The sequence below is a fragment of the Jatropha curcas genome, chromosome 11 (assembly GCF_041381405.1).
Source record: "Jatropha curcas cultivar XTBG-Jc1 chromosome 11, XTBG_Jcur_1.0, whole genome shotgun sequence".
NCBI lineage: Eukaryota > Viridiplantae > Streptophyta > Magnoliopsida > Malpighiales > Euphorbiaceae > Jatropha > Jatropha curcas.
Genome location: NC_143161.1, coordinates 10,467,383 through 10,539,471, shown reverse-complemented (window position 1 = coordinate 10,539,471; position 72,089 = coordinate 10,467,383). Strand labels below are relative to the sequence as shown.

Genomic DNA, 72,089 nt, shown 5'->3' with positions numbered 1-72,089 from the left:
TGTAATTGTTATAAGTGTGAAAAAGTTATCTATTGATTATTTTAAAATGGACCATTTGAATTTAGGGTGCAATTATGATAAAAAATTAAAATTAGGGTATCCAAGGGATTATGGTCATTTTAGGTTCAATTGTTACAACAACCAAAGTATGGAATATTATATACTTTAGCTAACCCATTTTTTGGATTAAGTTAACTCAATTATGAATTTCAGGACTCATATTTATTATATTTTATTCACTAATTTTGACCAATTTTGAATTAGGGTACAATTGTGACAAAAAAAATTACAATTGGGGTGCCTGAAAAGTTAGATTTATGATGCAATTATTACAAGACACAAAATTTAGGTTATTTTTAATTATTTAACCAATTATTAATAACCGCTATAAATAAATATGAATATTTAAACCAAACGGGCACCGCATCTTTTTCTATAACTAATTGTTTATACCATAGACAAGAAGTGATGAAGTGATAAAATTTAGAACACCTAAATTAAAGTAATATAACTCAAATGACTAAAATGCTAAACTTTAGAAAGACAAAATGAATAAGAGTTCTTGCTACCCTCTATTTACCATGTTATGAAGGTCAGAACACCTATTGCATAGTACAGTATGTGGCATGGGGGCCATGAATCAAAATACCCATGTGCAGCCTCACCATATCTAATTATCTATCCATCATTGTCTATTTTTCTTGCAAAAAAAAAAAAAAAATGATAAGAAATAAATATTTTCCATTGAGCTGAACACAAATTGGAAACATGAGATTCACATAAACTAGGAAGGATTGAATTTTAAAGGAAATGTACAAATTCTATGATCTACCTGTCTCTAGACCCACTCAAAATTTACAATTCACGGAAAGTAAAAATCCATCTTATCACAATAAATAAATTGATACTGTTTAAACTAAATTAAACAAAATTACATAATTCCTTCAAAAAAAAATTCACAAAATTGACATATATAGTGTGAATTACTATTTAATTTTTCAATTATACTCCAACACATTAATCATTATTCCAATTTTCAAATTTTAATTAAAAAGCCCATAGATTTTGTTTTCATTTCACTACTTTTATTCTTCTGTTTATATTTTTTTTAATAGAAATTTTACTAGTGAAATGTTATTTGGCCCTAATGAATCCACACATGCAATGATTATATGATATGTAAAAATGTCTAAAATAATAAATTACTATTTAGTCTCTCAGTTATATAAATTATAGTAGATTAAATCTTTTCTAGAATTTAATTACATAGTTCTTGGATTTAATTTATTCTCCTTATACTATTTAATCATTTTGATTAACAATGAATTTAGCAAAAGAATTAAGCAATACTCCCTCTGGTCTCTTTATTTAGAGAAAATTTCCTTTTTGAGTGCATTTTTTATATAGAGAAAGTTACTCTAAATAGTAACTTTGAGATGCAAACCAAGTTAAAAAAACTAGAAAGTCCTTAGAGTATATGTGTTTTTTTAAGATTGAAACTCAACAATCAAGAAAAGTGGTAGACACAAATATTCTCAGCATTTAATACACGCATGTTTCAAGGAACAAGTTATCAATTCACTTTCTCATTTCGTTTTATAGTAACAATAGTCGTTTTTATAAATTTCGCTACATAATACATAGTTAGCTCTTATTTGTCTTTTTGATTAATATATGTCCACTTTTATCATTGTAAATTTGGCCATAACCATTAACGTCAGGAACGAATATATGTTATGCTTGGAGTGGGGATCCAAAGATGAAAATTGTACACTAAATGAGCTAGCTACTTTACCAAGAAGGGCTGGAAGGGTGCTTTCAGTTGCAGACAATAATGTTGAGATTATGAAAAAATTGGATGCAATTACTACTTTTTTTGCCACATTGGTAGAAAATATAGATAATAAAGAAGATTGGAAGTAACACCCAAATAATTCAAGTAGGTAATAAATACACTTTTTGGGACTGTCTTTTGTGTCAACTAATGTTCCCATATGTCAGCTATTATTCTCATAATTAATGATAAAATGAAGGGTATTTTAAGGAGAAAATTTAATTTGACTAACTTTCTTAATCCAATAGCTTTTTCGGTTTTCTCTAAATAAAGAGAACAGAGAGAATATGATAAAAATAGAACTAGGGGATTGTATAATTATACTTTGAAAAAAGAAGTTCTAATTGAACTATTTGAGTATAAACAAATGATTATATAGTAATTTATCCGATTAATAAAAATTAGCAATAAAATCTTTGATATTGTTTCAAAAGAAAAAAAAAAAAAAAGTAGTGATTGAGACAAAAATGTAGGAATTAGATCATCTTTATCTTTGAATAGAATAAGTGGGTTAGTGAGGGGATTGGATCCTAATTAAGCATATCTAATCTCAATTTATTTAGCAGCTTTTAGTAATCAAAGTTGGAGGAGATAAGCTAGAATCTTGCATGTAATCTTATGGGCATTACATAATGCAATGGATCTAATAACCAACCTTCTTGAAGATAATAAATAAAAGGCAAAGTGTGATATTTAACCAATTCTTAGGTTCGTTCAAAAAAAAAAAAAAAATCTTAGATGGACTTGGCCTACCACGTCAACCATATATCCAGCCAATTAAATAAAACCATATCAGCAGCTTTTTTTTTTTTTTTTTGGCATATTCTTTCTTAATTCTTTCACGTTAACCTAAAAATTTCTGGTCATTAACAATTTCTTTTGATATTGGAAGAGAAAGTCATTATCGATGATATATTTAGAGGTAGCCATGTCTCATAAAGTAGAAGCTGTTATATCTATGGGTTGTCACGTTTTGAGAACAATCTTCAACTCTTATTTCTAGACGACATTCAAGATCTCTTGCTGTCTACCTAAGCAAGATTCATGAGAGGCACTTTTAATTTCTTTTCTTTTCTTTTTTTTTAACAAAAGAAAACTCTTATCCATTGTACCTTATATGCAATATGGTAGACACTCAATTATTGATTTCCTTTTTGGAATTTTAAAAAAATATTAAATAGAAAGAAATTGCCAAAATTAAAATTCTTGGCATTTTATTTCGTGTTATATGAATTTCTATAAACTGTATTAGTTTAATGGCTTATATTTATTTTTATTTTTTCTAATATACGTAGAAAATTTTTAAAGGAAGGTTTGCTAGGGTTGAATTGCATAATTTTTATAAAATAGGCACTCGACAATTGAATTATTGAAGGAAAAATAATTAATTATTTTTTTTAGCAAAAGCAAAAATAAATTCCAGACATGAGTAGTTTGTTTTTTCAGATTTTTATTACATTTATAAAACAATTATCATATTTGTTTCTCTAAATTTTTGAATTTCATAACTTAAATGTTCAAGAAAATTTTAAATTAATAAAAGGGAGAAAATGATTATTTTATAAAACAAGGAAGTATTAATTTCCTTAGGCCATAGAGCATAGAAATTTTTGCTCCTTCCAATAAGTACACTTTCACTAACAGCTTCCGACGAGGAGTAACAATTTAAATAATTTTTTACTTAGTAATTAAACTGTTGATCCAAAAGTTTAATATTTTAGGTAATTAAACAGTACCTAAATGATGATTAGTGGTTAATCCAATAGTTAACTTTTATTAATTAACAAAAGGATAATAGATTTGGAGTGTTGAAATTCAAGAAATCTCTGTGAATTAATAGCCTGATGGGGTTTAACTTAGAATTGCCAACTAGAGACAACACTATGTCACGGACCTACACCTATTAAGTTCAAAGCTACCATCGAATCCAATAAGATCCAACAGATCAATATTTTTATTGCAGCACTCATAAATCTAATCTAACACTAAAATTTCATTTGGTGACGATGTAATGTAATTAAATACATTTTTGTGATTTTTTTTTTGAAATCACATTTTTTATGAACTTAATTAAATTACATTCTATTATAATTTATGTATTAAGGAGATAATTACATATCCTATTCGATAAAGAATTTATAAATAAATAAATATATGAGTTAATAAAAACTTAAGTTTAAGTTCCCACCTTTAGGGGCGAGCAAATGATCAATTCAGTTTACACCGAATTGATCCAATGCTAGAAAATACAAACCAAACTGAACCAGTCGGTTCGGCCGATTTTAATTATTTTTATCATGTCGGTTCGATTTTAAGCCCAGCCAATGAACTTCTGTAAACCAACTCAAGCCGAGTAATAAATTCAATTTAAATTGATCAATAAAACCTCTTTTGAACAGCTGATCGAATTGAACCGAAACGAGTTGATTTGATTTTTTGATTCGATTCGATTGGTGGTTTTACACACCTCTGTCCACGCGTTATTAATTAAAAAAAAAAAGAAAAAGAAAAAGAAAAGAAATGAAATGAAATGTCAAGAAAGATGCTATGCATATAAAAGATGACAAGAAAAGTCCTAAAGACACGAGGGAAGAATGCTTAGAAATAAGGAAAAACTAAAAATTTACATAAAAACAAGATAGTGAAGTAATAATTGGAATTATGGAAGGACCATTGAATAACATTGCTGGCCAAGTTTTTGAAGTACAATAAGATAAAGAATAGGGTCTTTGATGTGTGACCTATGATCTCTTTGAATTGCCTCAAGAGAAAGATAACACCATCTACGGGTGCATTTGCTTCCTTTGTGCCTTTCAATCAATTGGAGTGAAGGACAATAAATTGCCTACTTCGTCTTATTGTTATAATTGTTTATTTTCAATCTCAATCCAATCCCAAAATATAATATTTACTATGTCATGAAAGGATGAAATTATAATTAAACTTAATCGGAATAGGAACTCAGTTGAATCAAATTCAAACTTTAACTCTACAAAAATATAAATTTTAATTCAACAAAAATATGCTCGAGTTCGAGCTCGTAAATGAATTAGGTTAAAAATAATTAAAGTCAGTTCAAGTTTAAGTTATAACCGTAACGAGTCGAGCTCGAATTCGACAGCTCTAGTCGATGAGCTTATTGAATGAATTCGTGTGAGTTTTCATCAAGCCAAGCTTCAATCAGCTTGACTCAATTATAACTTTTTAACATATTCAAATAAATATACGGTCAAAATTTTAAGTAGATTATCATTATTAATAAGGAAATATTTATTTTGTAGAACCACGTAAATTGTATTGATATCTATTAATAATTGCACTAGCATGGACTAAACTTCAACAATACACATCTAATTTCCCAAATAAATCCCATGCCCTACAACCAGCCAAATATCCAAAAATTATGTATTGAGAATTGTGATTAACAGAAAAAAACAACAAGAAAGGGCAGAGAATGGAAAGGGGACCTGACATGATGTGTAATAGATGCCAGTTTGACAAAACACAGACACAAAATATCAATTTCTTTTTTATTTTTTATTGGAACTCTTTCATTAGTAACATGCATGCTTCTCCATTACAAATTTGGATCTTTGTTTTTCAGTTTCTTTTCTTCATTTCTGTTAGGTGAGAAGCCACAATTGACAATTATGCTTGCTTTTTCCTCTTGTTATTGTACTTTGTCAACAAATTGCAAGCAATGCTATGTCATTATTGTAATTTTGGAGGGGGACATTCTTCGCTGTAATTTTGCATTTAAGTAATTGATTAACTATTTTTTTCAAATATAAAAATTTGTATATATTTATATTTTAAAATTGCAACTGTATTAAAAAAATTACATTATCTTCCTATTTCTTCAGTAAGAGTCTGTTTGAAAAAATTAATTATATTGGTAGCTGGTAGTTGTTTAAATAGTTAGTAGTTTTTTATAAAATGCTAAAAACTAAACATTATACCGAATATTATAAAAAATATCGTTTTGACTTATCAAAATGCTAAAAATTAATTAAAAAGTTATTACTGAACACAACTTAAATCGAGTAATGCGTAAAGGAATTGATTTGTTACTTCTTAGTTATTTGTTTTGTTTAGTCGGAAGGAGGTACTCACATGTTTTTTTTTTTTTTTTTTTTTTTTGAAGAATACAGGTTATTTTATTACTGTATTATATATATTTTTCCGATCCCAATCAAAAATAGGTTATTTTGCATTAGGATTAAGAAATTCATAAATAAGAAAAAAAAAACATTAAATTCTCATGTTGATATACTATTATTAATCAAAACAAAATTATTATAGGGTTAAACAATGAAATTAAGAGTTAATAAGCCTTATTGATTTTGAATATATAAAATAGTTTCTATAATTAGTTAATCAATAATTTACTAATTAAATGTCTGTCAGACCATAACTTAAATTTTTTAATGCAAGTTAATGGGTTCTGAGCGTTACCCATTACAAGTATGTAAAGGTCTGGTTGGTTATGGGGCCAACATGGGCCTTGTTTCCATCAAACTTTGAATTAATCGAAACCCAAACAAAGGTACAGTAGTGACATATCCAGGCCCACGTTGCTGGTGCACATGACACAGCCACAACTTTATCATTCCAAAATTATTGAAAAACTCCAAAATACATTACTTTCTTTCCCTTCTGTCTTTTTTTTTCTCTTTATGTACAATATGCGTATCGAAACACTTTCCAGTTTCCAAAAAAGAAAGGAAGAAAGAAAAAAAGGAGAACAAAAAAACCCTTTAAGAAAAATGTGATAGTGCAAATTTGATTCAACTGTTGAAAATTTAGTTTTTTTTTTTTAAAAAATTCAAACTACTTTTAAATTACTTAAATTAGAATGCAATACATTCAAAATAAAATTTAGAGAAGTATCCCCAAGACAACAAGCCAGGCATAAAAACAGTGACTTTAGCCAGACTATGGGCACATTGATTCATTGGGCGTTACGCCAAAAAAAAAAAAAAAAAAAAAAAAAGGAAAAGATGTATGCTATGTAAGAAGAGCCTTACAATCTACAATAATAGATCTTACATATGAATTATCTTCCGTCATGGATCGTAGTACCTAAACAACCTGCATGCAATCTGTCTCAAAAACCACAGGGCATATAAAACCACTAGCCTTTAACCAACTCAACCCTTCTCTAAACCCATGGCCTCAGCAACGAGAGGATTGTAGATACCATTCACATCACGATGCTTATTGGGCATCAGCTCTGATACCAGTTGTTAGGCATCAGCTTTGATACCAGTTGTTGGACCCTTTCAACGAATTAAGAGAAAATTAACGCAGCAGAAAAATAAACTTGTGACACACAGAAATTTACATGGTTCACCCTCAACTGTTTAGGGCTATGTCCACGGGATAAATTCCGAATCATTCTTCCACTATGAAAAATAGTAGATGCACAAAGAGAATAATACAAAAATAGTGGCACACAAAGTGTTTTCTAAAAACACCCCATAATAATTTCCTCACTATTTTTCTCTCTCCCCTCGTTTTAGAAAAACCTTCCTAAAACTAGATATCTCTCTCTACATTTTGTTTTCTCTCGTTTTTGCTGTGTGTTTTGTTGAGGTGCATCTGCTTCTATTTATAGGCAGGTTATGAGAGAGGTAATGTGAGAGCCGTGTGTGAGTTACACACGGCTCTCCATTTATGTCATCGTTGGTTGCCAACCTTTGAATAACTTTCGTTGCCAATTTTGATTCCTTCTAAAAAGATGTGTGTTTTATTTTCTCAAATGTACGTGGATCTCAAATGTCGAGGAACCCCACAACAATACTGACCCCGTTGATTCCTGCCTTTAGAACCCATGCAACTCCGGTCGTCAAGAATCATGCATAAATGTTGCATCTACATTACACTTGAGACCATACGAAGGAGGAGCCTAGATAATGGGCAGAGGCTGGCTGACAACTCTGGATACCTTCCTTGCCTGTTGTGTCAACTGCCAATCAGAATGCAATTGTTTTGCCTTGAAGATAATATCCTGTGGTGAAAGAAATTTATGCTTCCAGACCACCTTATTTCTGCACATCCAAATAAACCAAACAAACACAACTCCCATTTGTTTCATTCACAACTAGACTTCAAATCCACTAGCCACGCAGCCATACTATCATAGACACTCCACCCAGGACCGCCCAACGCATCCCAATAGATTCTAGCATGGGTATAGTAAAGAAATTCATAGATAGGAGTTTCAATCTCTACACAACACATCGGGCAAAAGGGGTCGAGTGCAATATGTCGCTTCTGTAAATTCTGCATGACAAGCACAACATCCGAAGCCAGTCGCAAAACAAAATTAGATACCTTCAGTGGAACTTGAATCTTCTATATCCAGTTCATATTATTATCCATAATGTGCCCTTCCGTCTCATATTGATGATAATCTTTGATAACCACTACAGACTGAATACACCCCCTTATGATCCCACCACCAAAACCAACCATCAGATTGGGCTCTAGGAGTAAGAGGAATTTGCAAAACAAATTCTACCTCAGTTGGCACAAGGACTGAACTCAGTGCCCCTACATCCGATTCTCTACAATCCTGCAAAATAAAATCAGATACCAAAACAATCTCCATTCCCGTATTATTCGAACTAAGGACGTATGGACTAAAGGGATTCAGTAACCATGGGCTGAGAAAAACCTCTGTTTTCCTACCAGTCCCAATACGGCGTAGACACCCATCACTTAATAGAGATTACCATTTAAGAATACTCTTCCAGACGTAACTGGGGTTTCTACCCAGCTCTGCATGTAAGAGATCAGAGTCTTTAAAGTACTTTGCTTTGAATAAGCGTGATACCAAAGAATTTGGATTGTTGATGAACCTCCAGCCCTGCTTTGCCAATTGAATTCCAGAATGGTTCTAAATCCCAACCCTCCATTATGTTTTAGTCTACCATTTTTTTCCAACTTTGCCAGTGAGTTTCGAATACATATCAACAGAAGCACGCCACTAATATCGATTCATAAATTTTTCGATAGCATAATAGATATTTAATGGCAAAAGAAAAACACTCATGAGATAGTTTGGATTGCTTGAACAATATTTCTTAACATTCCAGCCCAAGAGAGAAGACAACCCTTCCAACCTTGTAGTCGCTTCCATACTTTATCCACAATATAGTTAAAAACCTCCCTCTTATTCCTTCCTAGCACCACCAGCATACCCAGGTAACGAGAGAATTTCAAAGTTTTTCGAACTTGGAGAAGATTGCATGTAGCATCTTGGTCCTCAATCTTAGAATTTCTACTATATAAGACTTCAGATTTTGAGTAGTTTACCTTTTGCCCCGACGCTAGTTCATACATATGGAGGCACTGTTTTATCATGGAAGCTTCTGAAAGAGTTGCTTGAAATATGATGCATGAGAAACATTGTACATTAAAAGGAAATGCCTCCTTGATATGATGCATGAGAACTATTCCACTAGTTGACATTAATTAGAACTTTTAATATATATATATATATATATATATGAAAATGATAGATGAAATAATACCAATTTTAACATGATTTCTCTTTCTATTATGTGGTAGGAAGCTTAGTTTTATTTGTTTCTTTCATTAAGACCTGCTAAATTGGTTTTGGAATAGAACGAGCTGTTGGCCAGTTGCTTCTCCATTTACTCCACCACCTTGTTCATCCTTACTCTTTTAGGAGCCATACCTACAGAAAATAAAAGGTTAAAAATTATAATATGTCAGCAACGTTAGTATCATTATATAAACCATGTGCCATACTGAGCTGAGAGAGGTTTGGCCACAGACTCACGCAGAGAAAAAATGGGGTAATGCTCAAATATGATCCTTTTCAAGTGGATAGTCTTTTGTCCTCTTTGCTTTATAAGGTCTACATAGGTTCGCCTTAAAGCTTATGGGTTCAGCTAACTAATTGTTTGATATCCCGAACTCATTCAAGTGTTACAAAAAGCAGAATTGTTCTTCAAATTCTTCATAGAAGAAATTTTCCCCCTTTTAGAAAACATTGCTCCCCATCCTAGCTTGCAAGAAGCAGTGATCCTCTTGAGAGTGAACTTGTAACATATATAATTCCTGAATTACTCTTGCAGTTACATGCAGTATTATCTTGTTGGATGAGCTTCTCTAATCTGCATAATATCCTCAAGTCTTTGGGATGCACTTGACTTAGGGTGATGTAGTATTTGTTGCAAAAATCAGTTAAGGGTTCGCTCAGTGGAAATCGGACTCCCAATTTTAAGTCTTCTTCATATACTATTAGAAAGTTAAACTCAAGTGTCTTGTTCAACCTCATAAGCTCTATTGGGTAAACTAGCTTCTAGTCGTTAGAATGTCGTACAGCAAAAAGATGTCTAGAAGCTCGCCATTGCCAGGATCGGAAGACATGCCCATAGTTCTAATATTTGCTTTCCTAACTCTAACACTCTGCTCAGCAACCTCGACATGTTCAAGAGATGTTATTTTCAGGTTATGTTCAATCATTAATTGTTCAAAGGAATCATTAATAATAATTATTGATTTTTAAAATAAATCATATTGATTAAATTAATTAATTAAAATAAATAACAATATTAATTTGTTTAAAATAAATAAATGAGGAAAGCAATTTTGTTTAGACGTTATTACATGGTTACTTGCTTCCAAAGGGCATTTGGCAAAGTTATGCGGATGATTCTTCGAAAATTCTTGAAAAGATTCTTTGCTTTTTCTTTTTCCTTTTTAATAAAATTAAATTGAAAGAACCTTCTAACTTTTTTTTCCTTTGTTTTGAGGAAACAAAAGCAAAATTCGTATGGAAGCCTGAACAAAGCATGCAATGCTATATCCCTTTCTTTTATTTTGATAAACAATAAAATAAGTGGATTACATTTACATCCTTGAGATTTAGCAATTATTACAACTAAAAATAATATATTTTTTATTAACTAAAATTTTTATTATTTCATTTTTTTTAAAAAAAAGCTGTTTTTATTGAAAAAAAAAAAGAACAAAAGACAAGTTGATTTTGATTAATTAGGTGGGCCAGCCTCATAACAGCCCAAAACGGATGAATCAATGGGCTGTTAATCTTTCAATGTGCTCGTACAAAAAAAACGAATGAGAAAAGTCCTTACCATCTCCATTGTGTCCCTCTCAGTTTCTCTTTTGTACATGTACACAAGTTTTCAACGACTTTGGGACCCAACGCTTTTTTTCAACACTTCTTTACAATGGGTGATGACTTTATATATATATATATATATATATTTTTTTTTTTTCTAATTGCATTTTATAGTTTTCATGTCAAATATAATTACTTAAAAGATTTAATATTAATTATATAATTAGAAGACAAAATATCAAGTTAGTCTTTAAACTTAATATATCCTATTATAATTAGTTTAAAGGAGTTATATGAATTAATAGCATAATTTGTATGGTTTAAAGACAAATTTGATATTTCATCTTTCTAATTAAGAAAATATTTTATTTTTCATTTCAAATTAGGATATACTTAATTATGAACTTTCAAATTTATGATATAATTGACAAAATATCAAGTCGTATCCTAGGAATACAAGTTCCTTCAATAACTGTTTGGCTGTTTTGACAATTACCAAGTATTCTAATAGCGTTTTTGTTAACATGTAATGTTTGCTAATTCACTCTCTTAACATCTAAATGTTAATATACACGTTACCTTATTGACAATTTCGATCTAATTAATTATTTTAGTAGTTGTTAACTATTTTAGTAATTGTTAATAATTTTATTAATATTTCATCAAATGTTAAAGCCAGTAACGTGTCATGTTTTGCTCCATCAAACTAAAAATTACATCTTGAACGGTATAAATAATAGAAATAATTTTTTTGATGAAGCTTATGTTAAAAGTCATTGATCAAGAGTGTCATAAATAGTAGAAATAATATTTTAGTCCTAATCAAATTATTTAACACTATCTTAAATATTATTACTAAAAAAGAAGGAAAAAGAATCAAACCTAGAAACTAATGACATAAAGGCATGGATTTTTCCACTTAGGTTACACATTATTTGCGATAGACAATAAATTATTAAATGGAGCCAAAAGTTAATAGTTTAATCAGTGAATATATTCTAATACTCTCTTGTCCACTTTAATAATAATATTTAATCTTTTCATAGGGATTAAGAAAATAATTAAAATATATTGATTTTCTAAAATAAATGATAGAATATTTAAATTGTGCATTCTTAAAATTAAAAACTTCTCATCTAAATTTTATTATAAAATATTTAATAAATATAGATAAAATTTAAAAAAAGGATAATGAATATATTTTCAAAATTCTAAATGAGCACCTAAAATGAAATAAAATAAAATATATATTTATTGCAATTAAAGTGAAACCATAAAATATACATTTATTACTATTAAAATGGAACGACGGAATAATACTTTTATCAATAGAAAAAGAATAACACATGAAATTCCTAGATCTTTCCATAAGGCACTATCAACAAAATCAAGACAAAAAGTAAAAAATAAATAAATAAATAAATATTTAATAAACAAAGATGTGACCTTTAAGAATTGTATGATCAAAGGCATAAAATGTCAATTAGGGGTGGGGGGGGCCTAAGTGATTGAAGAAGCTAACACTTGTTAAACATGCCATTAAAGGCTTAAAAGGAAAGAACAATTCTTTTTATTAAAAAATAGAGATTGTCACTTCCAAAGTACAATTATTTCATGAGAATCAAATCATGCTTTTTTAGTTAATCTTTTAATTAGAAACCATAATCTTAGTATTAGATATTGCACTCACATGAATCAAATATTCTATGATTCATCCCATGTGAGGGTTGTAGTCCACTTGTTGGACAGTTTGGTTCATTTTTGCAATTCATTACTCCCTCAACTAAAAAAATATTGTATTAAAAAAAGAAATACACCTTCTTTAGAAACATGCCATAAGATAAAATAAGTACTATACTTTTAATTTCCAAATGTAAAAATGGCAAATTGCCATTGGGACCCTGCCCTTTTGTTAGGGTTGTTCAACTAATTCTCCATTTGTCTGCATGAATTCATTTGATAAAAATACTGAGAATTTAGTAATTTTCTTTAATAATATGAAGCCTTTTTTTATCTTAATTTATACGTGAGATAGAGACGTTAAAAAAAATTTTCTGATATCTTAGAATTTAATTATCTAAATTAGAAGGGTCAGTAGGTTATCAAAAAAAAAAAAAAAAAATTCTGATATCTTTATACGGATGATGTGAAATAGAAAACTTGAAAATTAATATTTTACAAACCAAATAATCAATTATAAAAATGATCAATGCATAAAAATATCACTCATTAAATTTAGATTTTCTACAATGAAGCACTTATGAATTCACAAACCTTCTTTAATTAAGAATAGAATGTTTACCACAAAAGGCATAGGCCGGTGGTAAAAATATCACGTATGATTCAGCAATAGATCTGAATTTGAATCCCCGGCCTCAATACTCAAAAATTAAAAATAAAATGTTTAAAAATGAATTAGCTAGATAACATTGAAATTATCAAAAAGTTATGAGATTGTAAGATTAAATCCAATCGGACTCTAATCAACTAAATTTATAAATATGTAAAAGAATTAAAATTTTATCGAGAGAATGTAAACATGGATTAGATGTACACAAGAGGAGCTTGGACAGTATAACCTTAGGGTGAATTTTTTTTATTTACATATTTATAAATTTTAAGGAAATTTGATTTTATGCAAATATTTATAAAATTTAATATAATTGGCTCCGATTAATTTAAAATAATACAAGATATACTAAAAAGAAAACAAAAAATTATGGAGTGAAAAATTATATTGGACCATACTAAATGGACAGTAGGCAGAGAGTGAATGGGTCAATGGAAGACTGAAGCGATGGTCCAAACTTCCATTACCGTCTTCAACACTGCAATTTCAAAGTCTTTTGTCCCCTTCAACACTGCATATTTGCCCCATAACGTTACCATAACCACCACCTTGCTTTTCATTTAATGCATAGATCCAAACCACTGCAGATTTGCTTGAAAAAATTTACAAATTAGCAATTGAGATTCAGTTTTAAATCTTTTGAGTTTGCTTTCACTTTATTGGTATGATTTTCATTTTTCAAATCAGAGTATTTATTAATTATTTTGTGACAAATTTTGAAAAAAAAGAAATAAATTTAGAGTTTGTTTTACAAGAATTCTTGCCTATACTAAAAATTATATGTCTTATACCCTAATCAACGAATGTTTAAAAGAAAGTTTTTTTTTCTTCACATGCTTTTTTTTTTTCCTTCATATTTTCTTCGTATTGTTTTTAGGTTTAATGCATAAGTTCATCCTTGTACTTTACGTAAAAAAACTTTGTGGTACCCTCAATTTTTACTTTGACATGTTGAACACTTCAATTTATAAATTTGTATTAATTAAATACTTTAACTTGCAAAAATTATTCTATTGAATACTTAAATTTTTAAAATTAAATCAATTAAACACTTAATACATAGTTAAAAATATGAAAAGTTGTTGTTCAAAGATTACACTGACGACATATTAAGTGAATATCATGCACATAAATATCAAAAATATCAAAAAAAAAATTATTATTAATATAGAGAGGGATACAATATTAGCAAAATTCGTAACTTTAAGGATATAATAGTTCACTCTCTTAGAGCGCCATAAAATTTTTTTTTCATAAATTACAAGGATAATTTTATACATTCTTATCGTTAAGAGGATGTATATATTTGATAAGGTTAACATTTACTTTATATGACATCACCATTAGCAAACGTGATTAAATATGTATTATTAAAAAAAAATTGTTCAAAGTACTTTATTATTCTAAACCTCTAAAAAATACCTTAATTGTTACCATAATATCGGAATCAATAATTTTACAAGATTACAGATTTGATATGGTACTAGTTTTGTGAAACGATTGTTATTTTTACTTGTTGATTTTTATAAATTTAATTTTTATTCATAATTTTTTATCAATTTGTTATTAATTTAAATATATATAATATAATTTTTGATTAATTTATATTTTATAATATAATGCATTTTTATCTGACTAAAAATCTAAAAATATTTACAAAATAAAAATTAGTATAAAAAATGAATTTCAATAAGTAAATAACTCATTAAAGAAATAATATATTTATGATAATAAAACATTATTTATGATTTGACAACCCAATTTTCATGAAAATAGATTTACTTATTAACATATTAAATTTTTTTATAACAATTTAATTTTAATTAAATTAATTTTTTCATACATCGTTTAATATTATAAATTGTCTATTTTACTAAATATGAGAAACTAGTATTAGCTATTATAATAATTAATAAATAAATCATTTTTTTAGAGCATCATTTAATTTTCTTTTTACTTTTTGCTTTTTTTTTTAGAAAAAAATTCTTTCAATTTATTACTACATGGTTTGCTAATATTTATGTATATTGTAGTGAATTTTATTTTCTATTTTATATGAAACAATAATTTTATAATATTTTTCTTGATAAATAATAAAATTACATTTATTTTTATGAATAAGTTATTTGTAGAAAATTATTATAATCAATTAAATTAAAGGTTTATTAAATATAATAATTAAATATATTATATTCTTACCATATTTAATATGTATCTTATATAGTGTAATATAACCAATTGAAATTAAATTACTTTTATTTTTTCAATATATAAAACTAAAACCCTTGTAGATTTTATATTCCTACTCTATATATACACCTTATTTAGTACATAATATAGTTTCTTAATTTGCCAAATAGAATTTAGATTTAAATAAAAAATTAAGATACCAATCAAAATTAAATTTATTTTATTTTTTCAACTAATAAAATTAAAATTTTTAAAAATATTATATTCTTATAATATTTAATACGTTCCTTATAATTGGTGAAAACACAATAGGAGATAACCTTCCCCTTGGCTCACCAGAACAATTAAACAAACAATTATGGTCTAGTAGACTCGAAGTCAAGACCTTCCAATTCCTCACGTAAGTGAGAAGATCAACTAAACTATCACTTAATTGGCAATGATCATATACTTTATATGGTAATTAATGGAAACTTACATTATTATGAGGTTTGATTGCAATATCATATCTTTGATATAGTATTTGATAAAACCTTACATTATTATAGAATTTATTGTAATCAGTGTCCACTATTTTCCTTTTCTATTCTTTTTCTCTCTACTTGTACAAATATTTAGCCTTGTATAAAAATTTTTAAGTGGTACAATAATTCTTTTTTGCTAATATGTTATTCCAATAATATTCTTCCTTAGTTTTCTTCTCTCTACTTTTCTTTGTTTCTTTAAATTTGTGTTTTTGAATCGAATTAGCTCTGTTAACCTGTCTCATTATAATAACAATACAAAAACTAAGCCTTAATTCTAAACTACTTGGGATTGGCTATATGAATCATTCCGTTTTTTTCTAGCTAAATCTACATTTATATCGGAGACGGTAATTTTTTTGCAACAACTTCATTCCATGTGGTCATAGGTATATGTCACGACCCATTTCCGTGGGCCGGACCGGCACTAGGGCCCAGGTAAGCTTAAGGCCCCCGAGGCCCGTAGTAAGCCTAAATTATTCAATCTGTCTACATGATTCTCCTAATTTCAACAAAACAGTAAGCCCATATGACTTAAGATATAAGTTTTATAAAATTTTCAAACATCTGGCCCAATATCAAATAATACATAAAATTTAACCAGGGCCTATTCACAATAACTCATAATTACAATAAGGGCTTACTAGTTTACCTACAGTTAATTGCACAATAATTAATTTATAGCGTAGTGCTAACAATAAGGCCCAATTTAAATACACAGCCCTATAACTGCGGAGTCCAAAAAAAAATCTGATAAAAGAATAATTTATACATTCAAAATTAAATATCAAGAATATAAAGTTTACATTTATAACTCTGCGGAGAAGATTGCAGAGCTTCAGTCGGATCAACTGCTTCCTAGTACCTGGGAGGTTTGGAGAGAAGGGGGTGAGTTTTGCAACTCAGTGAATAATAATAAATAATACACACCACATACAGTCAAGCAAAATGCACCCTACTATACTGAATGAACACACAACAGTCAACCATATGACATTACATCAGCACCCACAAACAATATCACCTTCAAATAATCACATCACGTGGAAATTAGTCAGTGGCGTCACCTAAACCCCCGACGAGCCGTCCTCTCAAACAGCCCATCCTCTCAAACATGTGCACCCGGGGAGCCAATCCCCCATATCTGGCCGACCGGTCTAATCCTCACTTGACCAGTCCTCTCAATATTTTATTTTACATTCTCTCTTTTCTTTTCCATATCATCAACATCATTTCATCAATTCATCAGGTGCACACGGGGGCGCCGATCTCCCATTTACCCGGCCGACGGTCCAATTTCATCAGTTCATCAGGATCCATATTTATCGACCGTCCTCACAAACCCAGGGTGACCCACTTCATCCCAACTCCACACAAACAGAGCACAGTATATACACAACACAAATAATCAAACAATTCATTTATCATAATACACCAATTTCATCCAAATGCACAATTATGCATAAGTATAATTATAGTGATCATAACATAATATTTTTGAGAAAATACAATATGTAAATATATAAAAATGTAATGTTATGCAAATGCAGTGTTGACATGCATTATTTATTATTACTCACAGTGATGGAGAGCGAAGTTCTAGCTTTGATTCTGTCCTGGAGGAGCACTAGATGGACCCGGGCGATCTAAGAAATTTAAGAATGACACAAAACAAAAGTAACTACATCAGATAAAGCATTTCTTTACCACTCTTAGAATTTTATTTTAAACTCTTAATTTTTCTACGTAATCTAATCTCGATATTAATTTCTTTTCTATAATAAATTTTATTTCTCTACCGAACTCTATTTTATTTATTTCTTCTGAAATCTATTTTATTTTCTTTTATTTTCTACTCTCTATAAATAATTAAATTTCTATAATGAATTTTATTTGCTACCGAAATTCATTTTATTTCTACCGAAATTTCGGCAGCATCTCCCCTAAAAATTGGATTTTCCACCTGTTAAAATATCAACAATTTATCTAATAACTCCAAATCACACAGCCCATCCATCGGGCAATCAATCAATCAATTCAATTTTCTCATCCTCCATCCGAAAATCCATATCAACATTACCTTTAATTCTCAATTCTTCATTTCATTCCATTCATGATATTATCATCAAAATTCCTCAATAAATTAATCAAAGGATTTTAAGTGAATCAACATTTATATTATAAATCAATACTGAAAATTAAATTAACTTAATTTAACTACTCACAATTACTAAATTAAATTAACTAAATTAATTAACTACAATAATAAAATTAATTTAAGTAACTAAAATTAGTAGCATTAATTTTATTACCCCAAAATATAATCTTTTGTCGGATTTCGCTAGATCGGGGATTTTCACGCGTGCCGGATCGGAGAGCAGTGGCTGTCGGTGGTCGGAGGCACGCTGGAGCGGCGGCAGAGGCGCGATCTGTTGTGGCGGAGCAGCAGGGCACGGTGGTGGCGCGACAAGGTGGAGACTGTGCTGCTGTTGTGCGCTGCGCAATCTGGCAGAGGGCGGAGCTACTGGCAGTGGCGCGCGAAGGAGCAGTGAGGCGGTGCGACTGGCGGCGTGGAGTGGCGGCGAGGTGGCCCGCGAGGGCTGGGTGGCGCGCGATAGATCTGCTGTCTCTCGCCAGTCACACGCAGACAGACGCAGGGAAGAAGAGAGAAAAGAAAAGAAAGAAAGAAAGAAAGAAAGAAAGAAAGAAAGAAGAAGAAGAAGAAGAAGAAGGGAGGAGGAGGCGCAGTGGCTGTGTCGGTGGAGTGGAGTTGAGGCGCTGGTGAGGGTGACGAGTAGAGGTGCAGCGCTGGAGATAAAAAAAAATGGAATTTTCTAGATGGTTTGGGTCGAACCGGTTCGATTCAGTTCGATTCGACCCATATCTTTGGTTTTCATTTGGTTTTCGGCTTTTCAGTCGGTTTTCGGTTCGGTTTCTCACAGTGTTCGCATTAAAATATTGAAATAAATTTCCAGGCTGTCGGTTTATTAAATTTAATTGGAAAATCTTTGAAAATAAAAAAATTCGGGTTGTTTCAGTCTTCCCCCCTTATAAAAATTCGTCCTCGAATTTTGAAAATAATAAGAAACTAGGATGCAACAGTTGTTTACTACATTGGTGGTTGTGCTTCTCACATAATGATGCAACTGTTAAAAGTTATCACCATAGTTAATTTAAACTTGAGTTGTACTATATCTACAAGTCAAGTCGAGTAAAACATTCATAACCCAAGGCACAGATTCGACTCTAGTATTCACTGTTAAGCGTAAGAATTTAAGTTCCTCATAACCTCTGCTCAAGTAAGGGTTATAACTCTCATTAGCTATATATCATGTGACCTATATTGATGTATCGCCTCATTTATCTCTCACTAGCTATTATAGGCAACGATCATTTCTCAATAAGATACTCATACACAAACCAAGCATTAAATCTTCTGATACTCGCATCCACATATCCAAATTTACTACTATTCCAATTTAGGATCCTTATTATTATTATTATCAAGTTCTACCATTAAGTACCATTCGATCCTTTCCAATTAAAGAGAACAAATTCATTGCACTACCACAAGCTTATTTCAACAGAATCATGACATTTCTCTAACTAATTGCTATCAACTGATAGGAGATCCTGACTTCTATCTCAATCTCATCACATATTTATCAACTTAACCATTTTCCAACGAAGATAGATATACAATCTCATTTCAAATCCTACTAATGAGAATTCATACTATACCATTTCTTAACTAATTATGACAAGAACTTATGCAACTAGTCAAGTTAGCTGTTGACATGCCAAATATTCTTAATGTATTTTCTAAAATATGCACACACCATTCTATTACACTCAACTCCATAAAGAAGTCTAGCCAACATTTTTTTTTTTTTTATCTTGCTCAAGATGTAAAATTCTCCAAACCGTATTTTATATCCAATTTACCTAGGTCTACGTATCCAGATATCCTAAACAAGTAGTGCCTTTTGCTCTAGCTAAGTATGAGATTAAGGATATTAAACCTATAATCCAACTCCTGATTAAACTATGTCCTTTGTTTTATGTTTCTTCTTACCCATGAATACCTAAGAATATTCAGATAATAATATCATTGGGTTATTCTTTCTCTCCAAGTTTGTCTATCACCTCCAAATTCGTAAAATTTATACCTAATACAATCTAGGAATATCCTCAACCATAATTATGTTCTCTCTATATTCTTTACTCCAAACAAGGTTAATTCCTCATTGAATCCTTCAACATCAGAGTTGCAATGTACCATTCCTCGAATGGACCTAACTAATTAAGTATTCTCTTAAACCATAAGATCTGTCACAAACTGCCATTTATAACACAATTCTATTCATTCAATCATAATTTCCACCAATTGCTAAGAAATTCAGAATAGCTTTACATCGACTCCAAATCATATATGAATGACTCTCATCCTAATTGATATCTCAATCATTCCATGAGCAAATTTTAAATTAATAAATTACCATATTAACACACTTAAGTTGGTCTTCAAGTATAGTGAAGATGTAATCTTAGACCATCTTGTTAACACATCCGATAATCTTATAATTCATGTTTTCAGTTTTTGAATACTTGTGTGTATTCTTCTCCCTAAAATTATCCCAAATTCACTTGTTTATTCTTACACAAATCTCAATATTCCAAATGAACAGTAAATTAAAACCCAGTTAGTTCATTGATATATAAAATACTCCAGATACCCTTCTGTTCCCTAGAGGCGTAATTATATCTCCCTTTCTCCATCCAATAAACTAAGTAACTTACAAAAATGCACTAAGTAATAGGAATTTCTTATTCTAACTACTTTGCATCAAGACATTACATTTATTCATATTCATCGTCATCTCAAGCTGAATCTCATGATTCTTCATCAACTCTTATTTCAAGTTATTAGTATTAATAACACTTATCACTTGTACATAATACATTTATAAGCTCAATATATGGATTCAATTAATATAACTCATAAAACTATTTTCTAACTACATATTCTAAACTAATTATTCTAAAGCATCTTTTAATTTTCTAAATTTTCATAAATCTTAAATTTATTTACCGCATCAAATTACTATTCATGATCATTTAAATTCTTAATATCCACCTTATCTCTATTCTCCATGAGATATAACAAGAAACTTTTCAATTATACAAATATTATTCTCCTCTATTCTTTATATTCAAATTATGTTCAAATTATATTCAACCTATAATTTTCCTAATATAATTATCACCCCAATATAATAGCGTTTTAATCCCAAAACCACTAATTGCCTTTGTTATCTTTTACTTTTATTTTATTATACTTGGTCCATAGACTTAGTCTGACTTATTAAACATCCTACATGTACTAGGATCTAAATTATATCCTGTCTAATACACTCACTACATACTAAACTTTCACTGTATTAATTCCTAGATTATACTAACTATCCTTTAATTATATATACCACCCTCGTAATTCTATAAACGATCAACCTCATCGCCCCACTTATCATTTTTCTACCAGACATTCCTTTATATTCCTGAATGTCCTTAAGATTAGGTCCATAACTCTTTCATTACTTGTAAATACTCCTATTAACTATTAGTCAATCTTTTTATCAATTCTTGATCAATTTGTCTTAAAATTTATTCTCGTATAAGCATAGTGAGATCAACGCGAACCACAATTTTTCCTACACTCGTGAAATCCCAAAATATAAAAATCTTTATCTTAGATCCTCTGATGTATCATTATTCCTATTTGCATCAAATTTTCTAACAATTATCCTTAATTTGTCAAACCTCTAATTACTAGCTATCCTCATTTAAATCACATTAATTCATATTCCTCACCTTTATGTATTTGATTCTTTTCTTAATATTCATTCAGTAACAGGACTAGATCCATTCTTACTTATCTACTTCATTGGTATAACATCAATTCAATAATTGGATAATTACCTCTCCAGGTCTGATGTCATTCATCAATACACTTAATCATCATGCCCCACTATTTACATAACATAATTACCTTGATTCCCTTATAGAATTGTTCCTCGGATCATAGAATCCCCCATTGAATAAAAATCATTGTTTGTACTTTACATACCATCGAGTGTGCAACAATTATTTTAAACATCAAATTTTAAACATCAAAAGACTAAATACCATTAGATAAACCATAAGATTCCACAAGCCACACAATATCCACCACTAAGTACATAAAGATTAGAGTAATTTATCTCTTACTGAAAATCGCGATTTACTTTTCTTTTAACCACAATAATTTATATTATTCCCTATATTCACACCCTAAAAAAAATAGTTGATGAATACAACAATACACTTTGCTCTACCAAGCAGGGATTATTCATAAATAAAACTTACTTCATATAATAATTCCACCAATATTATTCTTTATGAAAAATACTCATCACCATTATCATATCAAATCACACCAAATCCTTCAATATTCAGACCTTATAAAAATCATGTATATCCATTCCATCCAGAAAAATATTTATCTCAATAATTATAATAAATTCCACCAACCAACATCATGTAAATATCACCAAATACATATATTAATTCAAGGCACCACTTAAATAGATTCTAATGTCCTTAAATCCGAACCATTTAGTTCTCTTAATAAATAATTAGCAACTCATTCTCAATTCCACAGGCACACATATACACACATTCCTGCATTTTTATATATGTATTCCATATTCAACACGTATTAAATAAAAATAGCACACTTTCATCATCTAACTTCAACTTATTAATCCTATATAACTTATCTTCTTACCTACTTAAATTATATATGAATATTATTTATTCCATAGAAGGATTCTAGTTTACGTTTAAACCATCCCCTTAGCATCATTAGCTAAATCACATCTCTAGAGGACAAGGATACAAATTTTAATTATTAAACAACTTGACTTTAACCTGACTGCGAACAACGCTGAAGAGGAAAGCAAGAAAGACTATGTCAAGACATGACAGGAATTACTCCGCAGTTACATCTAGACTTATGAACTTTTGCTCTGATACCACCTTTGTCACGACCCATTTCCGTGGGCCGGACCGGCACTAGGGCCCAGGTAAGCTTAAGGCCCCCGAGGCCCGTAGTAAGCCTAAATTATTCAATCTGTCTACATGATTCTCCTAATTTCAACAAAACAGTAAGCCCATATGACTTAAGATATAAGTTTTATAAAATTTTCAAACATCTGGCCCAATATCAAATAATACATAAAATTTAACCAGGGCCTATTCACAATAACTCATAATTACAATAAGGGCTTACTAGTTTACCTACAGTTAATTGCACAATAATTAATTTATAGCGTAGTGCTAACAATAAGGCCCAATTTAAATACACAGCCCTATAACTGCGGAGTCCAAAAAAAAATCTGATAAAAGAATAATTTATACATTCAAAATTAAATATCAAGAATATAAAGTTTACATTTATAACTCTGCGGAGAAGATTGCAGAGCTTCAGTCGGATCAACTGCTTCCTAGTACCTGGGAGGTTTGGAGAGAAGGGGGTGAGTTTTGCAACTCAGTGAATAATAATAAATAATACACACCACATACAGTCAAGCAAAATGCACCCTACTATACTGAATGAACACACAACAGTCAACCATATGACATTACATCAGCACCCACAAACAATATCACCTTCAAATAATCACATCACGTGGAAATTAGTCAGTGGCGTCACCTAAACCCCCGACGAGCCGTCCTCTCAAACAGCCCATCCTCTCAAACATGTGCACCCGGGGAGCCAATCCCCCATATCTGGCCGACCGGTCTAATCCTCACTTGACCAGTCCTCTCAATATTTTATTTTACATTCTCTCTTTTCTTTTCCATATCATCAACATCATTTCATCAATTCATCAGGTGCACACGGGGGCGCCGATCTCCCATTTACCCGGCCGACGGTCCAATTTCATCAGTTCATCAGGATCCATATTTATCGACCGTCCTCACAAACCCAGGGTGACCCACTTCATCCCAACTCCACACAAACAGAGCACAGTATATACACAACACAAATAATCAAACAATTCATTTATCATAATACACCAATTTCATCCAAATGCACAATTATGCATAAGTATAATTATAGTGATCATAACATAATATTTTTGAGAAAATACAATATGTAAATATATAAAAATGTAATGTTATGCAAATGCAGTGTTGACATGCATTATTTATTATTACTCACAGTGATGGAGAGCGAAGTTCTAGCTTTGATTCTGTCCTGGAGGAGCACTAGATGGACCCGGGCGATCTAAGAAATTTAAGAATGACACAAAACAAAAGTAACTACATCAGATAAAGCATTTCTTTACCACTCTTAGAATTTTATTTTAAACTCTTAATTTTTCTACGTAATCTAATCTCGATATTAATTTCTTTTCTATAATAAATTTTATTTCTCTACCGAACTCTATTTTATTTATTTCTTCTGAAATCTATTTTATTTTCTTTTATTTTCTACTCTCTATAAATAATTAAATTTCTATAATGAATTTTATTTGCTACCGAAATTCATTTTATTTCTACCGAAATTTCGGCAGCATCTCCCCTAAAAATTGGATTTTCCACCTGTTAAAATATCAACAATTTATCTAATAACTCCAAATCACACAGCCCATCCATCGGGCAATCAATCAATCAATTCAATTTTCTCATCCTCCATCCGAAAATCCATATCAACATTACCTTTAATTCTCAATTCTTCATTTCATTCCATTCATGATATTATCATCAAAATTCCTCAATAAATTAATCAAAGGATTTTAAGTGAATCAACATTTATATTATAAATCAATACTGAAAATTAAATTAACTTAATTTAACTACTCACAATTACTAAATTAAATTAACTAAATTAATTAACTACAATAATAAAATTAATTTAAGTAACTAAAATTAGTAGCATTAATTTTATTACCCCAAAATATAATCTTTTGTCGGATTTCGCTAGATCGGGGATTTTCACGCGTGCCGGATCGGAGAGCAGTGGCTGTCGGTGGTCGGAGGCACGCTGGAGCGGCGGCAGAGGCGCGATCTGTTGTGGCGGAGCAGCAGGGCACGGTGGTGGCGCGACAAGGTGGAGACTGTGCTGCTGTTGTGCGCTGCGCAATCTGGCAGAGGGCGGAGCTACTGGCAGTGGCGCGCGAAGGAGCAGTGAGGCGGTGCGACTGGCGGCGTGGAGTGGCGGCGAGGTGGCCCGCGAGGGCTGGGTGGCGCGCGATAGATCTGCTGTCTCTCGCCAGTCACACGCAGACAGACGCAGGGAAGAAGAGAGAAAAGAAAAGAAAGAAAGAAAGAAAGAAAGAAAGAAAGAAAGAAGAAGAAGAAGAAGAAGAAGAAGGGAGGAGGAGGCGCAGTGGCTGTGTCGGTGGAGTGGAGTTGAGGCGCTGGTGAGGGTGACGAGTAGAGGTGCAGCGCTGGAGATAAAAAAAAATGGAATTTTCTAGATGGTTTGGGTCGAACCGGTTCGATTCGGTTCGATTCGACCCATATCTTTGGTTTTCATTTGGTTTTCGGCTTTTTCAGTCGGTTTTCGGTTCGGTTTCTCACAGTGTTCGCATTAAAATATTGAAATAAATTTCCAGGCTGTCGGTTTATTAAATTTAATTGGAAAATCTTTGAAAATAAAAAAATTCGGGTTGTTTCAGTATATCTCTTTTCTATTTAGTACCCTCCACCACCAATCTATCTCACTTACGAACTGAGCCACATGAGGGTTTATGTATCACATGAACCAACCATTTCAAATGTCCTTTCATTTTATCTCCCTATGCTACTTGCAACTTTTGTTTGATGTGATCATCTCTAATCTTGTTCGATTTTGTGTGACTATGTATCCATGTTAGACATCTGCGTCTCTACAGTATTTATCTTATGAATGTCGAATATGCATCTGATGCCTAATATTCTCTCCCATATAACATTGCAAATCTCCCTATTAACCAACCTCACTAACCTTGCAAAATTTTTATCTTCTACTTTTTGTTAGACATTTATGTTTTGCCGAATTTGCTTCTAAACGCCTAATCTAATGTTGCAAACAATTGCGAGGCTTTGATTAGCTCAAATTACAGTCTTATAATCAATATATCTTTCACCTTATTAACTCGCCTCACTAATTCCGTAAAATTTTTATTTTTTTTCTTTTTGTTTGATATTTATTTTGCCCAAATTTGCTTCAAAATGGACAAATAGGATTTTGCAAAGTTAATTGCGACAGTTCTAAAAGGCTCGAATTATAATATTTGGATTCAAGAAATGAAGAGTGTTCTTATTGGTCATAACCTTTAGCAATTCTTAATGGTGAATGTCAAATTTACTGAATGGCTTAAAAACTTGTTGTGACAACCTGACCCAAGAAAGCAGTAATCTGATGAGGGTAAAAAGTGGCTCTAAGGTAAGAGGCCTAAGTAATGAGCAACTTTTGACAGGCTTTTAGGATGTTGAGGCTACCTATGGTAGTAGAATATTGCCAAAAAAATGAATTAAATCTCACACCGAAAATGGGGGAATTAATCAAAAGAACTATGAGATTAACCCTTTTGTGATAATCTCATGGGAAGTTCTTCATTCTACTTACGGGACAAATGTGAGGTTTATGGTTAAAGCGAAAAATTCCTATAGTGGTTGGAGCTTGGGTGTTAATGATATCAAAGTCGAACCCCCTCTAGTAGATATATGGTATGAGGACGAACCAAGCAGAAACTGGTGAACCTGTGACAACCCAACCTGAGAAAGTCATCTAATGATGGGGAGGGTGGCATTAGAGTAAGAGGTTTGAGCAATGAGATGCTCTTGGCAGGCTTCTAGGATGGTGAGATTACCTAGGATAATGGAGTGCATGCACATGAATAAATCAAATCTCACATTGAAAATGGAAGAATTGATCACTAGAGACACATTTTAGTGCAATGACTTGGGGAGTTAGGAAAATTCTGACATTAAGCATACTCACTTGAGAGAAATCTTGGGATGGAAGAGCTCTTGTAAAATTTTTCATTCTATTTATGAAACAAAAACAGTGAGGCTTTTGGCAAAGTGGACAATTTCTATAGTGACTGGAGCCAAGGCATTACGCTAGGGTAGAAGAAAATACAAAATAATAATCACTTGGTTTTTGTAATGCTATTTATTTCATATTTATTTTGTATTTTCTTTTAGAAGCTCCAACCACTATAGGAATTTTTCGCTTTAACCATAAACCTCACATTTGTCCCGTAAGTGGAATGAAGAACTTGCCATGAGATTATCACAAAAGGGTTAATCTCGTAGTTCTTTTAACTCTTTAGGGCATTTCACCAAAAGGCGCATCTTTTGATTAATTCTCCCATTTTCGGTGTGAGATTTAATCAACCTGAGAAAGTCATCTAATGATGGGGAGGGTGGCATTAGAGTAAGAGGTTTGAGCAATGAGATGCTCTTGGCAGGCTTCTAGGATGGTGAGATTACCTAGGATAATGGAATGCATGCATATGAATAAATCAAATCTCACATTGAAAATGGAAGAATTGATCACTAGAGACACATTTTAGAACAATGACTTGGGGAGTTGGGAAAATTCTGACATTAAGCATACTCACTTGAGAGAAATCTTGGGATATAAGAGCTCTTGTAAAATTTTTCATTCTATTTATGAAACAAAAACAGTGAGGTTGCAAAGCGGACAATTTCTATAGTGACTGGAGCCAAGGCGTTACGCTAGGATAGAAGAAAATACAAAATAATAATCACTTGGTTTTTGTAATGCTATTTATTTCATATTTATTTTGTATTTTCTTTAGTGATTGATTTTGTGAGGCAAGTTCTTGGAAAGAGTCATAGAATGGAATCGTGATTTCTGTTCAAGTCATTTATCATTACTATTAAATTTTTTTAGTCCGTAAACTTTGGTTATGACTTTTGAAAATCAAGTTTAGACATGAAAATCAAGAGATAAAAGCATATAATTTGGAAGATTCATAAACCAAAAAGAAAGGTTTGATATCAAAATAATTATTTCAATGAAAAGAACATGTAAATAATTTTTAAAAATTGGCTAAAAAAAGAATACTTTGCTAATCCTAAGATTTGATCTTAGTCTTGCAATTAGGACGTAAAATTAGGGTTAACCATCTATACACTTTAGCTTATTTATTTGATCTTAGTCATGCAATTAGGACGTAAAATTAGGGTTAACCATCTATACACTTTAGCTTATTTATCATGTTTGATCTCTTGCTTCTTAATTTAAAATTAATATAGTGTGGCAGATGTCTTATCTATTCATGCGTTTACCTAGTAGATTTATCTGGTTACTCAAATGTTGATTAGGTAGATGATCCTACATATCATCATTTTATACCACCTACTCTTTCTTTTTGGATGACTTTCTTTTTTCTTGGCCTAGCGAAAAATAAATTATCAGTATGAAATCTAGTACACAATCCAAACGTCATGCTTTTGTAGATGTTATATCTGAACTACTTTGGCTTCACCAATTATTATTCTGGAGTCACAATCCTTGCGGCAATAAAAGTGGTATACAAATTGCTCACAGTAACGTTTTCCATTGACATACTATACAAATTAAGATGGAATATCATTTTGTTCATTATCATGCTATTCAAAAAATCCTTCAATTATTTCAGTTATATTTGCCAATCAAACAATCAATATTTTCACTACTTTTGTTTGGATGAAAGGAGGGAGAGATCATGAAAGTAAGGCATAGTAAAGTATGGTATGGAAATGTACAGCAATGTTTTTTTTTTTTTTTGTGTTTATGGAGAACGTATAGTAAATGAATGTTCAATAACGTTGTTTTCTTTAATTTGATGGGACAAGAAGATAATTAATTTTAAATATAAAGATTACGAAAATACTCTTGTCATGGAATAGTTATAAATATAGTTATGTATAATTTTGAAAATTAAATCTTTTAACTATGCTTGCACTCCAATTTTGCGGGTTGAAGATTGGGGTGTTTAAATCCAACTCCTTAAATAACTTTCAAAAATCATTCTTTCCTCAAACTCTTTTTCTAAACGACTAAATAATCTCCCTTCACTTTACTATCCAAATCCATTAAATAATCTTCATCCAAACAATATGTAAGTCTTATCTTTCTAATTGATTCCTTGACTTACTAAGCAAATTCAAGCTAACGTTCATAATCTCACCTTGAGTGTAAGAGGGTTGTTGGTATGATATTAAGGTTAATAATTATAAAATTATGGACTTGATACAACATTGATTGAAAAATCGTATGCTTAATTTAGGATATGTTCAGCAATATTAACTGTTATAGTAGTTATTAGCTCTTCTAGCTATTTTAGCAGCTATTAGTTGTTAAATGTTAGCTATTAGCCGTTTATACAATCGTTTAAAGCAAAAGGGTTTAGTAAAAATAGATGTTTAATTAGCTGATAGAATTAAAATAATAAAAAAGGACATTTAAATGTTAACTTAAAATTTTAAAGAACTGAAGTGAACTCATTAATAAAAAAATGATAAACTATTTCTTATAGAATTGAAATGAAAAGATGAGGAAAAACTATTTCTTGTAATTTTTATTTGATTTTGGCAATATGCTCTTATCCTTGTTTAAGACAATTGCATATTTGTTTAAATTTGAGAAAGAAAAATTAAATAAATAACAAGAGTATCAAACTCAAAGAAAGTTATAACAAGTAAATACTTAAATTTAAGACTTAAGAATATGAGGAAAACAATGGATAAGATTCTGTAAAAAATAAAATATAAGACGCTAAACATTATGTGATTTAATGTTTAATTAAATGTTTATTAATCTCTAAAAGTATGAAAATTACGTTACGGAAGGATGTAATCAATAGATATGGCGTTTTGACTAGAAGCAAAATGCTAAAAACTCTCTGAAACATTATTATATATCAGGCTCACATTATTTCAAAAAATTTGCAATCCTTATATAAATTTTTCTTTTTCCTATTTCAGTCATTGTCTATTCAAGCAATACAATAATCCTTCTTTGCTAATACTAACAATTAAAAATTGAGTTCAATTAAGAAGTTTTAGGTTTAAATCACGAATAACCTGAAAAGAGTTATGAAAAAAGAAAAAAAAAAAAAAAGACTCTTTCCTTTTCCTATAAAATTTAAAATAACAATCTTGAAATTAATTACAAACAACACAAATAAACAATCCATATTTAATATCAATTTTAATTTAAGATATTAGACAATTAAGCTAAACAATTGACAACCTACAAAGCCTAGCCTAGCATCATATGTTAAAACATTGAATTATTAAAAATTTTAAATAATTGTGTCTTAGTACTTGACCCATTATGTTACATATGATATGAGTGCTAACATGGCATGTGTAACATCTTTACCACACAAATCGATAATCGAATTTAGCTATTTTATAATTTTTCTCAATTTTATCATATTAAATTTTTATTACTTGAGTATTTTATGAAAATAAAAAATTAATAAATTAAAAAAAGCAGTCGTACTAAAGAGCGAAATAGCACCAACGTGGCACATAAGCACACCTGAAAAGAATTACGTAACAAAAGAAATAGAAGAATAAAAAATTAAGACATACCTGTACAATAGCGTGCACGTGGCATAAGAGCATGAGCCTAGGTGCTGCGGTGGTAACTAGAGCAACAACACACGTGTACAGTGAATAATCAAAGAACGGGCAGGACGGGCAAAAGTATGCTGCCCGTGATTCACGGGCAGAGCCTGTGGTTGGGAAACAAAATCCTCGGAACATGAGCCAGCACTTTTACGAGTATATATGAGGTCTTATAGTGTGCATTTCGACTCACCATTGTTGTTTTGTACTCTTGATAGTTTGTCGTTTTGTACTTCACCAATTCTTATTTTTTAGTATTTCTTTGTCCAGAATCGTATAGTTTTTAAAATCTTATAAGATTGCCCACTAGTTAGTAAATTTATTCTCTTGTAATTTGCTTAATGCTCAATTTGGTTTGTCGTTTTGTTTCCCACCCTTTTCTTTTCTTAAAAAATAAAAATAAAAAAGTAAAAACCATTTTCAAGACCATTTCTCACCTATTTTTGAAATCTTATATGGCGGTCAAATAATATAATATATTTTGTGGTTTTGAATTTGCATGGGTCTTGTGAAAAATGTAGAGAGTAAGTAAGAGAAAATTATTCTTGATTCGGTGAATATTATTTTAAAGAAAAATTTATTCCTTCTTTTGAGTAAAAAAATATATTTAAAATTAAATTATGTTCACACTGAGCTTCAAATTAGTATTTGGTTCATAAGATGGAACATTCGACTTTACTTAAGGTAAAAGAATGGTAAACCACTCATGATACCTAACAATTAAGTTTAAGAAGTAATAAATGTGATTTTCTTTCCTTTATATTGAAAGGACCCTTTTTTTTTTTTTTTTTTTTTTGTACATAATTAAAAAGAATTAGCATCTCTTGTTTGAGTGTGATAGATCCATCGTGGTTCAGCTCATTCAAGGAAAAATTCAGTCATCAGAAATTGTTCATCAGCTTATTTTTGTTATTCAAGAATTAATTAAAAAAGATTAGTGGTGTGAATTAGACCAATTTTAAAGAACCTTAATTTTGTTTCAGACATAATAAGAAAGAATAGCATCTCTTGTTCCAGTGTGATTAGTTCCATAGTTGTTCAATTCATCAAGGATTGTTCGTAAATTTGTTTTTGCTATTCAAAAATTACTTAAAAGAAAACTGGTGGTGTGAAGTGTATTATTTTTCAGAGAGACTAATTTTTATTAAATTTTATTATCATCTATTTAAATTTAACTCTTAACGAGTCTAAAATGCTTTATATATTTAATATTTAAAAAAAGAAGAGAAAAAGTAAAAGATGATTTCAAAAATTTAAATTCGAGCAATGATTTAGATTGTAATTATTTTAATTTCTAACATGAATTTCTTATTTTGCTTAAAGATATTTATTTGTACATGTATAAATATCTATTACAACACTCCGACGAATAACTATTATTTGATTATTTCATTGATTTTCCTTTTTATTTTAAATAAGAAAATTATTAATCCATAAAAATAAGGAAATTATTCGCTCTCAAACTGTTATTTCTTAGAGGGCGTAAACGTAATTTTCTTAAATTGACAAAACATGGAAAAATATAAAACTTTTGTTGTAAGCTAATTTAGTTGACACCATATTCATACGACTTCACTCCATATTTGTCTCATATGAAGTGCCGTCGTTTACAACCAAAAACTAGAAAAAAGGAAAAACCAGAAACCGGAAACCGGAAACCGGAAAGCTTTTGGAGCGGTTAAAGCATCCATACATAAACGCATGAGATCACTATCAAAACAACTTTGTCGTCAAGCACCCAAAAAAAATAATAAAATAAAAATAATAAAAAAAGCACACCACAATCAATTATCATAGAAAGAAAAAAAAAAAAAAAGGAGCATGGTACTTGATGGGGCCCGCCTAGAGTCGATGGTTTTGGGAGGTGGGGTCCACATGGGTCCCATGCGGAGGGAAATTTGGGGGAAGTGGACAAAAAAGAATAAGAAGAAGGTGATGTCATAGAGGTGGAGTGGAGAGGAAGGCGGTAGAGTAAAAGTGAAACCGCGGGTTTTGGAAATAAGGTACAAGTGTAGTAATGCTACTTGTACTATTTATTATTATATATACGTCTTACTGGGGAGAGAATTCAGGGATTACTCACTTACTTTCACGCAAGCGCGTGCATTTCACTTTCAAAGCATTTGTTTTTTCCTTTTGCTATACTTTTTACCACTGTCAAAAAATAGTTTCTGATTATTTATTTAATATATTGGTTTGAATATCAGCTGTCCAATGAACTATCGTCCTATGAATCCAGAAAAATTTTTCAGTAAAGCATCAATCCATTAAACAAATATATATCCGATTAATATATTTCAATTGAGGCACACCAATACATAATTTAGTGCTAAGTATATATACAATCTGATAATAGATTAAAAAAAATTTGAATTATAACTCAGTTGACAACACAAACTAAGTGTGTAGAAAGAGTTATAGGATTTTATTCCACTAAACACTTAGAGAGAGGGGTAAATAGCCTTAAATGTAATTAAACTCTGAGTCGGATTAAGTGGTCCTTATAATAAAGTCTGGATACCGATGGTTAAAAAACATATTTCGATTGAGGTATGAGATATTTTTAAAAACTAATTTTTCGAATGATTTTACACAACGAAAGCAAATATGGTTTAATTAATATATATAATTTTTTATTGTTTTTATTAGAAATTATATTATTATGAACCGTTTTTATCACTAAAATATAATAACATTCACAAAATAAAAAAAAATATTTTATGAAAATAATAAAATAAAAATTTCAATAATTAAATACCTTGTTACGAAAATAATATATTTATAATCCTAAAATATTATTATAATTTTCGTAACTAAATTTTTCATGAAAATAAAATTATTTATCAATCATTTAAATTGTCTTATAACAATTTAAACTTAATTAACTAAACTTTTTATATATAATATAATAATATAAATTGTCTATATTACCAAAATATGGAAAACGGATGTTAGCTATTATAATAATTAATGTATGAATTATTTTTTAGTCATTTATAATTTTGGTGTTTTTTTCTTAATTTTTGCTACATGTAATTAATACTATGGTTGCTCTTTTTAGAAAAAAATCTTTCAATATGTTACATGGTTTTCTAATACAACGTGCTATACCGTAATTTTATATTTTATATATACTTTCTAGTGAGTTTTATTTTCTATTTTATATCAAACAATAAATTTTATAATATATTCCTTAATAAATAATAATAAATTTATTTTAAAAAATAAATTACTTTTAGAAAATAATTATAATCATTTAAATTAAAAATTAATTAAAAATAATAATTAAATATATTATATTCTTACCATTTTTAATATGTATCTTATATAGAATAATATAATCAATCAAAATTAAATTATTTTTATTTTTTGAACTAATAAAATTAAACTCCTTAAATATATGATATTTTTACCATATGTAATATATTTAATATATAATATAATTTCTATTTTTTAAAAAATATATAATATAATTTCTTAATTTACAAATAAAATTTGAACTTAAATAGAAAATTAATATAATTAATCAAATTAAATTATATTGATTTTTTAACCAATAAAATTAAATTCCTTAAATGTATTATATTCTTATTATATTTAATATATATCTTATATAGTAGTATATAATTTAGTTTTTTTATTTTATCCAATAGAATTTAGATTTAAATATGAAATTAATATGACCAATCAAAATTAGATTATTTTTATTTTTTCAATCAATCAAATTAAAATTCATTTTTTGGTCTTCCACAAATTTAGTATGATGTTTTCCAAATGTTCTGCATATCCATCCCACTTTTCTATATTTTTTTTAATGACGTGCGTTATATGTTGACTATACTCGTTATATACTCATTTTTTTACTCTTTTGATTTTTTTATTTTTATAATATTAAAGCACAAGTTTAGATTAAAATAAATACAATTGATTAATTTGTATTACTTTTTCTTACAAACTATTTGTAATGCTACTTTTTATGTACTTAATTCTATTTTTATATAATGAATTGATATCAAAATAATGTCCAACTCAATCCCTAGACCTAATCCTTCAATCCCTAGTTTATAAATGCAGATTCTTAAAATCTTAATAGATGTCCAAAAAGAAAATAAAGCCATCACACAATTTTTCAACCCCAAATCAATATCTATATACAATTATAATGAGTAATAATAACAAATCAGTATTTGTTACCCAATGCATCAAAGAAATGAATATATGCACATACAATCAAATTCTTGAAACCGCATAAAATGATCCAAAATAAAAATATATAGTTATAATCTTTTTCAATTTCATAGATACTATTTTCTTTTAAGTCAAACAAATTTAAAATATAAGAAAAAATATCAAAAAAATTAAAAATATTTAATTACCAAGATACCATCTATTTATTGCAAGTGAGAAATAAATTTATTACTAAATTAAAGTGATAGCAGTTACAAATTAATTCAATAATAAAAAAAATAAAAAATTATAATTATAATTAAGAAGAAAAACTTTTCAGAACTTAAAATGTAATAAGAAACAAAATATATTAAAAAAATTATCAATTTGAATTCCTTCTTATTTCCACATTTATATATAGTATAGATATAAACTAGTCTTTTTATGACATGCATTATACGTTGACTGTACTCATTATTCGTATTCGTTTAATTTTCTATGTCATTCCTCACTTTTACTTGTTATTTATACATATTTTTTATTTTTAATATTAAATATTGATTATAATTTTATTGCATATTATTTAGATTTTTATAATAAAAATAAATTTTCATATAAGATTAATGTGAATATAACGGTTAAGTAACAAAATATGAATATATATATATACACTTCAGTTTAATTTATATCATCATTTATCTAAAAGATTTATAATATCACATAAAAACTGTATATGTACAATTCTACGATATCACCTAATAAATACATTTCAATATATATAGATATATAGATTTAAAATATAATATTATATATATTTTTAAATTAAAATTTTTAACTGTTCATCACCGACACATTATACAAACTTAAAGACAAAAAGAATGTTACAAAAGAATATATTTTTTTCTTTTTTATCTTTCTCCTAAATAAAACATTTTAAATAATAAAAAATATAATCAAATATTTAAAAATAAATTTGAAAAGTAAAATATAAAAAATTTCAAATGTCTCTTTATCATATATATTTATTAAAAAACAAATTTAAAAAATATAGAACTTAAAATTTTAAAATGCTTAATTATCCATATATATTTTTTAAAAATAATTTTAATAAATTATATTAAATCAATCAATATAATATAATATTTTAATTGATTACTACTAAAGTTATCTCGTTTTCATATTTATACTATTTAATATTCTAGGTAAATTTATAATATTAGTGGGTGAAGTGACCTCACTTGCATTATAATGGATCCACCCGTCTATTTCCATTCAAAATGGATACCCATACTATTAATTTTTTTTAAAAGAAAATTATAATTAATATACATAAAATTCATTTAAAGAATAATTTAAATAATATCAAAAAATTTAAACCATCCCCACAACCTCAAAATATTAAAATTTTATTCATAGAAAACAAGTTTTCATTATATATATATACACACACACTTTATAACTCCTTATTTATAATAAATTATAATTATAATATATGTAAATTATAAGAAGTTATTTATGTAGAATTTATCAATATTTAATTAACTTGAATCAAATAAAAATAATAGATATTACATATATATTAAATTGATTAAATTAAAGGACTAAAACGTAGAAATATGAGGAACACAATCCAAAAATATCTTGCTTGTTAGAGATGAAGAAAAAGGTCGTTAAAGCAATATCATCTCTCTAACTACAAACACCAACAACAACAAAGTGAAAAAAGCTTATTAAAATAATCGTTTGTTTACTTGTTAGTTTTTTAAAAATTAATAATTTTTAAAATCTTCATACTACCGTACGTAAAAGAAATAATTTTGAAAAATTAAAATATTTTATTGTATAACATATTTCATGCCAACGTAATTCATTTTATAATTTATAAACATTTTATCGAATTGATTTGATTCATGAATAATCTAATTGGATTATATTTTTTGGTATTTATAAAATTTATTTTAAATCGTTTATTTTATTTTCTCAGCTTGAGTGTAGTAATTTTATTAAATTCAGCATCATTGAATAAAAATTCCACTAAATTATCAAATATTAATCTAAAATACAATTTTTATAGCATGATTGGAAGTTAAATAGAAAAAACAAATTTGAAAAATTTTAGGTCAGAAGAGTTTTCTTATTTAATAATCCAACAGAGAAAGAAAATAGAAAAAACAAAATAGAAAAGACTGAACAACCCCTTGAATCGGGCGGTTTGAACGTTAAAGTAACGCGCAACGTACGAGCGTGGGACCATTTAAAGGTATAATGTTGACGTTACAGCGTAGGTAGATAGTGGGGTTATTGGAATAAAGATCTAGCGCCTAAAATACCTTTGAACACCCCATAACCCTCAACATCTATCTAACTACAAAAACGCCCCTCCAACAACATACTGAAATACCGACTTATAACATTCACAATGGCATACATCGTAATTAAACGAAAAAATAATGGTAAATAGAAATAAAATTATTTAAACTAGAGATGCAGGTATTTTTTAGCCAATGGATTCATTTGCACGGATTGTTTGATACCTGCCGTTGTTTAGAGCCTTCTCTCTCTCTCTTTCTTTAAAAGAAATTGATTTTTGCTATAAAAGATGGCAATTTCCTTACAGCACTAACTCATCTTTTAAACCTCAAACCCCTCTCCTCTTTCTTGAGAAGTGAAAGAAAGAGAAAGAAAAGCAAAACCCAGAATCAAGAATTAAGAATAGTTGGAAAACAAGAGTTATGGACTCAATCACGGGAATTAGAAGACCTTGTTTTATTGAGGAAGATGATGGTTTAGCTTCTTTAGCAGATATGGAAGCTGGATTTTCAGGGAACCAGAACCAGAATCAAAACCAGAAACATCAACATCCATTTTTTACAAGGTCACTTTGTTGTTATGGAAGGAGAGGTAGTTTTAAAAATTTACCGTCTCTTACTTCTTTTTCTCCAAGATCTGGGAGGTTTTACGATGCAAGATTTGAAGATCATCAACCTCATTTCCTGGAATCTTGTTTTCTTTGCAAGAAACCATTGGGTGATAACAGAGATATCTTTATGTACAGGTAATTTCTTTTTCTTTTTCTTTTTTTTTTCTTTCTCAATTTTGTTCAAACTGTCTTGTTTTTATTTCGAAAAAAAGGAGAACTAAAATTTAATTTGAAAACAAAAATGGCAGTTAATGGATTTTCTAAAAGATTGTGTTTTTATGGTCCTAGATGTCGAATATAGTTAAAAACATGATTAGGTTTTGGAATTTCAATTGTTTAAATTTGGGGAAAAATAAAATCAAGAAGTAAAGTTTTCATCTTTGGCTTATTTTATATTAGTGGTTGTAAATTAGGTAAAATCAAGATGTGCAAGTGAGGGTTTTAATTACTTTTTCTTTTTCAATTTATAAATAAAATTTTGAGATTTCATATCCATATATATGGGGGGAATAGATTTTGATGTGTAATTTTGAAATTTGTTCATGCAGAGGGGATACTCCATTTTGTAGTGAAGAGTGCAGGCAAGAACAAATAGAGATAGATGAAGCTGAAGACAAGAACAGGAACCTTTCTTCTTCAATGAAAGCATTGAGAAAGAAAGAGCAGAAGAAATCTTCTGTTTCTCCTACCAAAGCCCAGAACTATCCTTCTCGTACAGGCACTGTAGCCGCAGCTTAATTACTGAAATGAATAATAATAATAATAATAACCTAAAAGAATTATATATAAATATATACAAAGGTTATAGTATTATTTCCTTAAAGAAGGAAAAAAAAAAAAAAAAAAGAAAAAGAAAAGCTACTAATATACAAAGAACTGTGACTGTAAGGTCCAACTAGAGAGCTGGAGGAGAACAAGAAGAGTAGAAGACCCATTTTTGAGGAATTTCTTTTGCTTGTCTTTATTTTTATGAGGTTGTTTTTCTACCTTCTATGAATGTGTTTTATATATATATATATGAGGAGTGTCTGTGTGTGTGGCTTGTTGTTGGATCTGCTCCATTATATGATATGGGTTCTCTCTTTATTTTTATTAGTTTCTTAGCCCTTGGATTTAATGGGTTCTTTGTAAAGTATTCTGCTACTGATGTTTAAACCAAGAATGATCGCAAGGAAATTTCTTAGTTCCCATTGTCAGTCTGAATATTTTTTTTTCTACCTTTTTAACTTCTCTTCTCCAGTTTCTTTACCGACTTTTAGTTTATTAGAGTTTTGTGACTTTTTGAGTTGATTGTGAGAGAAGGTTCAAGAAGAGATGAGAGTTTCCTGGCAAGCAGCAAGCAAATGGGCTGTGAAGTAACTATTTAGCTAACTCTTCATAAACGCTTCCGTATTTTCACTGACTGAAAATAATAATTAGTTTATATATGAGACTTTGACTCTATTAAAAGCGATTTGAATGGTGTTTAGAGTTTTGATTAAGTTAAAAATATTATTTTAATTAATTATTATGTTTAATATTAATTATTGTAGCCAGTAATCTGGTTTATAATTTAAAGCAGAGTTTCATAAAACGATATTCTCATTAAAATTTAATATTTTATAAATTTTTTATTAACCTTATGCTTATTATTTATTTTTGTTTCGTTTGCTATTATTTTATTTTATTTTATCTTTTTATAGTAAATAACTAATCAAATATTCATTGTTGTCAAATACTTTTATTTCAAACCGTAGTCTTATAAATAAAACCGCAGTAGTATAAATAATTAACTATTAACAGTTAATATCCAACTGACAATAGCTGGTAGTTACTGTAATAATTAACATCTACTGGAACTGTTGAAATTTCCGAATAGGACTTATGGCCGTGTTCGGCAACAACTCTTTAATTAGGCAGTCAAAATGTTAAATGTTATTTTTTACAGTGTTCGATAATATAACTGTTAGTCAAAAATTTAACAATGTCTGGTAACATAACTTTTGAGCTAGCTTTTAAAGGTGAAAAGTGTTTTATAAAAAATTAACTTATAAAAAATTAACTTATGTTACATGTAATTTTTAATTTTTATGAAAAAATTACTCAAATAACTAACATGTAAACACCGTTAAAACAACAACAGCTACTGGTATGTAACAAATTTCCTGCAAAGATTCTATAAAATTTTGGTGGGATGATTATAAATTGGGTGGGTGGGTTACAAATTTAAATTTTCCTGTTTAGAATGCCAAAGTTTAGAAAATTTTTTTATTTTTAATAATTTGAAAATAATTAATTTAGTTAAATTTTTTGAATAGGTACAATTTTCAAAATGAATTTTGAAAGATTTATAATAAAAATATTTATTTTATTAGGCGTTTTTCAAAAAAAAAAAAATATAGGATTAATTTTGAATTACGTTCTAAATATGAAAAATTTGTGTACAATAAATTATATCTACAAACCATAAAATTTCTTACTAAATACAATGACCTAAAATAAAATAAAATAATTTATTTCATTAAAATTGATACAGAATAATTTTCATTTCATTGTCAAATTTTCCCAGGGTCTAATATTTTATCCAATTGATTTTAAAAAATAATCAAAATTAATTTTGGTTTCTCGATGGGCGTGGAGGTAAATAAGTAAAATAATTAGTGACTTAATTATTTTTCAGATTAAACATATGTATAAATATTAATTACTTATTTCAATTAATAAATTAATAAATTTAACTGGTTCAAAAAATTAATTTTTGATTAAATTATACATGATCATAATTGTCCAAAGGACAAATGAAATACTATTCTATTTGCACAACAGTTGAAAATTTAATATAAATAAAATTATATATGGTTGTAATAAATTAAATATTATTCCTATTTTGACAATAGAGTATTAGATATTTTGCTTCAATATGGCACAAAGCTGTCCAAGCACATGTAGAGAATTAGCTCTTTCCCATCATAAATGCCCACTTGTTAAATAGCATGTATGATTTTGTGTTTTCACTAAGTACGCGTTAATCATTAGTGAAAATGGGAGTTAGAAAATAATCCTATTAAATTTATAAATCGATAAAAATATCTTTAAAGATTTTAATTTTATTAGGTTGAAAAATAAATTTTGATTTGATTAGTTATATTAGTATTTTATTTAAATCTAAATGAAAAAAATAATAAATTTTTTCTAGGGTGCAAAATAATTATAAAATAATTATAAATTTAATAAAGTGAAAAATTTTATAAAATCCCTTATTGAGAAGTTTGATACTAATTTTAAATTACATTTCTTTCGCTATTAGTGACTTTTTTTTTTTTTACTTTTATAAAGGCTGGTGGTGTAATATTGAAGCAGATTAAGCTTTCATACCATATTATAGAATTGATTCGACCTAATTCACTCTCCAAAAGCTAGCTCAAAAGAAGGAGAATTGTCCATATCTTATATTTTAAATAAAGATTTTGTCCCAAATCAATGTGGAATAACATTATTGATTATCAACTGTAATTGTATTATCGGCTTAATTTCACCTGATATAGATATTATCACGGCGCCGTATTTCAATTTCAATTTGTAAAAGTAAAATTCCTAAATATCTATTTGTATAACAGTAAAATGAATTCGACCTGATTTCCAGTGAGGCAACGTTGTAAAGTTGATGTGGATGTCCAGATCAGCTTAGTTTTTTTTTTTTAGTATGTCCATGTGTGTCACGTAAGCTGTGAATCTTTTTTAACTGAAATTGTCTCTCTCTCTCTTAAATTTTTATCAAATTTTATGGACTGCAGTCAATAAATCTTTATCAAATTTCCTAAATTTTAGGTTATATTTATTTATAAAATACTATAATCTTAAATATAGTGATTGATATATTAAATATTTAATTTGTATCCACCCACATAAATTGATTAAACTTTATTTTTATTTGCAATTACTATAGTTTGTTTTTAAATAAAAAATTATTTTTTTCTATAGAAAAATTTATTATTATTATTATTATTATTATGATTGAGTAAATATTTTCTTATTCTATAATAAATTAAATTTACAAATTATTATATGACTTTTAAATTTTTGAATTTATGGATATTTTTCTTCAAATTTTATAAAAAAGAAAATGAATGGGAAGAAAATCAAACTATAATAAATATTTTATCTAATTATCAATTATTTTGTAATTTTATTTTTAGTTTATAGTGTCAATTAATTTTTACTGAAAATTAAAGTTAACATCATTCTTAATAAATAATAAAAAATTATAAATTAAATAACGAGTATGTACAATTACGAGTATGTGCAACATGCCTTCATAAATACTAGTTTATAAAATTGATAAAAAAAGATAATTTAATCAATTACTAGAATTAAGATTGTTTGATGAGTTTTTTTTATTTATAATTTTTATATAATTACCTTACACGATATTTATATAATTTAATCATTCAAAAGATGCTTTTTTTTTTTTTTTTGAATTTCCAATTTTTAATAATGGACCGTTGCTTAGGTACTAAAATATAATATAAAAATATCCTTTGAGTGCTTTATCAATGCCAGCTATTTATATGATAATGAAGTTATGTAGATGATTGGGACACATGTTCAAGTGCCATTTATTATAATGAGATTAATCAATCGACGAAAATTAATCTTATTTTAAATGATTTAATATGATTAAAGTAATAATTTTTTTTATTCGTTTTGAGGGTTAATGTGCTGAAATGAACTTATGCACTATACAATAAGATAAGTCTTTCCTTAACTCACCAAATTAACACTTTATTTTTTTTTTCTATAAAGCTATATCTTTCTAAAACTTATGAACTTGTCGAATTATTAGTAATTATTTTAAAAATTTAGGGGACTAAACGTTAATTATTAATTACTGATACTCCCTCAGTCTCTTAAAAATATGTTTAATCTTTTTTTTTTTTTTTTCAGAGAAGATCATCTTTGTAGTTTACCCCTATTAAATATGAATTTTTTATTTATAAATATACTATTATTAACACTAATCAAAATTCGAAATGAACAATTAATTTAAATATGCCCATTCTATATTCATAGATTAGAAAAATTGTAAGAGTATAATATATATGAAAAAAATCATAATAAGTCAAACTAGATTTAGTTTTATAAGATGGTTGATCTCTTAATCATTAAGTGTTACCCTAAACATAGTATTCATTAAACATGTTAAAATTAGATATTAGAACTGAAAAGTTAGTTAGTGGAAGTTGGCATTCAAGGTAATACTGCTGTTGAAGGGATGGTATTCCACATGGTTAAGGTCCTAAAGACCCTTCAAGTTCTCAATGTCTTAAAAATAACATCCAGTCCTTGGTTGCTCCCAATGTTTGAATTTCGAGGAGACTGGAGAGTCTGCTATAGACCTACAAAATTGGCTTGGAAAGGCACTCTCTAACCACCATTGGTCATTGTTTTATTTCTTATATAAATTTGGAAAATCTGAAATCACCATCCTAAATTATAATGATAGATTTCTTGCATTAATGGAAAATATTTTTGATATTTGTGAAAGTTACCAGAAAATAACGGTGTTTGTAGATTTAACATGTAATTTGGTTAAACAAAGCAAATCACGCTAATTTTAAATATTTATATGAACTCTTTTTAATAAAAAATATCAAATCACATGAATGTTTGGCCTAAAATTAGGATTAGCATCCATTGGGCAGGCAAATGCATGCATTTGCCTGAAATGTCTCGGTATAGGGTGGATTAATAGGCTGGGATCTATTAGTCTGAAAAGAAGCGGATGATAATGAGAAGTGTACAGAGGCAGAAAAGTAAAAATGAGAGAGACACCAGAGAAATATAAGAAATTGAAAATTTGGAGAAGAAAATGAGATTAAATGTGACTTATTAGCGGTTGAAAGGATGAAGGTAAATTAGGTAAGAAGTTAGAACTCATGAGGAGAAAATGTGTGATGTGAGCTTATTTGGGCTTAGTCAACTAATGCTAAAAGGTTAGTACTAACCGATTAACTAGTTAGTTTGCCACCCTTAATGAGCTTTGTTGATTTGGTATTTAACACTCCCCCACAAGTGCAACCGGGACTAGACTTCCGGTTGACACTCGACACTTGAAATCCTCCCTTGAAATTGATGGGCCTCGCTGGGACTGGATATTCAGACGAGAGCCCGAGGCAACATCGATGAACTGAGGAATAACTGAATCAGGCCGAACCTGCTCTGATACCATATTAGAAGTTGAAAGGGTAAAGGTAGATTGGGTAAGAGGTTATAACCCATAAGGAAAAAATATATGGTGGGGCTTACTTGGGCTTGGATCGACCAATGTTAAAAGATTAGTATTAACCAATTAGCTAATTAGTTTGCCACCCTTATATGACCTTTGTGGATTTGATATTTAATCGATATGAAATTCTTAACATGACTTGAATGCACGAGACAATTAAGTTTATTTGTATAAATTCGCATATTAATTATAATGGAGTCACCCCTATTTATAGGAATTCTAGGAGTGCTATCAATACTTAAACCCTATTCACATTTTATAAAAATGTAAATTATTATTCCAAAAGTTGCTAACTAAATATCAAATCGAATATATCAATGTTATTAATACTGAAACCCTAGTCATCTCTCTCTTTGGCTCTCTCTTGATTTTCTTTTATAAACTTCGGTGGTTTCTTTTCATCACTTCCTATTTTTTTTTTCTTTAATTTTCTTTTTAATAATTTCCAAACCTATAATTGTTTAGAATAAAACTTGGATTTAATCTCGCAGATTTATAATAGTTAATAAATATTGAGTGTTTTTGGTACCCTCTTAGTGAGGTTATTAAATTTTCTCCTTTCATAGAGTTGTTCCTCGTTATTGAGAATTTTTTATATAGATCTTTTATTTTTCTAGCAGTTGAAGGTTTAAGATCTTGAAGTTCGTGTAAGTTTTTACCAATGGAACCCAATAGTGCGGCATGTTCCTTCATTAAAAGTTAGTATATTAAACTCTTTTTTGTGAATATCAGTTGTAACAAGTTTTCGAGAAAACAATGTTAGAGACAATATTATGGAAAGTTTATTTTGCCATCCTATTTGAAAATGGACCAATTTTTTATTCAAAAAATTAACCTCTTCTACCAAGATTAGGAACATCTTCAAACAGAAGATTTCAATTTTTTACATTTGCATTTCTCATTCCCATAAGAACATTATGATGTGCTCAACTTATATTCATTATTAATGCAATGTTAAGTTTCAAAAATAAAAATAAATATCAAATAAGTTACAATTCTAAAAATTGATGTTATTATAGTTGAAAAGTATGAATTTTTTTATGTATATCATTATCTTTAACTTAACAATGCATTAATAAATAAATAGAGTACCCTAAAAATCAATATCTTACCAAAATCTTTAACCAAGAGTACCATAAGATTTTTCTACCTAAATTTTATGGGTGAATTTATTGTGTATTTAGCCATTTCATTGTAAATATTAAATATTATTCTTGTTTTGACAAGTAAAGTATTAAATATTTTGCTTCAATATGGAGTCAAGCACAGCTTCCCTTCCCAGGGTGAATTAGCTGCTTGTTACTTGCAAAAGCAAACTATTAGAATGAAGTGAAAGAAGGGAAAGAGAACCAAAATGTTAAATGCTTTAGGGTAGGCTAGGATTGTAATTTTGATGAATTGAGTTTAGGTAGGAAATTATTGAAATTAGATTTAACTAGAAAATCCAATCAGAACTTTATGGAGTTTTATTTGTTGTATTTGAATTTGATTTAATGAGACATGGAATTTCACATAACAAAATAAATTTTTTAAAATTTGAGTAGCTTCAATTGAATTGAATTTCAAATTTAGTTTTAAACAAGTTATATTTATTTGATGTCAATGGAAAATACACACATTTCACATAAGCCAAAAAATTGAATATTCTGAAATTCTGTTCGACTTGCAGAGAAACCTTAGTCCCTCTCCTTTCTCTCTTTTTTCTCTAGTTTATAACTTTAATTTTAGTTTGAGATTGTCATTATCTATCAGCTCAAGCCCTTATCTTTCACTCTTTCTTTCACTTCCCCTTTTTTGCTTTTAATCTTTTATTCACTTTAATAAACTTAGATTTATAAAAACATGTCTGTCTTTTTTATTATTTTTTTTATATTATTGATTTCCATATTTGGAGTTTTTTTCCCTTTCTTTGTGAGAGTTTATTACTAAATAAAAATATGATATTTGACTTATCTGATTGGAAACTTTTATATCTTGATTTACATGTGTGGATTTTCGATCAATTGAATCTGGTAATGTGGTTTGTTCCTTCATTAATGCTATTGACGTATAGTGGCCGAATCTCATTTGTGTTCGTTATATGTTACAAATTCTTGGAAAAAACAATCCAGATAGAGAGATACAGAAAGTTATTATTTTATCGTCCGAATTAATTAACAGACTAGTTGCTATTATAAAAATTTATATTTTGTCAAAATTAACTCCAAGCAAAAAAAATCTAATATTATATTTTTTATTTTTAGTTTTATTATTAAAAAAAATATGAATTTTTTTATTTCGACATTAAAAAAAAAAAAAATATTATATACTATTTCTGGTTTATATAAATACTTGTAATTTTTAATATTATTATTAATAAAATATAATTTAATAAATAAGCAGCGTGTATATATATATATTCTTATATTCTTTTCTCTTTATTTATTTTTCTTAACCGTGCTTTAAAAGGAGTTTGTTTGAATATCTAAATTTTATAATTGACCGTTGCTTAAGTCATAAAAATATAATATAAAATACATCCTTTTCGAGTGCTTTGTCAAAGCTAGCTGTTTTTGTGATAATGGAAGTACTTGTCAATGAAATTGTGTAGATAGATGATTGGAACATATATTTAAATCACCATTTATTTATTCTGAGATTGATTAATTGGGACATATATATATATTGTCAATGATTTAATAAACTAATTATTAAAGCACTTCATTTGTCAATGATTTAATTTTCTAGAACTTACAGACTTGTTGAATTATACATATTGAGATTAAAATATTTAAATAAAATCCATTTTTTTATGAGCTAATCGTAAAATCCAACAAATGAGTGTTTTATTTTGTTCTGCTTTAATAGCAATAATCGAGTTTTCTTTTTTAATTTAGAATTTTAAAAATATATTAATAATTTTTTTTTAATTTTATCCATATTTATTAAGTGTATTTACATTTATTTTTTTTCTTTTTTTATCTTTACTTTAATTATAGTTTAATTACATTTTTGACTACATACATACCTAAAAGTTTTCATTATATTAATGCATAAAGTGAAATGGAATTATTACTACTCTAATGGTGGTGCTTTAATATGAGATAAAATAAATATTGATTTTATAGTAAAATGAAATGGAAAATTTTAAATTTAAGAAGGGGAATTTACGTATTTTACTGTGTATTTTTAGAAAATCAATGTATTCAAATCATTTTCTTTTTTTTTTAAAAAAAAAAGAAATATTATCATTAAAGTGGAAAGGAGTGGATAAAATGGATGTGGATACATAATTATTAATTGCTAATATTTAACTCTTAATGTTAATGTTGATAGTTGATAATTAGAGCACTAAAAGTTAATTACCTGTACTTTCTGTCTCCTAAAAATAAATTTACTTTTTTTTTTCCCAAATTATAGTTCTATTTCTATTTTGAGGAGAAAGTTTTCTATTTTAAATTTATTTAACATGCATTTTTATTAATAAATATACTATTATTACTAATAATCAAACTTTAAAATAATAACTATTAAAATATAGATCTTCTATGAGAGCATAACAAAAAAATTAAATAAAAATTATAATTTTAATAATATTAATTGTATTTTCTTAATTTGTGTGAAAGTCAAAGTATAAAATGGTCATCTCTGAATCATAAAGTACGACCCTATACATAGCATTAATCAAACATGTCAAAACTGAAGACTAACTGCCAAGCTCTAAGGGGCCTTAAATTCTTGTCATGGTTGCTGGTCAAGCGGTGGAGGGTGAAAACTGAAAAGTTAGTTAGTGGAAGTTGGGACCAATTTATTGGTTCAAAGTAATACTTGGTGTTGAAGGGAAGGTATCCCACATGGGTTAAGGTCTTAAGGACCCTTCAAGTTCTCAATGTCTTAATTAGGGGTGTACAAACCCGCCGTTTGATTTAAAAACAAAACCGAAAATACATTTTATTTGAAATTGAATTAAATCGAAATAAATTCGGAACACGAATTAAAGTGGTCGATTTAGTTCAGTAGCTATCGGTTCGATCAAATGAATCGATTTTACTCAAAAAATAAATATTTTGAAATAATCGATCCAAAGATCGAAAACCAAAATGATAGAAATTTTTAACCCAAAGCTGGAACCAAAAACCGAATAAATAATTTGATTCGGTTCGATTTTTGATTTTTTCCAAAGTTTGCTCACTGCTGGTACTAGTCTTAAAGACAACATCCAGTCATTGGCTGCTTCCAATATTTGAACTTGGTGGAGAGTACAAAATTGGCCTGGAAAGGCACTCTTTACCCACCATTGATCATTGTTTTATTTCTTGTGGAAATTTGGAAAAAACCACAAATCACCATCTTAAATTATAAGGATAGATTTGTTGCATAAGCGAACGATGAATTTTACATATCTAATAATAATAATGATGAACAAAAAATGAAAATAATAACTAAAAAAATTGAATACATTTTACTTATATTTTTTCTCCAAATATGCTTTCTTCTATCGCATATATAATATTAAAAATATGTATTATACTATATTTATAGATATTCGATAAACTCAAAAAGCGAATTAAAGATATAATAATTACTGAAAATTAAAGAAATTAAACAGAAAAATTAGAAATAAGTATTACTATAAATATAAATAGAATTACGAAATAAGTTTATTTATTAGAAAGAATAATTAATGATTATAAATTTTGTCTACATTTTATCTTTTGTCCAGTCTATGTGTTTTTTATATTTCCAGTAGTCCCAACTGTGGCCCAATTAGAAAGCCCAACTTAATGACATCTCTCTAAATGGTTGGGGTCCACCAAAAAATTCACCCAGGTTCTAACAAGACTTTGTGTCAAGGACCTGAACTTTTATTTGAAGGTAAGCTTTCGTTCACTAATCAAATGGAAAGGTTAAGCATTGCAAAGTGGGTGGCCACATACCCTAAATTGTTTGAATGCCTAAAATGTAATATCTGAAATTGTATAATATAGCTATATAAAATTACAAAAAATAATTCAATAAATATATAAAAAAATTTACAGAATGTTGATATAAATTATAAGCAAAGGAAATGAATTAGAAAAATAAAGTAAAATTGAAAAAAAGCCAAACATTTCTATAAACAATTATATATTTATCCTTTATTGTTTAAATGAACTTAATGTCAAGCTTAATAGAGTTTCTTATCAATTATTATACCTAATGGCCTTCTGTGTGCCCAATTTAATTGAAAAATGGTATTCTCACTTATATAAAGAGTGTGAGGTTTCGAGTTCGAGTGCAATAGAAAAATAAAATAACAAAAGCAATAGAAAAATGAAAAAGAATTAGTTATAAAACAAACTATGCATGTTTGGTGGTGGGCTTGATTAGGGTTTTCTTTTTTAATTTCAGCCCACTTTTGAACTAAATAGTTATAACTTACTCCACTATGCTTGTTCTCTAAGACATTCTTCTCTCTCTCTCTTTTCTTTTTTAGACTGAAAATATTCTTCTCTTTGATAATAGAAAAAGTGAAAAACCAATTTGGAAGAAAAAAATTGATTCTGTGAAATAGAAATATTAATATAAACTCTTATTTCATGCCCAATAAAATAAAGTAAGTGTGTAATTTTGCTAGTTAATGATATCTTCATTTGAATGTCAAAACTATTATATAAAAACATTCTCAAAATACTTATATATCATTTAAAAAGCATATTTTTTTATGGTATGCATTTAGTTGTTGGGAAATAATTTAAAATAATATAATTTTAATATTTGGCTAGTATAAGAATTTTATATTTCCAAAAAATACAAATTCTTGAATATGTTGGTTGAAATTTTCATATAACATATTAATATGGGTATTCATAATTCGGTCCGATTCAATGTGAATATTTAATTTAAAATAAATTTATAATGACAGTTTATAAAATTCAAACCGAATGAAACTAGATAAAATACTCAAACCAAACCATATTTATAAATATGGTCTAGCTTGGTTTTGGCAGTTTAGAAGGAAAAAAAAAAATTGAAACATAAAAAATTAAGTTTCAAAAATATAACGTTTGAAGATCAAACAAACAGCCAAAAAAATATTATAAAAACTAGAAAAAATTAAATATAAAAACAACAATAGCATGAAAAGTAAACGTATGAAAATATTCTATTACTCAAATATATTACGAACTACAATATTCAATTAACCTTAAAAAAAAAACTAAAATATTCAATTATTGCTTTTCATTAGGTCCTCCTCGAATTTGTTACTTTTAGTTAATTTTTACATAAAATAAAAATTTGTAGTCAAGATAAATAAATTATGTTTAGTTACTTTGCACAATTTCTTCAAATGGTGCAACATCTTTTAAAATTTTTTGCAGCTCAATTTTATTAGAATTACTATTCAACCCATTTTTGTATACAAGCAAGTGCAGGAGATGTTATGGCGCTAAAAGTTCAAGGTTGAATACAATATAATTAATTGTTTCAACATATGTTATATAATAAAGAATTATTATGATCATTATTTACCATTAATATTATATTTTTCGGTTTAATTAGCTTATTTTAATTTGATATCAACCATGTATAATTTGATTGGTCTTCTCACATCTTGTAGAAAACATGCGAAGTGATTGGTTTCTAGTTCGAGTCTTCTTCGCCGTAAAAAGTTTATCACCAATTTAATCACTGATGAAGACACAGGTGTTACTTCCATAAATTTTATTAGTGCACTACTCCAACATGGGGTCCATCTAATTATTTTTATTATTGATCTAATCTTTATATTTTTATTTTATTTTATTTTACGAATACACAAAAATTTATGTAAATATTAAAATATATAATAGTATTATAAATTTATAATTTAATTGTTTATTATTGGTTATTTGATTAAAAGTTAACAGCCTCAAATAATTTTCGAATTCTAAATTTATTGAATAAACATAAAATATTTAATCTATTCAAAAAGATGAATTTAACCTCATAACCCATGATTCTATTTTAACATTTTTAAAAAATAGTATGAATTAAATTGAAAAGCTAATTTTTTTTTCTTTTTACTATAAATGAGAATCTATGATGTATTTTCATAATTTCATTTACTTAACTAAAATTTACAATCATCTAGACAATATTTTTAAAAATAATATTTTTAAATTTTAAAAACTAAAGAAATAGTTCTTTCAATAATAATCTAAATAAAATTATCAAACAAATTATATATATAACTAAAATTAATACTCCCTATGTAATATCCTCAACTTTATAGTTCCTGCTATTCTAGCTTTTTCGATGAATTCGATTATCCGAATGAAAGGAAAACTTAGAATAATGGGAAACACTATATATTGAGGATGTGAATATTAATTAAATAGTAATTAATGTAATTACAAATCAATTTAAAAGATGAAAGGAAATCAAAAATGAGTTAAAGAGGAATGACTTCTTGGTAAAGCACGATTTTACCCGAAAAGCCCGAAAAACGGTAATTTCAGTATGACCTTTCTTAAGTGGGGTTTAGAATATTAAATACACTTGGTTGATACCTACTAGGACTAAAGTGAAGTGATTAAAAAGATTAGAGTGCCAAAGGATGAAGGGAAAACAAAATGGAGGATTATAGTGCCATTTTCATTTAAAGGACATGGAAGGAATTTTTAATAATGTTTAGTATATATTATTATGAAGAGGTGGAGATAACCATGCCATTTTCCACCCATTTTTACAGCCCACGTTGGTCAAGAAGAGAGGAGGAGAGTTTTGATTACAAATCAAGCAAAAAGGAGGTGAAAATTAAGGAATTTTCAAGTAATTCTTAAGAAAATGTTAGTTATCTTCACTTCCTCCTTCTTTTCTATGGATTAATTTTTGAATTCCATGAACTTTGAAGTGAGGTGCTTGCTTGTTCATTCTGATTTGGTGAAGATGAAGTGATTAGACTTGAGTTTAAAGTGATTTAAGATGAGTGAAACTAGTTATGCATGAATTCAAAGTCTAATTTGCATAATTGACCAAGATGGATGATTTTGAGTTTGTATTTGATATGCCATGACCTAGGGATTCTGATATATCTTATATTATGATGTTATGTAAGTAATAGAAGAGTTGAATTGCATGAATTTGTGCTGGAATGGAGTTGAGAATGCTTAAGCAAACATATCATTGCTGGACCCGTTACAGTTGGGTTGTCTGAAATTCAGTTTCTGTAATTAACCTATTTGACTAAGCAAATGAACTTCAAAATTCATGAAATTTTATATGGAGATAGGCTGAGATGTTGGGTAGGTCGTGTTAAAAGGGAAAGGCCATTGGATAAAAGGAAATGGAGTTATAATTAAATCAGTGCAGGCTGCTCAGCATGAGAAAAATTGAAATTCAGATTCTATAATTATGTCATTTGACAAGGCAAATGAGCTTTAAAAATTATGAAATTTTATAGGGTAGTACCCTAAGATGTTGGGAACATGCTGTAAAAATTTCAGGGCAAATGAAAATGAGGAAATTAAGATATAGCCAACGGAATGCAAGCTGCTCACATGCTGAAATTCTGCATTTCATAAACATTGAATGAATTTAGCATGCCATTGACTTCTATTGTTTTAATTATTAGTAGTATGTGTCTAGGATGTGGTTAAGTGTTGGATATGAAGTATTTCATGCTTAAACTAAGGTCCTATGACACTTGGACAAGCATAGTGAAAATGAAAGAAAAAGCATGGCACAACATTCTAATGCTTAATTTGCATTCCTATAGAAATGCATGTGTGTACATTGTGTAGTATGAAGTTAATGTGAGTATTACTCTCATGCTACAGCTTCTGAGAGTAAGGGAGTTGAGGAGAGGGTGGTTGCTAGAGGAAAAAGGCTAGGGGAGCCTTCTAGCTTAGGTTAGTGTACTATTCATTTCCTACTTTTGTTTAAACAAAATGAAATTGACTTTTGCAAAATATTTTCAATGGATTTGCTTTATGAATTATAACTATAACAAAAAAAAAATATTAGTAATTTCATAAGTGTTTAAAGAAGAAAAAGATTGTTTTGAAAGCATACGACCTAATGACATATGTAAATGAATTTTATGATTCTTATACCTTGAAAGAGAAGGATGTTGGCCAATTGATAACTGTAGTATGAGGGGTGGCCGTGATTGAATGATTTTAGTAGTGTTTGCGAAATGAAATGTTGCTCACAGTGATTTTAATATTATTACATGAATGGAATGGTTTAAAAGTCTTACAGCTGATATAGACATAGTTATTACCCCGAATATCACTTCATTTGTTGAAGTTGATATTACGATCGATTGAACATGGATACCATCACTAGATGATATATGATTGATATGAAATTCTCCCTCCATGTTGAGGTTGTAGATTGCTCCCTCTTCTGTTGAAATCATATCACAGATTGAGGTTGTAGATAGCAGGTCTAGATGTGCACATTAGACACTGATGGCCCTCGGAATTTGATTTTATTAAAGCTGTAAAGACTATACGATGGATTTATGATTTAAATGGTATTGTTTTGTTTTCTTATTTCCTTTAACATGGTGGGTTTAATTCATTATTTCATATAAAGAGTTTGATTTGATAAATTTGTGTTTATTTTATAATAGTACACCACTAAGCAAAATGCTTAGCGATAGTTGCTTTTGTGCTGTCGCACGAAAAGGCAAGGAAAAAGAACTAGGAGAAGATCGTTTTTGTTTGATGTAGATAGTATGCTACTGATGTAGCTATTGTATATTTGACTTCTTTTGGAATATGTATGATGTATTAAACATTAACAGAACATCTATGTATATTTGAGCAAATACATGTAAATTATGATTGTATGAATTTTTATTATGTATGTAAGGTTTGAAAAGGATTTCAGTATGTAATTAAACCATCCATGGGCTTATGGGTTATGGAACCATTTTATGTTTTTGCTAATATAATTGATGTTTAAGAAATCATATTGAGCTTAATGGAAGTTATGTTTCATATGTTTAGTAAATTACGAAAAAAAAAAAAGACATTTCTTGATAACAGATGAAAGAACCAAAAGGAGTTTTACATTTAATAATTAAATCTCCTTTTCTATAAGATATAAATGAATGAATCAACAGTATTAAGTCCCTTGTAGTATACTTAGTAAGCATTTATAAGACTTAAGTGCTTATTAAGTATATTACGGGCGACATGCCATGTCTTACAGTAAGGTAAGGTGTGACACCCTATGTTCTCTATATTTGGAAAAAATTTCATTTTTGGGTGTGTTTTTTATATAGAGAAAGCTACTCTAAATAATAGCTTTGGGATACAAGTCAAGTTAAAAAGATTAGAAAACCCTTGAATTATATGTGTTTTTTTTAAGATTGAAACTCAACAATTAAGGAAAGTAGCAGACACAAATATTCTCGATATTTAATGCACGCGTGTTTCAAGGGACAAGTTATCAACTTACTTTTTCGTTTCGTTTTATAGTAACAATGGTCGTTTTTATAAATTTGGCCATATAAATATAAAGTGAGCCATTATTTGTATGTTTGATGAATATATATAAACTTTTATCATTGTAAATTTAGCTACAACCATTGATGTCAGGAATAAATATATGTTATGCTTGGAGTGAGGATCCAAAGATGAAAATCGTACACTAAAGGAGCCAACTATTCTTCCCAGAAGGGATGGAAGAGTGCCTTCAGTTGCAGACAATAATGTTGAGATTTTGAAAAAAATGGATACGATTACTACTCTTTTGGTCACATTGGTGGAAAAGATAGATAAAAATAGTGAGCAAACACAGAAAAATAGTGCATAACATTTAATGCACGCGTGTTTCAAGGGACAAGTTACAACTTACTTTTTCGTTTCGTTTTATAGTAACAATGGTCGTTTTTATAAATTTGGCCACATAAATATAAAGTTAGCCATTATTTGTATGTTTGATGAATATATATAAACTTTTATCATTGTAAATTTAGCTACAATCATTGATGTCAGGAACAAATATATATTATGCTTGGAGTGAGGATCCAAAGATGAAAATCGTACACTAAAGGAGCCAACTATTCTTCCAAGAAGGGATGGAAGAGTGCCTTCAGTTGCAGACAATAATGTTGAGATTTTGAAAAAAATGGATACGATTACTACTCTTTTGGTCACATTGGTGGAAAAGATAGATAAAAACAGTGAGCAAACACAGAAAAATAGTGTATAACTTGAAGAGCTGTAGTCCTCGGTTGCTAATTTGAGGCAATTTCACTAAGGAACAGGTCAGTATTCTAAGATTTGAGAAACACCTACTGGAGAACAAAGTGGCCAAAAAAGTAAAGATACGCTCGAAAGTAGTGATTATCAAGCACTCGTAGACTCAGATGAGACCTAACCTCCTACATAAGAACCATGGACAAGAAGGAAGTTTATTCATTCTCAAGATACTTTTGCAAGTGATAAGATAGATGATCCAATAGAAAAAATTGTGGAGGACATGCTACTATTAATGCTGATCTAGGTAAGAATGATGACAATAAATAAGTTAATGTGTACTTTTATTGGTAGTAATTGTGCACTTTCTAATTATCTTTTACATTTTTGTAAGCCACTTAGTGGCTTTTTGTTTTTAGTACTTGCACACTTTTTCAAATCCTTATAATGGTTGTATGTTGATATAAGCCACTTAGTGGCTTTTTGTTTTTAGTACTTGTGCACTTTCTCTGTGTTAGTTAACGATTGTGAACTTTTTTAAGTCACTTTGTGTCCTTTTAATTATTAGTTGTGCACTTCTGCAAGTACATTTGAGGCCATGTGGCCATGTTTTTAATACTTATACACTTTTCCAATGTTTTGTTTTTTCTGTGTTAGTTAACGATTATGAAATTCTGTAAGTTACTTTGAGACCTTTTAATTTATTCGTTGTGCACTTTTATAAAATATTTTGTGGCGTTGTTATTCTTAGTTGTGTACTTTTTCAAATCCTTATAATGGTTATACTCCTTTGTAAGCCACGTTGTAACCTTATTAATATTAGTTGCGCACTTTTCAAAATATGAAGTTGTCACACATTTTGCTAGACTGTGCACTTTTTTAAAAAATTGTGTCGTCAAACTCACACTAAAACTCAAATTTTAGTACTCGCATTCAAATTAAAACTTGTTAAGAGTTTTCAAATTAAAACTCGGATTCTATTTCATTTTGGCCGCCATGTATTACTTTTAGGCACTACTTTCTGAATTTCATTTAAATTTGGAGAAGTCAAATTTTACTTTTAATTTTGAATTTGAATTGAAAAACTATTCAAGTTTAAACAAGTTATAGTCTCTCTTTTATTTCGAAAATTTTAGAACTTTATGGGCTTTAATGAGTAAGTTCAAAATTTTGGACTTTAATTTGACTCCAAAATTTTTTTCGTTTTTGTGCATGTATTATGTAAAACGTCCTTGTTCTAACAAAGTCAACATAAAATTAATAATGAAGTTTGAAGTAATGCTCAAATAATGCAAGTAGACAATAAATACATTTTTTGGAGCTGACTTTTGTATCAGCTATTATTCCCATAATTAATGATGAAATGAAAGGTATTTTAGAGAGAAAACTTAATTTAACTAATTTTTTTAATACTAAAGCTTTTTCTGTTTTTTCTAAATAAAGAGAATAGAGAACAGAGGAAGTAATAATTTAATTTTTATAATGTTGTTTTAACAAGTTTTTGTTTTATGAAATATTAAGGCTAACAATGCATGATGCTTATATGACAACTTAAAAGATGTTTATTTTTAGTTAGGTTTATTTTTTTATTTGTCGTATGAAATGATGAATTTTCGCCCCTAAAAAAAATTCATCGCTTCATCACTGAATTTGATGAATGTTAATTTAAAAGGAATGGCTGCCCCTAATATGTAGCTCGCATGGTTTTCAATTTTCACTCTTAAATAGATAATTTGATTTTTAAAATCTATAATCCAAATCAAAATATTAATTTTTAAAAAACCACGATTTTGATTTAATTTGAATCTACATTTTAAGGAATAGGCTTTGAGATTGGGCTAATCTTTTAATACAGCAACGAAACCATTTCTTTTGGCGTGATTGGTATAATATGCAATTTGGGGGATTAACAAAAATTTATTTATTTTGGAAAAATAAATAAAAATAAAATTGAACTGCCCGATTATTACGTGAGAAGAATATGGCACGTGTTTGCCTTCCTGTCCAAGTCAGGAATTTTCCACCGATAGCCAATAGCGTATCGTGTCTTCCAAAACTGGCAAGTTTCAACGCGTAGCATTAAAATGACGTCGTTTGACTGTCTCAAGTTATTCTCACTTCTGCACCGCCTCTGAACTCTGAAGTGGATTTAGCAATTTCGAGAATTGCAATTTCCTTTAGAAATAGCAATCACCGTTTTGGGCGACCATTCTATGCAAGCACTAGTTGGTTTCGGTACTCTCAGAGCCATTAAATACTTGCCACGCGTCACGCAAATATAAAGGCATCACACTGGTTTTTATTTTTTTGCCCTTTAAATGTTTCATTTCGTTTTTAATTTATTAAATCCGCATAATATTGGATCGCGATCGGACCAGATGGATTCGATTTAATTGGATTTTTAAATTTTTCAACATTATGTTTATTTTTTTATAATTATTTATCAAAAATGCATTAATTAATAATTTTATAGAAAAAAGGATGTAAATTTTTTTTTGTTAAACTAGTCGTATCCGGACTCTGTGACTTAGTCACAATTAAGAGTATTTGCCCCTCCCTGCAAATGTGTATTTAAGGGGATGAACCATAGAGCTCTTCCAATATGTTCGGTCTATGTTACTAATTAAACCATGACTTGTAGGTTATGTAAAATTAATTTTTATAGAGCTACAATCTTAAAAATGGAGAAAAGAAATAAGATCAACTAATTAAAAAATTCTCATTCAAGAAAAAAGATCTTACTACATGGAAAAAAATTTGAAATAAACAAATGTTCTGATTCATGAAAATAAAGTCAAAACTCTATTTTTATTATCATTTTATAGATAATTAATTAATTTTTTAACAGTTATACCCATTATTTTTCTCATGATTTTAGTTGTTAACTAATTAAACAACTGATATCTTTTATTTTTTTGTCATTTTAAAATAAACAATCAACTAATGTCATTTCAAAATCTTGTTTTGTGGATTTTTATAATTAAATTAATTAATTTGTTAAAGTACATAGATTATTTAATTTAATTTTAGTGAGCACATTCAACATAAGTTCAAATTAAATTAAATAGTATTCAATGGATTTTAATTTAAATTAATTTAACTTAATTAGTTAATATATTAAAATGAAGTGAAGTGGGGAAAAAGTATCATAAGGTAGTTTCTTGGTTATTATTGATGGGGCATTTTTAGGTGGAAATGGAAATGGTATACCCACTTCCCCACATTCAGAATGATGGGTGCACTACAATCATGTTACCACAATCAACAAATTGCATAATGGAGATGGAGGAAGAAAATTATTTTAACTATATTTCAAATATAATTAAATGTAAATATTTTTTAAGAGAACATAAGTATAAATGTTTTCTTTTAGCAATAATTAAATTGTCATTTTAATATTTTAAACTACATTTGGATAAATAATGGTCAACTAATTTTAAATTTAAATATTATTCTTAATATTGAAATTTCGAATGAAGTAAAAAATTTCATTTAAAAAATATGATACATTTTTAAAATTTTCAAAATATTTTGGAATAGGATCATTCTAATCCATTTCAACCGAATTACATAAGCTATGTTTTCAAGGTCGCATGTTCACATTATCAAAGAAGTTCACATATGGACAAAGTTGGCTATAAAAAAGAAGAGTGGGACAGAGAAAGGGAAAATTATTATTTAGTCCCTCAGATTTTACATAATTATCCAACTAATCCCAAGGTTTGCGCTAATATATAACCAGTCCCTCAGGTTTAACTCCGTCTAATTAAAAGGTCCTTCCGTCCAAAAAGTGGGTTTTTTTCTATTAATTGAAGACTAAAAGACTAAAACACCCCTCCCTCGCTGACGTGGACCAGTATGAAGCCAGAATCGCCACACAAGGCATAACTAAACAGTCACCAAAAGAAGCCAGAATCGCCACACCGATGTACTGGTCTTTCTTGTGCATCATATTGCAATTTTATCTGCGTCGTTGGATACCTGTCCGAAATCGGTCCAAATGAGACAAGTTAAAAATAAAAACCATATCCCCTTTTTTTTTTGCCAAATTCAAGCATATTTTTTTCCTTTTTTTTTTTTTCTTTGAAGAAAACCTGACGCAACTCATAATTCGACTTGCCTAAATATAAGGGATAGAAGAATGGGTATATATTTAATCTCGTGGGCGGATGCTAAATCTTAGAAATGTCGCTGCTCAATCCGTTACCATCTTGCTTATCCAGTATTAGAACCTGAATGAGTAAATCAATTAGAACTATTGCAGCTTCAGTTTCATGATATAACTAATTCCTTCCTGCCCTTGACCTTAAATATTTCTCAGTCTTTTGTTTACCAGAAATAATGAGTTCTTTCCTCTTTCCCCTTTTTCTTTTGTTATTATTCTCGTTTCTTTCAATCACCAAATCAGGAATTTTTATTTAATATAAAAGTCAAGGTCTCCACAGCCCAATAAATACTGCAATTTCAAATTCAGTACTCCAAACGCAGCAAAACTTAGGACATACCTAAACATAACACAATACCAAAAAAATATCTCTAGAAATACAAAATTAATATTTAGAAATGATAAGGTGTGTTAATTCCAAATTGAAGAACGACTGGTGCAATTAATCAGTTGTAAAGAAGAAAGCCGAGGCATTGGAGAGTTCAAAGAAGTGAAGGGAGGGGTGTTTTAGTCTTTTAGTCTTCAATTAACGAAAAAAACCCACTTTTCGGACGAAAGAACCTTTTAATTAGACGGAGTTAAACCTGAGGGACTAGTTATATATTAGCGCAAACCTTGAAATTAGTTGGATAATTATGTAAAACCTAAGGGACTAAATAATAATTTTCCCTCAGAGAAATTCGTGCAATTTACATACAACATCATTTTCAATTTACTTTTTCAAGGAATTTACACACTTGCAACGTTACTTTTCCTCACACTTTTACTTTTTTTAATTGTAATTTTATTTTTCTTCGCCTTTTTCTACTTTTTTGGGAATATTGAAAGAGGAGATTCAAACCTGAATTTATTATCGAATTATATATATATTTATTATTAGGCTATATTTTGGTGTGCTGCTATTTTTAGTTTACAATTCAAGTTCACTAGTAAAATTGGTGGAACATCTACAATATAGCTAGTTCTTCTTATCATTTGATTATCAAATGTCAATTATAATACTTTTCATTTAAAATAGTGATACACTGGTATTTTTCCATTTTACTATATTATTCTTTTTATAAACTACATTTACTCGTTCAATTGTTTATGTCATTTTTTATTTTTTATTTATACTTATTTTTTTAATATTAAATATTTATTATAATTTTTGTCTTATATTATTTAGATTTTTATAATGTTAAAATAAAATTTCATATATGTTAATTTTATTTAAAAATAAATTTTAAAAGCAAAAATTTAAAATTTTGAAAAGCTCAATTATTTATATTCTATTTGAATTTTTGTTTTAATTTTTTTTCTATATCCTAAATAAAATATTTTAAGTTATAATAAAAAAATTAAATATTTAAAAAATAAATTTATAAAATAAAATATGAAAATTTTAAATGTCTCATTACCATATATATTTATTAAAAATAATATGTCCATACTGACACTGCTTTCCTGTTAAAAGAAAATATCATGTATTGTATTAAATTCTTAAATTGTTTTTTCATAGTTTTTCCTTATATATTTGAAATATTTACATTATTTTATATAATAATTTACTTTACACAAATGTTAAAAAAAAAAGTTAGGGACATACTTCGGTATTGCAATAAAATAAATAATTACATGTACTATAGAAACTAAAGTTTAAAATAAATACTCCTGTATACCATTAAATTGTTTTTTCATGGTTTTTCCATATATATGTGAAATATTTATATTATTTTATATAATAATTTAATTTATACAAATGTTAAAAGAAAAAGTTAAGGGCATACTCCGGTATTGCAATAAAATAAATAATTACATGTACTATTGAAATTAAACTTTAAACAAATACTTCTGGATACCATTAAATATAAATATGATCGTTGATTGATTTGGTAATTAATTCATTGTGAAATTGAGAAATAATCGAATGTAACTGAAATTTAATTGAATGTAAACTTTTTAAATCAATTCATACAAAATTATTAAAAAAACTCAATTGATTAATAATTTAATATCATAATTTATCAATTATTAAAAATTCAAGTTATTTAATAAATTCAAATTACTATTAATTGTCCAAAATAATATTTTAGGATTTCTAAAATTTCATTAAAATTATTATAGGTAATCTCATTATTCTTTCCTCATTTCCACTTTATATATAGTATATATAACTATATATAAATGTGGGAATAAGAGAAAGAATAATGAGATTTTCGATAGTGTCCAATCAATTAAAAAATTATATTTTATTAGTTGATTAGATATAATCTATTAAAATTATTTTAAATAAATGGATATAGATAATTAAGCATTTCAAAATTTTATCTTTTTAAATTTATTTTTTAATAAATATATATAATAATAAATATTTAAAAATATTTAAAATTTATTTTTTAATTATTTGATTCTGTTTTTACAATAATTTAAAATATTTTATTTAGAAGACCAATAAAGAAAGAAAAAAGTATATTTTTTAAAATATTATTTTTTATATTTGTATAATTTGATTGTATATTTTTTAAAAAATAAAATTTCAAATAAAACACACATAATTAAACCTTTTAAAATTTATAATTTTCTACTTTTTAAATTTTATTTTTAAATAAATTGAATGTGTGTGGAATGGGGCCATTTGAAAATTTTAATTTTAAAAATATATATCTATATATATTGAAACGTATTTATTTATAATGAATTTTATATAAATGATGATGTAAATTAAACTGAAGTGTATATGTATACACACAACTGTTTTATTAATTAATCATTATATTCACATTAATCTCATATGAAATTTTATTTTAATATTATAAAAATTTAAATAATATAAGACAAAAATTATAATCAATATTTAATATTAAAAAATAAAAATGAGTATAAATTATAAATAAAAGTAAATAATAATAAAAAAGTGAAATCTTCTATGATACTGTCACGACCCGATTCCATGGGCCGGACCGGCACTAGGGCCCAGGTAAGCTTAAGGCCCCCGAGACCCGTAGTAAGCCTGAAACACTAAAAATTTATTATCTCAATATAATTTTAAACATTCAGCCCATATTATTATGAAAGATAAACCTCAATATTTTATTATTTCTCGGCCCAAGTTTATCTTCTACAGCATTCTATAGTTCGAGCCCCATTTACAATATAACACATTTTTAATATGGGCTTACAGAATTATTTTGTCTATGTTAATTTACAGCTAAATATATGTAAATTCTACAACTGCGGAGTCACTAACTGTTTGTTATACATAGCTTCTTATACATATAATTACATAGCAAAACAATTATGGCACTGGGAAAACTTCTTAATAATCCTGCGGCGAAGAAAACATAGCTTAACCCGAATTAAAGAGAAACTACTTCCTGAAAAATTTAAGCAAGACATGTGAGTTTTCTAAGGAGTAATAATTATTACACAACACACGCAGTCATACAAATGTGTACACATATTAATCTAGTCATCCGACTAGTTATATGCTCACGCAGCCAGTCACACAAATGGCATATCATCAGCACTCACAATCATAAACATCTTCATATAATCACATCACGTGGAAATTAGTCAGTGGCGCCACCTGAAACCCCAACGAGCCGTCCTCACACATGGCTCGCCCTCTCATACATGTGCACCAGGGAGCCGATCCCCCATACGGCCAACTGGTCTAATCCTCACTGACCAGTCCTCTCATTATTTTTCCATTCTCTCGTTTCTTTTCCATACCAACAGGAGGCAACCCGGTGGTCTCCATCCAATCTAGATCATCAAGTGCTCACAACAGGAGGCCACCCTGCGGGCTACAATCAAATCTAGATTATCAGGTGCGCAACAACAAGAAGCCATCCTGTGAATTTCCATATAATTTATATCATCAGGTGCACAAGGGGGCGCCGATCTCCCATTTTCCCGGCCGACGGTCAAATATCAAATCATAATCGGATCCATATCACAGACCGTCCTCACAAACCCATGGTGGTCCACTTCATCCTAATTCCACACAAACAAGGCACAACATATTCACAGCACAGGTAATCAAACAATGCAATCAAATGCAGACATATTGATCAGTTGAGCATCATAATGCAATGCACAATTAGGCATTCATTCTTAATTACAATTAAATAATTAAATAAATAATATTAACAACAACAAAGATAAAATAAATAATAATAATAATAATAATAATAATAATAATAATAATAAACAATGATAATCAAAATGAATAAATAATTGAATAATTAAATAAATAATAATGATAATCATAAAATAATTAGAGCACTATATTTATTATGTATTAAGTTATAGAATTAATCTAAATAAATTTATTAATTATGTTATTACTTAAAACTAGTCTAATTTCTATTGAAATTTCGGCAGCACCTCCCCTAAAAATTGGACTATCTACCTGCTCAAATATCACAATATTATATATATATATCAATCAATACACACAGCCCATCCGTCGGGCAATCAACAATTTAAGTCCCATCCTCCTTTCAGTACAAGTATGTCAACGTCCACTAAATAAATCTACAAATTTTAATAACCTCCAACATGTTCCAATGATATTATTAATTGTCCCCTAACTAATTATCAAATAAATGTACACCTTATAAATAGAACTTGCATCGAAAAGTCAAATTCTAAGCTATCCACTAAAATTCAATGCTAACCTAAATAAAAAAAATATTCAAAGCATATATATCTATTAAGTAACTTGATTCACTCCTAAACATAGGCTTATTAAATTTCCTTTGTCTTGGCATAGAAATATAATTTCTAATTATGGCAAGGTCTACAATCAAACTATTCATTAACATATTAACTTATATACAATGGCACTAGCTTCATCTTAGGTGCTTCTTATAAGAACAACATGTCATAATTTACCCAAATTTACATAATATATTCTACGCAACTCATATCATCCAATTAACGATATCATATATAAAACAAATTACACTAATAATCCTTAATTAACATTCAATTACATATTACTTAATAATATTAACCCTTATTAGTATTAATTTCATAGAAACTAAAACATCCTAATTATTATAAAATTCATCCATATAACTCGTTTTGAATACTAACCAGATTTAATTACTTTGCTAACTAACTAATTAGACCTTTCTAAGATTGTATACGTTAATCAAACATATACGTCAATCCACAGATTTAATATCAATTGAGGTCAGATAGTAAAACTAATTATATATTCATACTCTACACGAAAAATGCAAGGTTCTGCCCCTTGGGAACTCCGGCCACCGGAGCCACCGCTGTCGCCGTCGTCTACAGTGGCCGGAGGTACCTTGGTTCCTGAATCTTGCAATTCTTACGCCAAGACGCAGCAAATTTCATATGGAACTCACTTCTATAGCCAACTACTACAAATTATGTCAATATCTAACAAAATCCCAATTTTTATTCTTAAATCCCTAAGTCCCATTTTGATCAATTCCTGCGATAAATCGCCTAATCTATACGAATGATTTCTAAAGGAGTGAAATGGGAGGACAATCAACTTACCTCATCGGAGATCATCGTCGGAGTTGCTCGGAGGGAAGGACGGAGACGCGACTGTCTCGATCGCGTTGAGGTCCCAGCTTCGCTGTGACTCTTGCACTCACCAGAAACGAAAACGGAGAGAAGGGAAGGAAGGCGGCTGCTGCGGCGAGGAGTCGACGGCGAGGAGGCGCGACGCGGGTCTCTGGTTGTCAAAAAAAACGAGAGGAGATGAAGGGCGAGGGTGAGATCGACGTTGGAGGAAGAAGAAGAAAGGAGAGGAAAAGAAAGAAAGAAAGTGGGTCGGTTTCTAGATCATTCCGGTTCGATTCGAACCGGTTTGGTCTGATTCGATTTTTGGCTCGATTTGCAGATTTTCTAATCCGATTTGATTTATTTTGACTCTTTTAGTTAGGTTCTAGAATAATTAATTTATATAGTAATCACACACATATACATATACATTTTTAATAATTTAATAATTAGCGCTCCATATTTACTCTTAAAAATTTCTAGAGATTCTCCACTCGGCAAATATTTAATAATATGTTTTGGGCTTGAGCCCAACTCCGTAAACTTGGGCTCATATTAGAATTAAACAGTATTTGCAGTCCGGACAGTCGAAAATTCAGATTTTTGATTTAATAATAATTCAAAAGTTTCGAAAATAAAAATTAAGGGTGTTTCAATCACCCCCCCTTAAGACAATTCGTCCTCGAATTGAAATCTAACAGGTGGTAATAAGAACAAAGGAATAGGTGATTCTAAAGTCATAAGAGATACTCCAAATACTAAAAAGTCGGCTCAAGAGCGAATAAGATCGACCGAGTAAAAAGGGAATAAGTAGGGCGTTCTGATTGTACTTCTACCGTCAATCATCCTACTTAGTGCCACCTAGCCGAAACTTATAAAAAACTCAAGTTTATTACCTAAATCTTCAATTACTATCTTCACACTGCTACTGAAATCTTTAGAAAATCTTTCTTTGAATAAAACTTTTACAATAAAACCGGATTTATCAAGAAGATGCATAATATATGTCATATATGTTTCTCAAAATTATTTAATTTCCTTTGAAAATTTAAATTTTCACTAAGTATTCCCTCATGAAAACCCAACATATAGTTCACAAACACAAAACGACTGAAATTTAATTTACTTCTAATATCAAGATTTAATTCGTTTAATTTACATATATTATTACTAAAACTTTTCTTTAATCAAAAATTCAAAAATCCAAGGTTGAAATTATTACTTTAATTCAAAACTTTAAGAAAAATCGTCTGCGACTTCCGTTGTCTATTATATCATAGGGCACTTCGAAATAACTATCTGTTAATCATCGTTAATCGTGATCTATCTAATCACCAACATTTCAATCTAAAACTTATTACTTACCCTTTCATCTAATACACATCAATACTAATGTCTTCTATAAAAATCTCTTAAGTCCTGACCTAATGCTATCTTAACACCCAAATATCACATCCAATCAATCTCATTAGCTTCTTATCGCCTAATGCATATATACTAATAACTTCTCACTTTTCTGTCCATATCATGGACTAGAATTTTCTAAACTATAGTCTTAACATTTAATTAAAAGTCTTAATTAGCCATACGTCTACCTATCACTAACTTGAGTCAACTTTATATTTAACTTACCTATCTCATTTGTCCTTAATCAATCAATATTCTTTTATTCAAGTCGAGTAAGATATTTATAAATTCCTCTGATTTGTCTACCACTTGCTCCTAACATATATTACACTTTGATATATATACCTTTTCTATACCCTTAAACCATTCAAGTCCATTTCTACTGTTATCCCTTCCATTTATTTTGCAACCTAGCTTCTAAACTAAAGTTGTCTCCCCAAACTTTTCCAACGTTTGTGTCCTTAATTCAACTACTAATTGTCTAGTTACTTCTTATTAACATCATCATTTCTCATTACTACCTTTTATCTTGTTCTTCTCTAAGCTTTCTTTTTATGTTCTAACCACGCTCATGATCAACTCACCTTGTTATTTCACCTCGCTGGCCCGTGATATAAATAGACAACTTACGAAAATAACTTTTTACATAATTAATCAATTTTAGATTATTTGTCATAACATAATTTAAATTCAAAATCAAAATGGAACTTTAAATTCAAATAACAAGTAAATAAAATGACATAAAATTTATATATTTTTTTTTTGGATAATTTCTAAAGAAATTCAGTAGCTGAGCTGAATATTTGTTCACATATTCCTAATCACCTTAAAATTACTATTTATGTCCATGAACCTGCCATACCAATGAAAATCCTTTTTTTTTTTTTTTTTTCTCTACACTATCCTATTCGCTATAGGAATAGAGCTCACATGAAGAGTAGTGTACTGGGTGATCAGGCCAATCCACTACCATCAGGTATTACTCTATTCCCTAGCCTAAGGGTTGATACCAACTCTAGCCCTTCTAGGTATTGTGATGGATTTATCTTATTGTCTACTGCTTTCACTTCAAACCTTGAATTACATCTTCTATAGTCTATTGATCTACACAATAGGTGTGGGTTTTCCCACCGCATAGGGTCTAGTGCGTCCACCATCCCTAGGGAGGGAAAATCACAAAGTTTCCTTCCTTATGTTGGTTACGGCCGATCCCAACATAAAGAAATTTCCTATACTCCGCAGTTGTGTCTTAAAACCCTAACCTAAGCTCTGATACCAACTTTGTCACGACCCGATTCCATGGGCCGGACCGGCACTAGGGCCCAGGTAAGCTTAAGGCCCCCGAGACCCGTAGTAAGCCTGAAACACTAAAAATTTATTATCTCAATATAATTTTAAACATTCAGCCCATATTATTATGAAAGATAAACCTCAATATTTTATTATTTCTCGGCCCAAGTTTATCTTCTACAGCATTCTATAGTTCGAGCCCCATTTACAATATAACACATTTTTAATATGGGCTTACAGAATTATTTTGTCTATGTTAATTTACAGCTAAATATATGTAAATTCTACAACTGCGGAGTCACTAACTGTTTGTTATACATAGCTTCTTATACATATAATTACATAGCAAAACAATTATGGCACTGGGAAAACTTCTTAATAATCCTGCGGCGAAGAAAACATAGCTTAACCCGAATTAAAGAGAAACTACTTCCTGAAAAATTTAAGCAAGACATGTGAGTTTTCTAAGGAGTAATAATTATTACACAACACACGCAGTCATACAAATGTGTACACATATTAATCTAGTCATCCGACTAGTTATATGCTCACGCAGCCAGTCACACAAATGGCATATCATCAGCACTCACAATCATAAACATCTTCATATAATCACATCACGTGGAAATTAGTCAGTGGCGCCACCTGAAACCCCAACGAGCCGTCCTCACACATGGCTCGCCCTCTCATACATGTGCACCAGGGAGCCGATCCCCCATACGGCCAACTGGTCTAATCCTCACTGACCAGTCCTCTCATTATTTTTCCATTCTCTCGTTTCTTTTCCATACCAACAGGAGGCAACCCGGTGGTCTCCATCCAATCTAGATCATCAAGTGCTCACAACAGGAGGCCACCCTGCGGGCTACAATCAAATCTAGATTATCAGGTGCGCAACAACAAGAAGCCATCCTGTGAATTTCCATATAATTTATATCATCAGGTGCACAAGGGGGCGCCGATCTCCCATTTTCCCGGCCGACGGTCAAATATCAAATCATAATCGGATCCATATCACAGACCGTCCTCACAAACCCATGGTGGTCCACTTCATCCTAATTCCACACAAACAAGGCACAACATATTCACAGCACAGGTAATCAAACAATGCAATCAAATGCAGACATATTGATCAGTTGAGCATCATAATGCAATGCACAATTAGGCATTCATTCTTAATTACAATTAAATAATTAAATAAATAATATTAACAACAACAAAGATAAAATAAATAATAATAATAATAATAATAATAATAATAATAATAATAAACAATGATAATCAAAATGAATAAATAATTGAATAATTAAATAAATAATAATGATAATCATAAAATAATTAGAGCACTATATTTATTATGTATTAAGTTATAGAATTAATCTAAATAAATTTATTAATTATGTTATTACTTAAAACTAGTCTAATTTCTATTGAAATTTCGGCAGCACCTCCCCTAAAAATTGGACTATCTACCTGCTCAAATATCACAATATTATATATATATATCAATCAATACACACAGCCCATCCGTCGGGCAATCAACAATTTAAGTCCCATCCTCCTTTCAGTACAAGTATGTCAACGTCCACTAAATAAATCTACAAATTTTAATAACCTCCAACATGTTCCAATGATATTATTAATTGTCCCCTAACTAATTATCAAATAAATGTACACCTTATAAATAGAACTTGCATCGAAAAGTCAAATTCTAAGCTATCCACTAAAATTCAATGCTAACCTAAATAAAAAAAATATTCAAAGCATATATATCTATTAAGTAACTTGATTCACTCCTAAACATAGGCTTATTAAATTTCCTTTGTCTTGGCATAGAAATATAATTTCTAATTATGGCAAGGTCTACAATCAAACTATTCATTAACATATTAACTTATATACAATGGCACTAGCTTCATCTTAGGTGCTTCTTATAAGAACAACATGTCATAATTTACCCAAATTTACATAATATATTCTACGCAACTCATATCATCCAATTAACGATATCATATATAAAACAAATTACACTAATAATCCTTAATTAACATTCAATTACATATTACTTAATAATATTAACCCTTATTAGTATTAATTTCATAGAAACTAAAACATCCTAATTATTATAAAATTCATCCATATAACTCGTTTTGAATACTAACCAGATTTAATTACTTTGCTAACTAACTAATTAGACCTTTCTAAGATTGTATACGTTAATCAAACATATACGTCAATCCACAGATTTAATATCAATTGAGGTCAGATAGTAAAACTAATTATATATTCATACTCTACACGAAAAATGCAAGGTTCTGCCCCTTGGGAACTCCGGCCACCGGAGCCACCGCTGTCGCCGTCGTCTACAGTGGCCGGAGGTACCTTGGTTCCTGAATCTTGCAATTCTTACGCCAAGACGCAGCAAATTTCATATGGAACTCACTTCTATAGCCAACTACTACAAATTATGTCAATATCTAACAAAATCCCAATTTTTATTCTTAAATCCCTAAGTCCCATTTTGATCAATTCCTGCGATAAATCGCCTAATCTATACGAATGATTTCTAAAGGAGTGAAATGGGAGGACAATCAACTTACCTCATCGGAGATCATCGTCGGAGTTGCTCGGAGGGAAGGACGGAGACGCGACTGTCTCGATCGCGTTGAGGTCCCAGCTTCGCTGTGACTCTTGCACTCACCAGAAACGAAAACGGAGAGAAGGGAAGGAAGGCGGCTGCTGCGGCGAGGAGTCGACGGCGAGGAGGCGCGACGCGGGTCTCTGGTTGTCAAAAAAAACGAGAGGAGATGAAGGGCGAGGGTGAGATCGACGTTGGAGGAAGAAGAAGAAAGGAGAGGAAAAGAAAGAAAGAAAGTGGGTCGGTTTCTAGATCATTCCGGTTCGATTCGAACCGGTTTGGTCTGATTCGATTTTTGGCTCGATTTGCAGATTTTCTAATCCGATTTGATTTATTTTGACTCTTTTAGTTAGGTTCTAGAATAATTAATTTATATAGTAATCACACACATATACATATACATTTTTAATAATTTAATAATTAGCGCTCCATATTTACTCTTAAAAATTTCTAGAGATTCTCCACTCGGCAAATATTTAATAATATGTTTTGGGCTTGAGCCCAACTCCGTAAACTTGGGCTCATATTAGAATTAAACAGTATTTGCAGTCCGGACAGTCGAAAATTCAGATTTTTGATTTAATAATAATTCAAAAGTTTCGAAAATAAAAATTAAGGGTGTTTCAGATACAAGCACCTTTTCTCATCTCTCTCTCTTTTCTTTAGGGAAATCTTGCCCATCTTTTATCTTATCTTTCTATTCAAAATCTAAATAAATTTAATATGTTAAAATGATATGATTTTTTATAAATATTTTACACATATTAGATACAAATACTTTTCATGAATCAATAAAAAATATATTAAAAATAAAATTTGAAAAATGAATGATGTGAGTATCTCATTTACTTGATTTATTTCAAATTAGTTAATAGTTTTAACTAGCACATTATAGTAAAACCACTTGTTGATTTTCAAAAACCATAAGCTTAAATCTTTGACTTTTTATCTAAGTTTCATTAGCTTTCATAATAAGTATTATGCCAATCTTCCCTATAATCAGAATAAGAAAATTATTATGGAAAGAGTAATGGGTTACAATTGAGCAATTAGGAATGTTTCAAATAGGCTACAAAGAGAGACCTTTAGAAGATAAAAGTAAGGAAAAAATTAATAGAAAAACCCTTGTGTCAATGAAGTTAACTGCAAGTTTAAGGATTATTACTGTTTCTTAATCTTTGTGGGAATGTTGAACTTTCAAGCATGGTGCGACGCTGACTGGTTGGAACAGGCATGAATAACCTTTCCTCTTCATTTGTTGCTCCATTGGATATCTTGGCATGTTGTTGCTTATATATTTGCATGTTTTTTTTAAGTTCTTTTTGAAAGTAAGCTTAACATGTCAATTATCTTACTATTTCTGCTTAGCTTGGTAGCACCACTACTTGTCTGTCCTCCTTACTTTTTCCTATTCTTTGTTGGTCTACCTTGTTTCTCTCATTTTTAGGTGGTAATGGTCCTTTTCCAGATTTATTCTAAATTTTTCACTATTTATTGGGCTAAGCATGTGTGTATATGCCTTTAAACATTTCTATTTTTTAAATCATGAACTAATGTAATCATAAGGATTCCCACTTAGATAATTAATGATACATATAGCAGGATTACAGGGAATGCCAGACACCTACGATACTTTACATTGACATATATGGTTTTTTAACTCTACTAAAATGTATCTCCTTATATAAGATCTCACCATCCTCTGCCTCATTTCATATCATTTGATAGAACTTACTTTCAATAAGGCTAAAATAAAATATCATTCTAATATTATTTCGATAATCCCCTATCCTTTTACTAATTTGATCTTTATTTGTATGTAATCTTGTCATCACTATCCTTTTAATA

At 28.9% G+C, this 72,089-nt stretch overlaps 1 protein-coding gene and 2 long non-coding RNA genes across 4 annotated transcripts; 1 reads left to right on the top strand and 2 right to left on the bottom strand.

Annotated features, from left to right (window-relative positions):
- Positions 1-16,546: 16,546 nt before the first annotated feature.
- On the bottom strand, positions 16,547-18,835 carry LOC149492554 (uncharacterized). Its single transcript, XR_016318934.1, has 3 exons — positions 18,329-18,835; positions 17,597-17,662; positions 16,547-16,881 (listed from the first exon to the last, which is right to left on the bottom strand). It is a non-coding gene; the product is annotated as an uncharacterized LOC149492554 (long non-coding RNA).
- A 4,397-nt stretch (positions 18,836-23,232) lies between these two features.
- LOC149492553 (uncharacterized) lies at positions 23,233-25,395 on the bottom strand. Of its 2 annotated transcripts, XR_016318933.1 has the most exons (3): positions 25,015-25,395; positions 24,283-24,348; positions 23,233-23,567 (listed from the first exon to the last, which is right to left on the bottom strand). It is a non-coding gene; the product is annotated as an uncharacterized LOC149492553 (long non-coding RNA). The 2 variants fall into 2 exon arrangements; XR_016318932.1 differs by lacking the exon at positions 25,015-25,395 and having other exon boundaries at positions 24,283-24,422.
- A 12,005-nt stretch (positions 25,396-37,400) lies between these two features.
- On the top strand, positions 37,401-38,978 carry LOC105636600 (FCS-Like Zinc finger 2). Its single transcript, XM_012219918.4, has 2 exons — positions 37,401-37,923; positions 38,337-38,978. The coding sequence occupies exons 1-2, from the start codon at positions 37,601-37,603 to the stop codon at positions 38,524-38,526; spliced, it is 513 nt and encodes a 170-aa protein (XP_012075308.1). The 5' UTR covers positions 37,401-37,600; the 3' UTR covers positions 38,527-38,978.
- The last annotated feature ends 33,111 nt before the right edge of the window (positions 38,979-72,089 follow it).

Bases quoted from the DNA above. Each gene is read 5' to 3' on its own strand.
- LOC105636600 (XM_012219918.4), top strand. From the start codon at position 37,601: ATGGACTCAATCACGGGAATTAGAAGACCTTGTTTTATTGAGGAAGAT. The intron at 37,924-38,336 runs GTAATTTCTTTT...TTGTTCATGCAG, and splicing joins AGAGATATCTTTATGTACAG to AGGGGATACTCCATTTTGTA.